This window comes from Bos mutus, chromosome 10, assembly GCF_027580195.1.
Source record: "Bos mutus isolate GX-2022 chromosome 10, NWIPB_WYAK_1.1, whole genome shotgun sequence".
Taxonomy (NCBI): domain Eukaryota; kingdom Metazoa; phylum Chordata; class Mammalia; order Artiodactyla; family Bovidae; genus Bos; species Bos mutus.
In genome coordinates this window covers 41,353,391-41,425,479 of record NC_091626.1, presented here as the reverse complement: position 1 = coordinate 41,425,479, position 72,089 = coordinate 41,353,391, and the positions used below count along the sequence as shown (strand labels likewise).

The window sequence follows — 72,089 nt, the reverse complement described above, 5'->3', positions numbered from 1 at the left end:
GAACACACGACTCCTGGCCATGTGCTAGTCTTAGAATGAGAAGCTAACTAACTCCTTGAAGGATTCTCAGTAAGAACCAATCAGGTGACTTGCCCAAGCTCAGAACTTTGTTCAATGTGAGTTCAAGGGATAAAAATGAACAGTGGATCAGATTCTGTTCTGCCTCTGGATGGAAAGACGCTAAAAACCACAATCCAAACTTCATGTAATCATTTCACATACTTTGGATTCAGAGCTGACTGATAAATAAGAGCTTTCTTATTATAAACAATGCTGCAACAATACCCTTGTACACAAATGTCACTTTCATATGTATACAAATACATGCAGAGGATTAACTCCCCAAAGTAGAATTGTTGGGGCAAGGGATATATGCATTTAATGTGTATATATATATACATATATACATACATACATATACATATATATAAGAGAGAGAGAAAGAGAGTCTTTAAGAGTCAGATCTTTGCTTATATTCTGTATATGATTTCTAGATCTGAAATGTGCATGACTACATGGCTAAAATTAAATTGCATCTTCTATGCATTGTATGTCTTCATTTTTCCAGGCTAACTGAGGAACGATTTATCCTAAATTGCATTCCTGGCCCAAGTAACTCCCCATGCTATATTGATGTATTTGTGCAGAATTCCTTCTAATTCCACCTATCCCCACCTATGTTGTTTTTTACATTCCTTCTAGTCCAAATCCATCCCTATATTGTTGTTTATAATCTCCTCAATTGCAAGTTCAGCAGTGCTCTGCCTTTAGGAGAAATGATAGCTTATAATAAAAGGTAGATCCCACTGATTCACTGTAGATCAGTAAGAATTCTGACACCACAAAAGGAGCCTGCTGCAATGATGACTTGGATTACCCTGACCAATAACGAGCAGAAAGAGTAAGCTCTTTTCTCAGGGAGAGAGATTGTGAGGGCCCCTCCTCCCAGAGGTGACCTCCACTCAAAGAAAATAAAATGATTTTTCATTGAATTGTACTTAGGAAAGGTAAATATCTTTTGATTTAGATCAAATCCCTTTTAGAAATAATGTTTGCAGTCTTCCACTCTGCCCTCAGCCAGAAAACCCCATTAAGGAAAATACTATTGTCTCAAAACCATGAGAAGAGTTTCTATAAAGTTAGTATCAGCTTTGTTAAAGATAGAAGTCTGTATGCTTATTGCATTTGGCAGCTTCCGTGATTTGATTTTTGCTGACAATAATGTTTTGAAGAATTGAATATCCAAAGAAATGAAAGAACTGTCTGTCCTATATCCTCTAGGAAAGGACTGGTAATACTCTTTGAGACTCAAGTTGATAATAAATGTATTAAAAGATGGTTAAAGTCTTTTATGTTAAATAAAGGTAGGACAGTGAAAAATTTGTTCTCCACTAATATATTACATTTTTAGAATGATATCCAATTTTGCTAATACTTTTCCAGGAAGTAGTTTGGAATATTTATCAAGAGTCTTTTTAAAATGTGAAGGAAGGGGGTATGATTTTAATAAGACAATATGAAGATTCTCTGTGGCACTGGAACCATTCAGTATCGAATACAGTGGTAGATACACCACTCCACACATGTGATAAAATTGCATAAAACTTAATACATACATGCATAAGTACAAGCAAAAGTGGGAAAATCTGAATAAGATTGTGAATTGTATCAATGTCAACATCTTGGTTGTGATATTATATGATAGTTTTGCTAAATTTAGCCTTGGGGGAACATATACAAGGGATCTCTGCATAGTGTTTCTCACAACTGTATGTAAATCTACAATTGTTTTGATAAAATGCTCCATTTAAAAAATGTAAGCCTGCCAAGACAAATGAGATGCAAAGTATCCCTGGATAAAGAAAGAAATTACTTTGTGTGCTATAAAAATTTGAGCTATAAGGAACTTCCCTGGGGGTCCAGTTGCTGAGACTCTATGCACCCAACATGGGCGGTCCGGTTTTAGTCCCTGGTCAGGGAGCTAAGATTCCACATGTCACAACTGAAAGATGTCACATGCTGCAACTGGGACCTGGCTCACCCAAATAAATAAATAAAAGACATTTTTAAACATTTAGCTCTAAGGCAGAGGATGACCACGTTGCAGGGAAACAGCAGTGAGTGGCTCCTCCTAGGCTCTCCATTCTTATCACTTGGGGGAGGGAAAGAAAGAAGGGTGAGTGAAGAAGGAATTCATAGGGCCTAGACTCCATCTTAGGCCTGTTCATGCTGATCACGCTCAGCCACCTTTCCAATGGACTCTGAACTCTGTGTTTAGTGCCTATGAAAACAACAGAAGGATAAGACCCCCTCCAGACAGGGGAACCTTGAAGATCGTATCTAGGTTACTCATCGCCTAAGAGAAAACACACACTAATCACCCCTTCCTCCAGACAGGCCATAAATTTTTCTGTATCTATCGGAGTGTAACCTGGGGGTTATTGATTATTGGCTAATTGTTTGACTGAGCACATAGCACGTGAATGATGGGGTTATTGGGATTGTATTTTCCTTGGTTTATGTAAGTCTCAAGGAATTTGGGGTGGTGGGTTCAGTCACGTACACATGGGGTATAAAAGATTTTCACAAATGCTGGTCGGGGTCCTTGGCTAAGAGGAGACGCTGCCTTGGGCCCGCCGGTGTAATAAACTGCACTCCACTATCTGCATTGTCCTTCTGAGTGAGTTTGTTTCCCGAAACTCATGGCTATAACATGAGGACTTCTTTGTCCCGGTAAATTCGTATCTTGAGCCTTATTCTCAAGAAATAGAGATACATGCTGTAGTATTATTTATAATAATAAAAAACTGGAGATAACCTAAAAGTCCATCTTTATGAAATTGATTGCTACGTTATAACATTTCTACCCTGGAATGTCTTGGAACCATTTAAACAAAGCTACAAGGTAAGACACACCAGTATAAAATACAGTTAGGAGAGGGAAGGGCTTCCCGGGCGGTGCTAGTGGTAAAGAACCCACCTGCCAACGATGAGATGCAGGTTTGATCCCTGTGTCAGGAAGATCCCCTGGAGGAGGGCATGGCAACTCCACTCCAGTATTCTTGCCTGGAGAATCCCATGGACAGAGGAACCTGGTGGCCTACAGTCCATAGGGGCGCAAGGAGTCAGACATAACTGAAGCAACGTAGCACAGCACACAGCACAAGAGAGGGAAAGGCTGTGTGTACTTTACAGTATTCAAGTATTGTAGACGGTCACCTGGGGAGAAGCAGGGAGCAAAAACTGGCAGAGTGTCTGTCAAAGTGTTGCTAATGAACTCTAAAAAGAAATTTGAGACCATCTGGGGAAAAGTCAGTGCAGAATAGGTTGGATATTAAGTAATCATTGTAGATTTTTGTTGGATGTAACAATGTGTGTGTTTTAAGTCCTTCCTTACCCTTTATGTATTAGTGTTACATACTAAATACATACAGATAATGTCCGGGTAGATTTGCTTAAATCCAGAAGTGTTCATATATTACTTACACAATTTAAAAACTAAATAAAATAAAGCAAATGTTCCCAGTAGTTACCTCTAGGCTATGTAATTATGGGTACCTCTTTTTCTTGATGCTTTACTGTATTTTCTATGTTTTGTATGATGAATAACTATAAAAATCAGAGGGGGAAAAGTAGGGTGTGTTTAAAAAAATCAGGCCAGAGAACTAAGTGATTTATACACAGGTAATTGCAGTACTGATTTTATTAATCTGGAGACAGTGCCTTTTAAGGGACAATTTACCTTTAGACTTATCAGCTGAGTGGTTGCAGATGCCCTTAACCCTGGGTGGTGGAACCAATTGCTCACAGAGTGACCCACGCAGCTGTTTTCCTGCCCAAGTCGCCTGGGCATGGGCCCCGTAGCTTCCCGGTGGGTTCCCCGGGTCTGAGTGATTGTATCTCAGGCTGCTGGCTCATATCTAGGGAAGCCCACCAGAACAACCACGGGCAATTTTTTAAAATGACAGTTACAAACAGTGAATAAGGCCTTGAGGGTACAGGCGCATGGATTATCTAAAAGTTGCCCATGTGATTTTGATGAACACATATGGTCAAGCATCTTTGATTTAAATAAGCAGACAGATATGTAATATATATAATATAGAAATAATTTTGTGTGTATATGACTGCTTACATAAGCCTTAAATATTTTTGGAGGCAGATGTAAGAAGGTGATACAAAAACAATGACTTTGGGAGTTTCTAGTGGTGGCTGGGAACAGAGAAACTTTTCAGTGTACATCCTTTTGTGCATTTCACATTTTATGTGAATGTATTGCCTATTCAAAAAAAATAAGCCAAAAGTGAAAGAAAACCAAATTTTAAATGAACCTCTACTTTAGACACTCAGCTCACCAGAATCACTTTTCTTTTGCTAAAATGGTCAAAGTTCTGTAAAATGGTCACATTTGAAGGGGAGAAGTTTTCACTAAACAATTTTTTGAGAAAGCACCCAACATTGACTTTAAAAAAGCACTAGAAATTTATCATCATAACAGATCTTATATTCTAATAGTTACGGAAACCACTTACCACTGTTGAACCATGCAGTCTACCATCAGGCAGAACATACAGACAGATTGGCTGGAGAAGGAAAGGGTTCTCATTGTGCAGTAATCATAAAGCATTTCATAAAATATCTTTGGTGATAGCAGTTACCTGGCTCACTCAAGGGTGAAGGTGGGACTAAGCTTTTCCTTAATATTCTTTTCTGCCGTTTGAATTTTGTGCTAAGTACAACACATTACCAGTTTAAAATATATATGCAGTATTTTTAAAGTGTGAGCATTTAAGACTGTGTGATCAGCTAGAACTACAGGTAGCCAATTCACACACACACCCCCAACCCCACCGCTGCACTTTAAAGTTACTCCCAGCAGCACTTTTGAGTTCAAAGGGCAAAGTCGATTGTGGACACCTTCAAAAATCTGATTCTCTATATTGAGGCTGACACAAACTGTGGGTGGAAAACTCTGTTTTAGCAAATACTGCACAATAATCAAACGTGGCTGGGCCTGATCTTAAAATCTAAAATTAAAATAAAATCTGATTCCAATTCAAAAGAGTGGGCACTCAGAGGTTCAGAGGTCAACTGGAAAAGACTGTTCATTTACAACAGTGAGCTAGAGACGATCTCGTGGTTTAGGACCATTGGTTAACAAGATGACCAACAGATGGAGAGCCAAGACAGGAACCTCCTCTCTTTAACCCAGTGGCCAGAAGGCAAGTCATTTAATTCTCCCTAAACCCCAACTTCAAGGTTAGGAGGGGTGGCCGTGAGGAGATACCCCTCATCCAAGGTAAGGAGCAGTGGCTGTGCTTTGCTGGAGCAGCCGTGAAGAGATACCCTACGTCCAAGGTAAAAGAAACCCAAGTAAGAGAGTAGGTGTTGCGAGAGGGCATCAGAGGGCAGACACACTGAAACCATACTCACAGAAAACTAGTCAATCTGATCACATGGACCACAGCCTTGTCTAACTCAATGAAACTAAGCCATGTCGTGTGGGACCACCCAAGACAGGTGGGTCATGGTGGAGAGGTCTGACAGAATGTGGTCCACTGGAGAGGGGAATGGCAAACTACTTCAGTATTCTTGCCTTGAGAACCCCATGAACAGTATGAAAAGGCAAAATGATAGGATACTGAAAGAGGAACTACCCATATCGGTAGGTGCCCAATATGCTACTGGAGATCAGTGGAGAAATAAGTCCAGAAAGAATGAAAGGATGGAGCCAAAGCAAAAACAATACACAGTTGTGGATGTGACTGGTGATAGAAGTAAGGTCCGATGCTGTAAAGAACAATATTGCATAGGAACCTGGAATGTTAGGTCCATGAATCAAGGCAAATTGGAAGTGGTCAAACAGGAGATGGAAAGAATGAACATCGACATTCTAGGAATCAGTGGACCAAAGTGGACTGGAATAGGTGAATTTAACTCAGATGACCATTATATCTACTACTGTGGGCAGAAATCCCTTAGAAGAAATGGAGTAGCCATCATGGTCAACAAAGAGTCTGAAATGCAGTACTTGGATGCAATCTCAAAAACGACAGAATGATCTCTGTTCGTTTCCAAGGAAAATCATTCAATATCACAGTGATCCAAGCCTATGCCCCAACCAGTAACACTGAAGAAGCTGAAGTTGAACGGTTCTAGGAAGACCTACAAGATCTTTTAGAATTAACACCCCAAAAAGATGTCCTTTTCATTATAGGGGACTGGAATGCAATAGTAGGAAGTCAAGAAACACCTGGAGTAACAGGCAAATGTGGCCTTGGAATATGGAATGAAGCAGGGCAAAGGCTAATAGAGTTTTGCCAAGAAAATGCACTGGTCATAGCAAACATCCTCTTCCAACAACACAAGAGAAGACTCTACACATGGACATCACCAGACGGTCAACATTGAAATCAGATTGATTATATTCTTTGCAGCCAAAGATGGAGAAGCTCTATACAGTCAGCAAAAACAAGACCAGGAGCTGACTGTGGCTCAGACCATGAACTCCTTATTGCCAAATTCAGACTTAAATTGAAGAAAGTAGGGAAAACCACTAGACCATTCAGGTTTGACCTACATCAAATCCCTTATGATTATACAGTGGAAGTGAGAAATAGATTTAAAGGACTAGATCTGATAGATAGAGTGCCTGATGAACTATGGACGGAGGTTCATGACTTTGTACAGGAGACAGGGATCAAGACCATTCCCATAGAAAAGAAATGCAAAAAAGCAAAATGGCTGTCTGGGGAGGCCTTACAAAGAGCTGTGAAAAGAAGAGAAGCGAAAAGCAAAGGAGAAAAGGAAAGATATAAGCATCTGAATGCAGAGTTCCAAAGAATAGCAAGGAGAGATAAGAAAGCCTTCTTTAGCGATCAATGCAAAGAAATAGAGGAAAACAACAGAATGGGAAAGACTAGAGATCTCTTCAAGAAAATGAGAGATACCAAGGGAACATTTCATGCAAAGATGGGCTCAATAAAGGACAGAAATGGTATGGACCTAACAGAAGCAGAAGATATTAAGAAGAGGTGGCAAGAATACACAGAAGAACTGTACAAAAAAGATCTTCACGACCCAGATAATCACGATGGTGTGATCACTGACCTAGGGCCAGACATCCTGGAATGTGAAGTCAGGTGGGCCTTAGAAAGCATGACTACAAACAAAGCTAGTGGAGGTGATGGAATTCCAGTTGAGCTCTTTCAAATCCTGAAAGATGATGCTGTGAAAGTGCTGCCCTCAATATGCCAGCACATTTGGAAAACTCAGCAGTGGCCACAGGACTGGAAAAGGCCAGTTTTCATTCCAATCCCAAAGAAAGGCAATGCCAACGAACGTTCAAACTACCGCACAATTGCACTCATCTCACAAGCTAGTAAAGGAATGCTCAAAATTCTCCAAGCCAGGCTTGAGCAATATGTGAACCATGAACTTCTAGATGTTCAAGCTGGTTTTAGAAAAGGCAGAGGAACCAGAGATCAAATTGCCAACATCTGCTGGATATGGAAAAAGCAAGAGAGTTCCAGAAAAACATCTATTACTGCTTTATCGACTATGCCAAAGCCTTTGACTGTGTGGATCACAATAAACTGTGGAAAATTTTGAAAGAGATGGGAATACCAGACCACCTGATCTGCCTCTTGAGAAACCTATATGCAGGTCAGGAAGCAACAGTTAGAAGTGGACATGGAACAACAGACTGGTTCCAAATAGGAAAAGGAGTTCGTCAAGGCTGTACACTGTCACCCTGCTTATTTAACTTATATGCAGAGTACATCATGAGAAACGCTGGGCTGGAAGAAGCACAAGGTGGAATCAAGATTGCTGGGAGAAATATCAATAACCTCAGATATGCAGATGACACCACCCTGATGGCAGAAAGTGAAGAGGAACTCAAAAGCCTCTTGATGAAAGTGAAAGAGGAGAGTGAAAAAGGTGGCTTAAAGCGCAACATTCAGAAAACAAAGATCATGGCATCTGGTCCCGTCACTTCATGGGAAATAGATGGGGAAACAGTGGAAACAGTGTCAGATTTTATTTTTTTGGGCTCCAAAATCACTGCAGATGGTGACTACAGCCATGAAATTAAAAGACGCTTACTCCTTGGAAGGAAAGTTATGACCAACCTAGATAGCATATTCAAAAGCAGAGACATTACTTTGCCAACAAATGTCCATCTAGTCAAGGCTATGGTTTTTCCAGTGGTCACGTACGGATGTGAAAGTTGGACTGTGAAGAAGGCTGAGTGCCGAAGAATTGATGCTTTTGAACTGTGGTGTTGGAGAAGACTCTTGAGAGTCCCTTGGACTGCAAGGAGATCCAACCAGTCCATTCTAAAGGAAATCAGTCAGGGGTGTTCTTTGGAAGGAATGATGCTAAATCTGAAACTCCAATACTTTGGCCGCCTCATGTGAAGAGTTGACTTATTGGAAAAGACCCTGATGCTGGGAGGGTTTGGGGGCAGGAGGAGAAGGGGACGACAGAGGATGAGTTGGCTAGATGGCATCACTGACTCAATGGACATGAGTTTGAGTGAACTCCAGGAGTTGGTGATGGACAGGGAGGCCTGGCATGCTACGGTTCATGGGGTCGCAAAGAGTTGAACACGACTGAGTGACTGAACTGAACTGAAGCCTCAACTTGCTCAGTGATAAAATGAAATAAATGTTCTTAACAAAACTGTTGAGAGTGCTGTCATGTGATTGAATCAAGATGGTGGCTCATGGCTCTCATTTTCCTTCCAGGGTCCCGCATGCCCCTAGTGCTAGGGCATTGTGACCCACTGGCACCACTGCCACTGATGGGTCTAAAGTGGTAAGCAGTCTCTGTAACTATCAGAATGTAAGATGCATTATGATCATTATTTCTGGCATGGGATGGGAGATAGCTGTTGTAATCCCTTAGGCATGGGTGATATTTTAAAAAATGGTTGAGAAGAAAATACCTGAAATTTATGTCTTATCTTTAGGGATTGGTAAGACGCTGATAGAGGATGTGGTGAACGGCTTCTTTTTGAATCTTGGCTTCCAAGTAACAACAATTTGCAAGATTCTTGCTAAAGATCCTAGGTTTCAGTAGGGCTACAATGCTATTGGATCCTCCCAGGGAGGCCAATTTCTATGGGCAGTGTCTCAGAGATGCCCATCACCTCCCATGAGCAATCTCATCTCAGCTGGGGGACAACATCAAGGTGTTTTTAGACTTCCTCGGTGCCTGGGAGAAAGCGCTCACATCTATGACTTGATCAGAAAAACACTGGATGTTGGGCTTACAGACAAAGCTGTGCCAGGACGCCTGGTGCAAGCAGATACTGGCACAAGCCCGAAAAGGAGGCCAGGTACCACAACCAGAGCATCTTCTGGGCAGATATTAATCAGGGAGAGGCGTCACTGAGTCCTCCAAGAAGAACCTGATGGCCCTGAAGAAGTTTGTGACGGTGAAATTCCTCAATAATTCCACTGTGGACCCCATGGATTCTGAGGAGTTTGGATTTTACAGAAGTGGCCAAGCCAAGAAAACCATTCCCTCACAGGACAGCACCCTATACACAGAGGACTGCCTGGGGCTAAAGGCAATGGAAGATACCTGGCTCTAGAAGGAGACCATCGCCAACTGTCTGAAGAATGGTTTTATGCCCACATCATACCCTTCCTTGAGTGAAACCCTCATAGTCTGCACCAGAGTTCAGGGAACCCCTCACACTTCCAAACCAGTTCCCTCCATGCCCAAGCCTGAGCTCAGATCCAGCTAGCAATTAATCCTCTCTAGTTACCATCTAACATGCCTGTCTGGAAAGATCCAAGATACGAATCTTATCCTTTGTCTCATCCTATCAGCATATGGTTTGTCGAAATCTGGAAGATTTCTCTTCCGTCCTCAAAAAAAGCTAAAATACAGGAAATGTAAATTATCAGTTCTCAGGGTTTGGGGTTTCATCTTGATTTTAACATTCTTTTACAGTGTTTGTGGGTTGGCCAAAAGTTTCCTTCAGTTTATAAGTAAAAATAGAAGACACATTTTTCATTTTCACCAAGAACTTTATTGAACAATATACTCACGATTTTATTCTACTACCTTCTGCCATTTTTCAAGCAACTTCATAATTCCATCTTCCCAAAACTTTTTATCTTTTTGAGCAAAGAACAGTTTCAGGTGTTTTTTTACAGTCCTCTAGGGAATTGGAATTTTTTCCATTAACAGAATTTTGTAAAGACTGAAATAAATGGAAATCTGAAGGTGCAATGTTTGGCAGACAGGAAGATGAATCAGAACTTCCCAGCCCAGTTGTAACAAAGCTTGGTCATCAAAGAAACGTGCAATCTTGCATTACTCTGATGAAAGATTATGCATTTTCTCTTCACTAATTCCAGATGCTTTTTGTCGAGTGCTGCTTTCAGTTGGTCTACTTTGGAGCAGTACTTGCTGGAATTTATCATTTGGTTTTCCACAAGGAGCTTATAATAGAGGACTCCCAATGCCACCATATACACATCACCAAGACCTGCTTTTGGTGTGGTGGTTCATTTCAATAGCCCCATGAACTCTTCCATTCCATATAATTGTACAGTATCCACTTTTCATCACTCATTACAATGTTTTAAAAGTGAAATGTTTTCTTTACATTTAAATGGAGAATCACGTGCAGAAATACAGTCAAGAAGGTGCCACCCCACTCCTGCTTAACTTACATGGACCCCAAACATCAAAGTGACTAACATAATCAAGCTGATGCAAATGACATTCAGTGCTCTATTTGGATATTTTGAATTTGTCAGCTATCTCCCACATGTTATAATGTTGATTTTTCTCAATTGATGTCTCAATTTGATCCCTATCAACTTCAACTGGTCTACCTAGCCATGGAGCATCATCCAGTGGGAAATCTCCAGCAGGAAGCTTCAGAAGCTTCATAAACCACTTTTGACATTTTTGATCGGTCACAGCCCCTTTTGCATACACTGCCCAAATCTTTTTGTGTGTGTTTCAGTAGTGTTTTTACTTTTCTTGAAATAATAAAGCATAATATGCCAAAATGTTGCTTTTTTCTTCTATCTTCAATATTTAAATGGCTACACAAAAATTCAGCAATTTTTTTCAATGCACACTGATATGACAGCTGTCACAATACAATCTAATAGAATTGTTTCAAATGAAGTTAAAGACAAGTGCTACTAGTACCAGTCAATCCTAAAGGAAATCAGTCATGAATAATCATTGGAAGGACTGATGCTGAAGCTGAAACTCCAATACTTTGGCCACCTGATGTGAAGAACTGACTCATCTGAAAAGACCCTGATGCTGGGAAAGATTGAAGGCAGGAGGAGAAGAAGACAACAGAGGATGAGACGGTTGGATGGCATCACCGACTCGATGGACATGAGTTTGAGTAAGCTCCGGGAGTTGGTGATGGACAGGGAAGCCTGGAGTACTGCAGTCCATGGGGTCACAAAAAGTCGGACACGACTGAGCGACTGGACTAAGTGCTGGCTTATAGGAAAAACTGAATAAACTTTTTGCCCAAACCAATAGTTAAAGGTTCACGAGAATTCATTGTTGACCTATTGATGTTTTAAGTACACGAGATATTTCTAATGTTCTAATTATCTTCTAAATATTAAATTTATATGGAAATTCTGCTAAAATGATCAAGCATTGACATAAGTCACCTTAAGCCCTCTGTTAGAAGGTGATTTTGATAACTGTTTAGCAAGAAAAAGATAAGATTTTGGATAAGAACTTCAACCTCACATGCTTCTTGCTCACAGATGAGTCAGCTTTCAGAAGGACCTAGCAATGAGAAGTTTTGCCTGAGATTAGATATGCTTAAAGTTACTTTCCAAATGACCACTGTAAAATAATTACATGGTCCCTGGTTGTTTTAAACTGATTTTTACTTACTAGTGTTTCTGTTTCTCATTCAGTTTACCCTTAGATTTTACAAGTGACATTGCCCTACAAAAAGAAAAGTCTCCATAATGAAGTATACCAGTCAAGATCAAATATGACTTTAAAGATTAGTGTCATCACATGGGTGACATGAGAAACCTCCAAAAAGACAAGTATCTTTGTCTATACATTTGGCACATTTTCAAATATATAAAAAGAGGAGAAACTCATTCTAAAACCCAGAGAAAATTAACAAAACCTAAGTATGACAGCCTCAGAGGAAGTTTTGATACACACCCTGGCATTTCATCACAGCTCTCCCTCAACACAGCCTTCTCAGCACTGATCAACAGCCAAACCACAGCTCTCTGGGCAGCACGGTCAGTTCCCAAAGTTCAAGGATTTCTCAAAAGGTCAGAGTTGTGGACACATTGCTCAAACCAAACAAGAGAATGTGAAATAAGAGGAAAAGTGGATGGACACATTAGGGCCTTGCACTGCATGTGCTAGGAGTCATCCCAACAGGATTTGTAAGCAAGTCATAACTACACCATTATAGAAAGCATTAAAAGAACCTCAACCTAAGACTGGGTGTGTCACTCACTTCCCTCCAGTCAGCCAGAGCCTGGTATTCATGCTCAGAGGGCCATGGAAATGTAAGTAATTGAAGTCAGGCACACAAACACTCCAATTGGCCCATCTAAAACCCTGGAATTCCCCAGAATCAGGCCAGCAAAGTGATGTCCAGACTTGTGGGATTCACCATTTCCAGTCCTACAATAACACTTCCTCCTTAACTCAAATCTTGAAAGCCAAGGAAACCACCATGATGAAGCCAAGGAAGTCATGTGGTAGATGTTTCAAAACTGAAGCCTGTCCAGAAAGGACAGACCCTCCCAAAAAAGGAAGAGTGAACTCTGTTCCATACGTGGGAGGATGACTCTGAGCTACGAAACAAAGGAGTGCTATGTCCCAGGTGAAGGCTGAGCAGGACCAAACTGGGGGGCGGCGGCGGGGTGGGCTGCCTCAGGAGTAGAGTACAAGGTCATGGAGGAGTGCTGTAGAAGAAAATAACCCTTCTCTTACTCTCAGCTGAAATTTCCCTTGGTTGGACAGCCATAGACATTCCAGCATTTAACATTTCTTGGGGGTAAACATAGGGCTCCTCAAGAGCAAAGGACCAAATAAATGGTAAAAGAGAATATGGAAGAAAGGGAACAAGAGTGAATCTACAGCTTTAAAAAGGCTGTGAAAAACACATCAACCAAAAAAACAATCTAAAGAGGAAATAAAGAAAATAATTCCATTACCAAGTAAAAATCTTGGAACATGAATGATTTTTATGGCAGTGAAACTACTCTGTATGATACTATAATGGTGACTACATATTGCAGATGGTGATTGCAGCCATGAAATTAAAAGACGCTTACTCCTTGGAAGGAAAGTTATGACCAACCTAGACAGCATATTCAAAAGCAGAGCCATTACTTTGCCAACAAAGGTCCGTCTAGTCAAGGCTACGGTTTTTCCAGTGGTCATGCGTGGATGTGAGAGTTGGACTGTGAAGAAAGCTGAGTGCCAAAGAATTGATGCTTTTGAACCGTGGTGTTGGAGAAGACTCTTGAGAGTCCCTTGGACTGCAAGGAGATCCAACCAGTCCATTTGGAAGGAGATCAGCCCTGGGATTTCTTTGGAGGGAATGATGCTGAAGCTGAAACTCCAGTACTTTGGCCACCTCATGCGAAGAGTTGACTCACTGGAGAAGACCCTGATGCTGGGAGGGATTGGGGGCAGGAGGACAAGGGGACGACAGAGGATGAGATGGCTGGATGGCATCACCGACTGGATGGACATGAGTCTGGGTAAACTCCAGGAGTTGCTGATGGACAGGGAGGCCTGGCGTGCTGTGATTCATGGGGTTGCAAAGAGTCGGACATGACTGAGTGACTGAACTGAACTGAACATATTATTATACATTTGTCTAAACCCATAGAATGTACAACACCAAGAGTGAAACCTAATGTAAACAGTCAACTTTGAGAGACTATGATGTATTGGTGTAGGTTCATCAGTTGTAACAAATGTACCACTGTGGCTGGGGATGTTGATAAGGGGAAGCTGCACATGAGTAGGGCAGAAGGTATATGGGAGTGTGATTGCCGGATTACATGGTAACTCTATTTTTAGTTTTTTGAGGAACTTCTGTATTGTTCTCCATAGTGGTTGCACCAATTTACATTCCCACCAAAAATGTACAAGGGTTCCTTTTTTTCCACACCATCTCTAGCCTTTATTACTTGTAGATTTTTTTATGATAGCCATTTTGATTGGTGTTAGGTGATACAGTATTGTAGTTTTGATCTGCATTTTTCTAGTAATTAGCGATATTGAGCATTTTTTCATATGCCTGTTGGTCAACTGTATGTCTTTTGGAAAAATGTTTATTCAGGTCTTCTGCCTATTTTTTTTCCCATATATATATATTGAGATGTACTTGGGGCTTGGATATTTTGGAAATTAATCCGTTTTCAGTCACATGGTTTGCAAATATTTTCTCTCATTCCATAGGTTGTCTTTTCATGTTGTTTATGGCTTCCTTTGCTGTGTAAAAGTTTAATTACATCCCATTTATTCATTTATACTTTTATTTCTATTATTCTAGAAGGGAAAGGGAAGTCACTCAGTTGTGTCCGACTCTTCACGACCCTATGGACTGCAGCCCACCAAGCTCCTCTGTCCATGGGATTCTCCAGGCAAGAGTACTGGAGTGGGTTGCCATTGCCTTCTCCAATTACTCTAGAAGATGGATCCAAAAAAATATTGCTGCAATTTGTGTCAGAAAGTATTCTGCCTATGTTTTCCTCTAGGAGTTTTATAATATCTGGTCTCTAGTCCATTTCGGGAGAAGGCAACGGCACCCCACTCCAGTACTCTTGCCTAGAAAATCCCATGGATGGAGGAGCCTAGTAGGCTGCAGACCATGGGGTCGCTAAGAGTTGGAAACGACTGACTTCACTTTTACTTTTCACTTTCATGCATGGGAGAAGGAAATGGCAACCCACTCCAGTGTTCTTGCCTGGAGAATCCCAGGGATGGTGGAGCCTGGTGAGCTGCCATCTATGGGGTCGCACAGAATCGGACACGACTGAAGCAACTTAGCAGCAGCAGCAGCAGCAGTCCATTTTGAGTTTATTTTTGTGTATGGTGTTAGAGAATGGTTTAATTTTATTCTTTTATTTATAGCTGTTCAATTTTCCCAGTACCACTTACTGAAGGGACCGTCTTCTCTGCTGTATATTGTTGCCTTCTTTGTCATACATTGGCCATAAGTGCAAGGGTTTATTTCTTGGCTCTGTTTTGTTTCACTGATCTGTTTTAGTTTTTGTCCAGTACTGTAGCTTTGACTGCTGTAGCTTTGTAGTATAGTCCAGAGTCAGAGGGCATAATTTCTCCAGCTCTGTTCTTTCAACCAATTCAGTCTTTAGTGGGAAAGAACTCAGAAGCAGCAACTTGGGCTTATTGGGTAGCTCACTGTTTTATTGACACCTGTGAGTTGAGGTTTTCAGGAATGTTTTAGGAATTCCCTAGTGGCCCAGTGAATAGGACTCTGCACTTTCACTGCCAAGGGTGTGGATTGGATCCATGGGAGGTAAACTAAGGTCCCACAAGCTGCGTGGCATGGCCAAAAAAACCCAGGAATGTTTTGTTCTTTCCTAGCTTAGGTGATTAGGTTCACTATCTATAGGCTATCAGATCCTTCAAGGAGAAGCAGGCCACTATAGTGGCCCCGGCTCCTGGACAGGCTGACAATCAGTGAGGGCTGGGGCCTCTGCCTACTTGGAGTGGGGAATGGGAAGACTGCCCAAGAGATGGATTGATGAGGTCACCAGGCATGGACAGAAAAGTGGCAGCAAACTTTTCCTCCTCCTTGGAAGTTTCCAGGCAGGCTCTTCCCTATGAAAGAGAGAGAAACTCTTCTCCTCCCTGCACTGCACAGCTCCCTGCCCCAGCCAGCTCTTCCCTCCTCAGCTGCTCCCACACAGAAAGCAGTGCCAGTTCTCAGGAGCTGCAGTTACCCAAAGTTAGGCTTAGAACAGGGACATGAGGGTCATTCAGATTCCTTACTCTTACCTTAGATCTCCCCTTCCCATTACTGCAGGAGGGTGAGGAAAGTAATACCCAAAGGGAGACAGAGAGCCGGGGGTAAATTTATGTTCTGGGATTTATAATCTAATAGCTTGGTGGCTGAGAGAAGCCATTATGAAGGGTATCTTTGCTAAAATAGAATGCAATAAAAATAATTGAGTGGTTCAAAAACAAACTATTTTCACAAGAACAAAGTCATAACAGTTTAATAATTTAAATAAAACCAACTTCAGGAACAATATACACCATACATAAAAGTTGAACAATTAAATTGAATAGTGTATTTAAATGCATCAAATTCTTAAAAACTTCTGAAATGAACTCAAGGCCACAGATATGAAAAGGTAATTTTGAATAACTTATAGACCAGAGTAAAACAGACAAGGTAGTTACTCTGCATTTACCAATACTCTAGACTGATACCATGGATATTTTAAACTTTTATGAGAACACTTCTAGGGAATCTTAAAGAGTTAAAAAGGAATACAATTGATTTCAGGAAGATGAATTAACAGCTAACAATTTCTTTGGTCCTCCAAGTCACAGCTGTAAAAACTTTAAAATATTAAGCATGAGATGAATGTTAATTCTATCTCTGTCTAAATTTTAAACAGGATAATGTCTATATCAGGTTAGATTTTAAAAGGAACTCAGAATCAACCACCAAACTACTTTAGAAACTCCAATATAGAAAAAAGTAAAAGGAACTAGAAGTAGGGAAGAGTTAAAATTTAAAAAAAACACACACAAAAACCCACCTCTGCCATCTTGCCCTTGCATAAGCCAAACAGCATCAGAGTGGCAGGGACAGAACCGCCAGAGCTACAGCAAGTATGCAGTTAATCCTTGCCAAGGTAGCAGGATAAATTTGAAGAGCACAGTGTCAGCCTTCTCCATGTCAGAGACTTCTCCATGGAATAACCGTGTTTGTTTTTGCAGAGAGTTGGGGTTTTTAGCTGTTGTTGTTTGTTTCGATTTGGCCCACACTGCCCCAGTGGAGGAAATTTTAAGATAATCATTAATAAGGCAGCAGCTTCCTGGACTAAAAGACCTATCCCACTTGAACAGTCACACCAAAGATAAGATCCACTTGGACCACACGGGAAACTAGTATACCAGTTTCCAGTATTTCACACTCATTCCAGAAAATGATGGTGCATTTTCACAGACACCAACAAAATCGCTTTCATTAGACATGGGACAGAGCTCAAAACAGTTCAGTGTGCAATCTGCATTCTCTCACACTCACGGAAGCTATGGTTCTGCAAACCTGAAAATGATGGACACTTTCAAAAGTTTCTGTAAATACTTAGAAAAATATTTGATAGGTTAAAAAAATTTTTTTTTGCGGCATCTACAAGGAACTCACAAAGTAAGCTCCCAAGAAAAATGAAAAGGTAGAACTGTGAGAACTAGTTATTTGCAATGTCAGGACTAAGTCATATAAAATAATGGCTTTTTTAAAAAAAAAGGCAAAGGTATCTACACTCTAAATGGTGTGATATTCTCCTCAAGGCACAGAGAGTTAAATGTCTAAATCCCTGTATATTGACATGAGAATATACTCGTAAACAACTCCAGGAACTAATTTCCTGTACTTGAATTTTAAAAAGAACAGAAGGTAGAAATTGCCTTTTTAACTCATAGTGAAATTAAAATACATAGATATTCCACTTACCTTCCCTTGGTGACATGTTACAACTGGATAGTTTAAAAAATATATAAAAAATAAAGTGTCACTGGTGGTTAAATAATCATGATTAAAGTGGAGCCTTTTGGATTTTGAATTTGCAGAGCAATGCTGCACACTGTATATAAATTATTTCAAGCATGACACCATTTTTGTTTGGAGAGGATAAAATAAACATACTGACCATAATTTTCTCCCATTCCCAACATTGCTATGCTTCTGAATCAAATTACCATACTCTGAACAAAACACACGAATCCTTCTCCCTTCCCAGCACCCTCAGGTTACCTGAAAGGCAGGGGTTTTATATAAGTAACTTACACTATCCTGGAGAAGGGAATGGCTATCCACTCCAGTATTCTTGCCTGGAGAATTCCAGGGACAGAGGAGCCTGGCGGGCTATAGTCCATGGGGTTGCAACTTACACTATTGGCAGTTTTCTTGAATGTTGCCACTAAAAGGTGGCAAGAAGAAAATTCAGGGCTCACCCCTTAATTAATTACTTTTATTTGACTTGCTATAAATAATTATTAAATACAATTAATGACAAAGATGAGAGTTCACATCTGTAACAACTGGAAGTGGAATGTACAAACAATTAAGACCAGACAAAACAACGCTTCTAGCTGCACGATCTGAAAATCACGTGGCACAAGCTGAGGCTCAGCTCTTGATGAGGCTCAGAAACTCTTCCCGAGTCTTCGGGTCCTCCCGGAACACCCCCAACATTGTGCTCGTCACGGTTCTGCTGTTCATTTTCTGCACTCCTCGCATTACCATGCACATGTGTCTATGAAACAAGGCAACAAAGGTAGTCCATGGAGTAGACAGTTGCTGGTTTGGTTTTTAAATAAAGGCAGCCCAAAAGATTAAATCACAGTTATCAAGTATGTCAAAGTGTCACTTCTTAGATAAATTTGTTCTAAAACATCTTTTTAAGTTCCTAAGCCTTACAGCTTTTATTGTTGTCAATGGTTGGGTCCTTAAGGCGTCCAGTCAGAGGAGGAAAAGTGGAATTTTCTTCCTGGGTGAAACTAATACAAAGGTCTACAGAGATACATAACTTCTAGAGAAAAAGAAATTCAGAGTTCTCACTTGATCCATCTTCAGGACCAAGTCAGCACTTAGCTGCTGCTGAGTCGCTTTAGTCGTGTCCGACTCTGTGCGACACCATAGACGGCAGCCCATCAGGCTCCCCCGTCCCTGGGATTCTCCAGGCAAGCAGCACTTAGCTAGCCTAGGTGTTCAGAGAAGTACTGAGGCACACTAAGCGGGATCCAGAGAACGGTGACCAAAGTGGGTGAAGTTAGCCAGCAGTGCACAAAGAATGGGTAAAAACTGCCCACAAGACGTACATAATCCTCAGAATTCAGAAGACGTACATAATCCTCAAATTTCAGAAGAAGTGTCTTCAGTTGCCCTTTTTACTTGTTTTTAGGTACAACTCTTTATTGTTTAAATATGTGACAACATATTTGGAAAACTCTGCTCAAAGAATCAAAGAGCTAAAGAAATCATTAGCTGTTACTGTTGTGTACATTCACTACACCTAAGCCTATGACTCCCTACACCTCCAACCCCAAAAACCACTATGACATTATTAAATGCAAACAGACTTACGTTGCTTCAACCACGACCCCCACTCCAGCAGGTCGCAAGGCCTCTATGATTGCTACGGCAATTTGTTTCGTAAGGCGCTCCTGAACTGTGAATGTGACAAGGAGCTCAGTGAGTCTGACACGAACAGACAGCTGGAAGCTTTTGCTGTTTCTAGAATATTTGAAATCTTAAAAGCAAGACTTTGGTGAGGTTGAAGAGCCACCACCTTTCACCAATGTGCTTGCTCTGCTGCCCAGGCCACAGGACGCCCCTGTTCACTTCCCTCGCCTGCAGTACAGGCGCCAAAGGGAACTGAGGAAGCCCCGGCGCCCTCCAGCGCCACTGGAGGGAACAGATTAGAATGACGACTGTCTCTTCCGTGCGCACAAAGACCGACAGAATCCTGACAACCAGCGCCCCACGTACGGAGAGCAAAATAAATGAATACACAGCTTGCAACAAGATTAACAAAGGGGCTATAGTCCAATTATTAAATTGCTCTTAGAGCCATGTTGACAACCAATGATTTAACCTAAATTTTCCTGTGCTGAATAAACAATATCTTTGAAAACATAAGTGTTCACTGCAGCACTGCATTGATTTGAAAATTGACAAAATCCCCAAATATCAGAGCAGGAATTGGTTAAATCATGCCACAGCCCAGCTGTACAATGGAATGCTGAACAGTCAGCAAAATAAAAGACATGGTTATGTGTATGTGAAAAAAAAAAAGTTTAAGATTTGGTAAGGGAAAAAAGGGTGAAGCCTGTTTTCAAATACATAATAAAAGTAAGTTGATTTTTTAAATGTTGGTATATGCAATAAAATATGAAAGTGAAAGCACTAGTCACTCAGTCTTCTCTGACTCTTCACAACCCCATGGACTGTAGCTCATCAGGCTCTTCTGTCCATGGGATTTTCCAGACAAGAATACTGGAGTGGGTTGCTATTTCCTTCTCCAGGGGATCTTTCCGACCCAGGAACTGAACCCAGGTCTCCTACATTACAGGCAGATTCTTTACCATCTGAGCCATTAGGGAAGGTGGAATCTGCAAATACAATGATTTTTTCTGGAAGCCTGAAATATAGTAGACTTTCTCTTTCTGTTTTATATTCCCAACAAGGTTTTTTTTTACTCTTTTATTTATTTATTGTGTGCCATGCCATGCAGCTTGAGGCAATCTTAGTTCTCTGATTAGGGATTGAACCTGGGTCACCACAGCGAAAGCACTGAGTCCTAACCATTAGACCACCAGGGAATCCCCTTAATTTTTATAAGACATATATATTACACTTGTAGTAAGAACAAAAAATACTTTTCCCTTAATAAAAAATGATTTTCTGTAAATAAAATAGTTTAAAAGTTACCTTGTTAAAAAAAAAAAAAGTTACCTTGTAATCTTCTACTGTAGATTTCTACAATCCTAGAAAAGAAAGAATTGTTTTAATTATAAATTGAAGTGAAACTTGAAGCCTTCCCCATAAGTCTAAAGAATAATTGCTTTATTGAAGTAATTGTAGGGTGTGGGCAGTGGATAAATGCTTAGAGGAGAAGGATACAAGTGAACGAGAAGAGGGAGGTCAGAAGGAGACCACCGACCACAAGAGTAGTGCTTGTGAAGAGTGGTGCTTCCCTCAGTCTACAAAGACAGAAAGAATGAAGTGTAAGCATTCACTGAGGAAAAACAACAATTAGAGGTGAGTAATTTTCAAGCTCCCAAATCATCAGTTTTAGAGCATGTCTCAAGTGTTCTAATTAATCATATTGTTTAATCAGAGCTTAAAGCTCAAGCTAAAAATAAAGACTTTTAATTAATAGCAGACCAACGTCAACTATGTACCAACTAAACCTATTAGGATAATCAGATTAGAGTTAAACAGACTTCTTCAGACATCTCTTTATAATACATAAGCACACAGTAATCCCCCGATAGGAGCCCCTGATCTCAGCTTATAACAGTCTGTCCAGTGATGCATTCCCTTTCAACACCTTTTCTTCTGGCTGTAAAACATGGAGATAGTCACAGAATTACACATTTGAGGACTGCAATTCATGTGAAGGATCTTTTCTCTAAAATTTGGCCTTTTAGTCATGAATTTGGACTCAATTTAAGGATCAGCTCACCTACAAGTGAGTTACAGCCCTTTCCCCACTGTGCCATTCAGACAGAACTGCCATTCAGCAAGAACAGACGACTTGCTTCTTTATTACTTGTGACAGCCAATGAAGGCAGTCACAGGTAGGCCGCCAGTCTAACAGGAACGCCTCTTACCTTTCTCTGCCACCCACGGTGCCTGCCTGTTGCTGGTTGACAGTGGCTACCATGCTGAAAGAGTGTCATTTGTTATTGACCATCTACTGTGTGTGTATGCGAGTATGTGTCAAACAGGGGTCTTATACCCACAGTTTATAATTTCTTATTCCTAGTTTATTCTTTTTCAAGTAAGAAATAGGTACGGAATCCCTGTCTTCTCAGCATTAAAGAGAATCATCTAGTGTATTGTCAGGCCATTCAAGATGGCTGTAGTCTTGCTTTCTGGACGTCTGCTCAATGAGGCCCTGCTTCTCTCACATGACTATCCAATTCTCTTAATTACAGAGCTTAATCGGTAACTGCCTCTGTGCTTGCCCAACACTCAGTTGCTGGTTTCCCTGGTAACTGATGAGCCAACCTGACGTCAATTCCCTCTATAAATGGTAGCCTGCTTCTCCCCGAGTAGCTAAGGTGGCTGCTGTGCACAATGAGGTGTTGTTCCAGTACTTTGCTTTGAACTCATAAGGCTCCCCTGTACACCAAACTGTTGATATCTCTGTTGCTGTTTTGGGGCTTGTTCTTCTGTCTTGAGGCTGGGCAATCGCAAGGCTTGCAGGCCTGCAGGGTGCAGCCCAACAACTGCCAAGCCAGTCAAGGCCGAGGAAACTACCACGAATGCAGAGATATCAGGGAATGTGGATGGGGAATGCAAAGTTTTGGGGGAATCCTGAGGTGGCCATCCACGAGCAATGTGGGACCCTGTGGCCACTGACCACCATCAGAGATGCCTGCTTTATACTTCCCCCAATGAATGAAATGTTGATACACCTTATATCATATGCTATACCAAGATATATAAGTATGCCGTACCAAGATATCATTACAATCTAGTTTACCATATTACTGGAATCAACAGTTTTCAGTTTTAATCTAAACTACTTTTGTATTCTTAAAGTAAAGCTCCTTGATGATAAAAGTTTTTTGATAGGGTTTTTATGACTATACTCATAATTGAGATTAGTCTATAATTAAACAGCTTTGTCAGGCTTTGTCATCAGGCATAGGTAGCTTCATCTAATACAGCTTTTTAGGTTTTTTCACACTCTTGAATTACTAACATGAAAGTCAGTGGTTATGCTAAAGTTTGAAAAAATGCCAACTACACTAACTAGGTTTAGCCCCTTCTCTGCCACCCCTCTTCCAATATTAATTTTACTTTTCCTAATGGTTACTAGCTTATCTAGGTTTCTAATGCTTGGCTCATTCCCATCCATCTTTTTCCTTAATTTTTGAGTAAGTTTTTAAGAAATTTTTAAAGAATATGTTTGGTTATATAACCTCTCATCTCCAGATAAAATTATTAAACTTATAAGCAATTATGATAGATCATGCTTTCAGCTTGTCACCATTGAGTAAGATGCTAGTTGGGGGTTTGTCATACATAGCCTTTACTTCATATATAGCCTTTACTATACAAGGCAATAAGGTATATTGCCTTTATACTCTTGAGTTTTTATCATGAATGGACATGGAATTTTGTCAAATGCTTTTGTACATCTATTGAGATGACATGGTATATCCTTTAGGGCTTCCCTGATAGCTCAGTTGGTAAAGAATTCACCTGCAATGCAGGAGACCCCAGTTCGATTCCTAGGTCAGGAAGATCCCCTGGAGAAGGGATAGGCTACCCACTCCAGTATTCTTGGGCTTCCCTGAGGCTGAGCTGGTAAAAAAAAATCTGCCTGCAATGTGGGAGACCTGAGTTTGATCCCTGGGTTGGGAAGATTCCCTGGAGAAGGGAAAGGTTACCCACTCCAGTAGATCCTTCTGTCCATATCAAAGGTTGGGAGGTAATTAGTGTTCCTATTCCTTCAGGTTTGTCAGCTGCTCTATGCATTTCAGCCAGTTCATGTTTTGTTTCCATTTGATGATGATTCATGACTACCTTTAATTTTTTTTTTGGCCAAGCCACACAGCATGTGGAATCCTAGTTCCCCAACTAAGGATCAAATCCATGTCCCCTGCATTAGAAGCACAGAGTCTGAACCACTGGACCACCAGGGAAGTCCTCATTACCACTTTTATTATACAACCTTCTCAAAATAAGAGGACCCACTTTATCCCCTCTGACAAATTTTGCCTTAATTTTAATTAGCATTTTATTTTTTTAAAGGGGGGATAGGGTTGGATACATTTAATCCAACGAGCCAGGTGGCTCAGTGGAAAAAAACCCACCTACCAATGCAGGAAATGCGAGCTTGATCCCTGGGTTGGGAAGATCCCCTGGAGAAAGGAAAGGCAACCCACTCCAATATTCTTGCTGGAGAGTCCATGGACAGAAGAGCCTGGCAGGCTACCAGACCATGGAGATGCGAAAGAGTCAGACATGACTGAACATGCACACACTTACTGGTCTTATAAGATGTGTGCTAGGTCTCTTTCTCTGTATTACAATATAATATATTATATATAATAATAATATATAATATATTATATGTAATAATATATATAATATAATAACTCTGTATTATACTTTCTCTCCTCTTGCTCCTCTGGCAACTGGGAAAGTAATCTGGTGATACTTTTACAGGAAGAACCCATGGATGGTATAATTTAAGCTTTGCAAATCTTAGAAGTGTTTCTGATGCCTTCATATAATTTGACTTGACAAGCTAGACTTGATACCAGGCTACAAATTCTCAAGTGTGGCTAGAGAAAAAAGGAACAGAACAGCAAGAAACACAGCCAGGTTATGGTGGGACTTAGCTAAAGTAAGAAGCTTGAACTTTATTAAGAGCTATAGAGCTATGAAGGGGAAGCACTATCAAACCCACACTTGAGAAAGAACATCCTAGCAGCACATGAGAGCAGAGCTAAGGATCCTAAGAGATGTGAGGACAGGAGTTAGGAGTTTAAAACATAATCCAGGAGGAACATCAAGGTCCCAAGAGTAGCAGTAAGGATAGCCAGCAAGCAGCATGGTGATGTGAGGGAAGCGGGGGTGGTATAGGAGGTCAGTGAGCGTACAACAGCAAGAGGGGGATTCCTCCTCACTCCTCACCCCAAAATACATATAGCAAAGATCTACATATAAAAATAAGGTCATAAAAATAACCCCCCAAAACATGAATTTATGACTATGCAAGTTTTAAACTTCGTGAAAAAGGATAGTAGAAAACAAGACAAATGATAAGCCTGGAAAATGATTCCCAGCTTTACTATTCAGAAAGCTCATATAAACCAGTAATAAAAAGACAAGCAACCTAACTGAAAAATTAGCAAAAACTAAGATCAGAAAGTTTCTGAACAAATTCAACCTCACTCTAAGTGCAAATTAAAACCTTAGGTACCAATTTTTACTTACCTTATTTGGACTTCAGACCCTTGAATGTTTGCCAGTGTTGGCAAAACGGTAGAAAAACACATGCCGCTAACCTATTATCAGAGTACAGATCTGTAGGATCTTTTCTGGAGAGCAATTTGGTAATATAAACAATTTAGCTACTCTCAAGCCAGTAATCTTATTGTAATCTTATAGACAAAAGTAAGGAAAGAGATAAAATGTATCCACCAACAGTTTTTTCCCTCATTTTTGACAAGTCTCAAGCTGTAGGCTTAAAGACTGGTTAAGTGAATTATATTAAGGAAATACTGGACTTCCCTGGTAGTCCAGTGGTTAAGTATCTGCCTGCCAATGCAAGGAACATGCGTTTGATCCCTGGTCCGGGAAAATTTCACATGTTATGGAGCAACTAAGCCCCTGTGACACAGTTACTGAGCCTGCTCGCTGCAACTAGAAAGCAGCCCTTGCTCGCCAAAGCGCAGACCCAGCTCTGCCAAAAGTAATTAATTTTTTAAAAATACAATGTGGCCATTGAAAGGAACTTGGACTTTTTAGACTAAAAGATGTCCAAGGAATTTCAAGGAATTTTAAGTTTTTTTAAAAAAGTAGTAGTGAATGTAGGACATGATCCCCTTTTGTCTTATTTAGCGAGTAGTTTTAAGGCCACATGTTTGCACTGAAATCTTCCAGAAGGATAGTGAAAGATCTCTAGTGGGGAATGGAAATAGGAAAGAAATGTTTTCCCTTTACTCATTCACTTGTATTTAAGTTTAACTGGCACGTTACTTTTATAAGAGAAAAATGAGAAAAAAAAACATTCCCTTTGTAATCTAATCTACCGTTGTTAACTGTCTCCCAGTCTGAACCTCTTGGATCAATCGACCTGCTGCCCATCCACTGGAATATGCCTTGCTCCTACCCTCTGATTTGCCTTTGGCTATTCATTAACTATACCTAGAGGCACTTCTCTTCTGTTCAGAACTCTGCTCAGCCCTCTGCCCCTAGGTCTCCTCCACCCTGCCAGGCCATAGCCATCGTGGGTCCTCTGCACCCAGGGCTCCTAACCAGGCGAGCCTGTGGCACCTGCTGGCTCTCCTAGAGGGTAGTGGCCATGTCCTACTTCTCTCTAGCAACCACAGTAACTGGCACAGTGTCCTTTCACAGTAGTTGTCCAACAGCTGAACCAGTTCACTCCATTATTCTAAAGCAAGAAAACGAATACGTCTTCAACGGATTTTCAGCAACAGACGGAATTTCTATTCAAACTAAATTTACTCTAGAATTCTACCAGGGTTAAACCAGATCAACTTACTTCTGGCATTTTCTTGTTACTTAAAGCTTTACTGTTTGATATTTGACTTCCCTGGAAATGAAAGGTCATTCATTTGAAGGCAAGCATATAACAAACTTCACATACAAGATTAAAATGAGCGGTGAAATTTTCTAAGACATTCAGCTTTATTCCTTTTCATTCCCTAAATATTCCCAACTTCTTATAAGGAATAAGCAGTTGGGTAAGCAATCCAATAAGCAATTGGATAATATCTTAGCCTTTCATTCCCTAAATATTCCCAACTTCTTATAAGGAATAAGCAGTTGGGTAAGCAATCCAATAAGCAATTGGATAATATCTTAGCCTTCTGTTTTATTTAATAGATTCTTTATTTAAAATCCTTACAAAATATCTGAAACTAATATACACTCAGTTCTTTGGTTCCTTTTTTTGGTGTCTTACGTTTTAATCCTATTCGTGTAAGGACAAATCCCCATGCTAATAATTAACTCCTTTGTATTGTTCATAAAAGCTTAATTATTGGAGAGCTTTTCCTCCCATTAGAAAAGGAAATAACCAAAGGCTATTGTCGTTCACCCTCAAGTCACCACTTTTTCCAGGACCTCACTAGATCACTCTCACACTCATTTTTATAAGGTGCTGCCCATGGTCTACACACAGTGAGGTCTTCTAGAGAAGACTGCTTACATTAAGACCACAGTCTAGTGTGGTCTGCCAGGCTTTTTACAGTATAAAAACTATCTATTTTACACCTTTCACACACAGAGAGTCTAATACAGGAGGGAGCAAGGGCCAGGATTTCTATAAGAAGTCTAGGACTGGCAATCTTGCTGGAAACGTGGGTACCAGGGGGTTGGGCCTACCACTGCATTTGCACAGCAAGCCTGCTGAATTTAGACTATGCATTATAAAACAGTAAGCATAACCAATTATAATAAAGACACGTACTCAGTTGATATAACTTTATCATTTGGGAGTAAGTTATTGGTGAGGAGGTTGCTAATAGAAATTCTAATAAGGTGAATTACCCTACCACCACCACCAGTGCTGTTTTTCAGCCACTCCTTGGCACTGCCATTGGATACAGATCACTGAAAGACACCAACATGCTCGCATATTTGTATTAAGAGCCTGACTGCAATAAAGCAAAAGTTATGATCTAAGTACATCCTTTCATGGTACCAAGGAGCCCTGTCTGGTTGTGAGATTGAGGAATGAGGTCAGAAACTAGGGAAGTTAAATTCTCTCTTCTACCTCCTTTCTCCTTAATCCCTAGAAGAAATAAGTAAGAACATGGAAGTGAAAACAAAGGGAAAAAACAGCTGTGGAGAGCAGGTGTCGGACTGCTGGGGTGGTGTTTACAGCATCCAACACAGAACTGGAAAGGATTTGAGCCACCATTTCACGATCATCTAAGTAGACAAGAAGCAGGAACATATCAGAGCCACAGGATAGTCGGTTGGTCACAAAGGTATGTTTATTTCAATTTTGATATGGTCGCTTTCACCTCAGTCAAGTTATCCAAACTTAGCTTGGTTTATTTTTAGAAGGAGGAGGTCAATTACTGCATTTCATTACCTACTCCTTCATTTTAACCCTCCTCCAATACATACACCTTACAGTATCTGCTCATCACCCAGGAATACAAGAAAACTACACAAAAGGGTATTTAGGTCTGGCCCCCAGTATTTCACTGTTCCTATCAGAGATATATAAACACTAACCCTCAGGTTGACTTCTAGCTAAGCACAGGTGACCATGCTGGTATATCACTTCTTTCCTAAAACTTAAGAATGGTAGTAAAGGCCTGAACCCACGGGATAAAGAGAGAGAAAAAAGACTGCAGCACAAACAGAAACAGAGGAGAGTAAGTATTATCTCAGAATAGAGCTGAGGGGGGAAAAAGAAAGTGAAAAAGTCAAGAAAGGCATAGTCTTGGATCTGAAGAGTTAAAGGAACCAGAAGTGAACCAACTGGCCCTGCAGGACCCAGAGAGGCATGGAGGTACCCAGGCACAGTGGAAAGCAGGGCTGAGGCCAAGGGTGGTTCGTTTAAAAGTCAAAAGTGCAGTGCAGTTACACCTCTGCCCAGGTTTCCTCTCTCACCCCTCTTAGCTAAGCCACCCTTAAAGAATGGGAGCTGAGCTGTACTTACCTTCAGGGCCTCTCCAGTCAGGAAGGCTCTGCCGAGAAAAGCTTGAGGTAAGGCTTCAAGGCTGAGCAGGTGGGAGGTGGAGAAGGAAGGCAGGCCAACAGGGGAGTGAAAAGAAAAGGGCATCTGTGTTTCAGGCCCTCTAAGTATGTCTTAGACAGACTATATATATATATATATATATATGTCTATGTATTATCTCTGCAACCATAAAGTAAGTTGGAATGTGCCTTCCAAGTGAGATCCACATGGATCAAGAGACAAAGCTTGATAAGATTCTCACCATGCAGGGACAGGTCCTATAAACCTGTCCTCTTGTTCACTACAGTCATACTTACCGAGCAAGTTTGCTGAGGCCAAGAACTTGCTTGTTAGGAAGATAACCGATATGGACCTTCAGAGAAGAGACAGAAATCATGAACTAAGTGAGACACAGTACTTCTTTGTGGTAAAAGGAAACAATGCAGTAACTTACTATGTGGTTCAGCACAGTGCAAATATATTTCTAAAACATCATAGAAAATGAGGCACTTGCATAAATAATTAAAAAGTACATAAATGAAATAAAAAGGAAATAAGAATGATTTTTAATAAAATGACAAGCTTGAAGTATGGTCGTGGTATTTCCTGGTGAAGTTAAACTCTGGATACAATTCTTAAAATCCTTCCTCTGTTGATAGGAAACTTTCTCAGGAAAGCGCAAATTATCCCACAGCAACATTAAAATGTAGTTAAGAAAGCCTCCTTTAAATGGCTGAAACTGTAACTATAAATATTGCCATTCCACACATCATGGTGGCCTTGAATCCCACCCTGTTGCAGATCTCTGTTGTACAGAAAGAGGGTACCCATGCCCTTTGTCGTGCTGGGAAGCCCCATTTCTAAGCTGCTGGAGAACACCATCCTCCTGACAGGGAAAAAAGGACACAGTTAACAGCTGGGACTCAGGATGAACCTGAATCCTAAGTCCTAAATTCTTGTGGGACCTACTATAAAGCAAAGCCACTTCTATAATCTTAAAGAGCACTGGTTAAAAAAAAAAAAAAAAAAAGAGGACTGATTAATATCTAGCATGAAAATGTTACCTTTCAGTCAAGTGCTAAGTATGAGAGGACATTAAATTCTCCAAAAAGATTAATAAATGATCATTTATAGGCAATCAATTTACCTAATATAAAATGACTGATTCATTTGCATGACAATTTGCCAGCCTTAGTTGCATTTGTTCACCTAATATCTACTGTACACTTGAATAATCAGTAATTAGTCATTTTAATAACTAATTAGTCACTAGTCCTAGTATAGGTGCTGTGCTTTGGGAGTCTGAGAATACCAACTCATCACCTTCCTGGTCAGCAGAAAGAAAAAATTATGTAGCACCTGGACACTGGGTATAACAAAGAAAAATTAGAGTGGAAGCTTCCCCATAGAACCAAGATACAGAAGTATCATCGAGATTTACATACTTATATGCAGAGCTATAATTTGTTTGCAAAATTTTTAGTCTTCCTTAAGATCCCATCATCTAAGTGACCACTTTAGACAATCATCACTGAATAATATGTTCAAAAACAGAGCTAATAAGAACACAGACACAGAGGTAATCATAGCAGAAGGAAAAGGATACAGTGGAGAGAGACTGAGTACAGGATCAGGCTCCTGGGTTTGGCCCCAGCCAAATCACTAACTCCCTATGTCTTCTTGGACAAGTCATAGCTTCCTAGGCCTAATTTTCTCACTTAAAAGGTAGTGATGAGCTCACACGTTCCCTCATTTTTTAAAATCCTGAACCCTACTGTCACAGCCCAGCATCATTAATTGTGGAACTACCAGACCACATATGCTTCCTGATATGATGGAGGACAGAGTTCTCAGCATCCCAGTGAACTACTCTATTCAAATATATTTTTAACCTTAAACTTAAGAAGTTTTAGATCGAATCTAGTATATAGAAAAATCCAAAGACTGAATGGAGAGCAAATTCAGAAACTGAGAGGCTCTATAGAACAACTGGCCTAGTTAGTTGAGTAAGAGAATGTCATTAGGGTGGACAGGTGGGTGGCTGTCAGGGGAGACTATCTTAAAATAAGAGACTTAAGATACGTAACAACCAAATGTATAAGGCTTATTTGGATTCTGGTTTAAACCAACCAACCACAAGACAGTTGAAACACCTGAGAAAATATAATATGGATTAGTTATTAGATGCTATTTAGGAATTACTGTTACTTTTGTCTGGGCTTCCTAGGTGGCACAGTGGTAAAAAAACAAACAAACAAAAAAAAAACTCGCCTGCCACTGCAGGAGATGCAAGAGATGCTGGTTTAACCTCTGGGTTGGGAAGATCCCCTAGAGGAGGAAATGGCAACTTGCTTTAGCATTCTTGCCTGGAGAATCCCATGGACAGGAGCCTGGCAGGCTCCAGTCCATGGGGGTTGCAGAGTTGGACATGACTAAGTAACTAGAACACGCACACTTTTGTCTACTGTAGTGCTACTATGGCTAAGTAAGAATATTCTAGAGATGTGTATTAATAATTAGTAGTGAAGAGTCCTGTTGTCTAAGATACTTTAATATATTAAAGGACTTACTGCCAACTTTTAAGGTTGATAATCCAATCAGAGTTATATTTCTCAAAAAAAAAATCCTTATCTTTCAGGGAAATATGCTGGAAGAAATTACAGAAAAAAAAAAATGTCATATAGGATTTGCTTCAAAACAATCCAGTGGGGATGTATATATTAATAGAACAAGACTGGCCCTTTACTGACAACTGTTGAAACTGGTTGATGGGAACATGGAATATTACATACTAATCTACCTATTCTTAGATATGTTTGAAATTTTCTACAATAAAAGGTTTAAAAAGAGATGCCACTACACACACATCAGAATACTAAACTTAAAAACACTAAAAGTGCCAAATGTTGATGAGGACTCATTAGAATAAATGAAATGTAAACTGTACCAAAGTGTTACAACCAATTTGGAAAACTAAAAGTCAGATTTAATAAGTTGAACACAGGTATACCCTGTATCCGCAGTTCCACTCCTAGGTATACTGCTAAAGAAATGCATTTGAGAGGTGGGTCAAGATGGCAGAGGAGGAGGATATGGAGCTCAGCTTCCCCAACTCCCCAAAGTCACATCAAAAATCCGTCTACACATGGAACAATTCACACAGAAAACCAACTAGAAACTGACAGATTTCTTATATAACCAAAGCTATAAGAAAGATCCCCATGTAACCAGGTAGAGATCTGATTATGAAAAAAAAAAAAAAAAAGGCATCAGGGCCAGTGCCCCTAGGAAAGAAGGTCCACAGGTGTAGACCCTCCCCCTGCGGGGTCCGCTGCCTACTGGGAGGTCTGCTCAAATAGAGAGATGGGCTGGAGCGGCCTGGACTCTGGTCCCAAGGAATGTATACATGTAGCTTACTAGCAGTCAGTGAAGAGAGACTGGCACTGGCTCCACCTGGCCTCCACACTTCGCAGTCCAAAATGCTTGCTGAGGGAGGTAGGGGTGCGTGGGACGAGTGCTGCTAGGACAGATGATTCAAAGAAATGGAAATATATACCATCCTCTTGGATTAGAAGGATTTTTATTGTGAAAATGGCCAAATGCCTCCAAATACATATCTACAGATTTAGTGCAATCCCCAGTTCAGTTCAGTCGCTCAGCTGTGTCCGACTCCTTGCAACCCCATGGACTGCAGCATGCCAGGCCTCCCTGTCCATCACCAACTCCAGGAGTTTACTCAAACTCATGTCCATTGAGTTGGTGATGCCATCCAACCATCTCATCCTCTGTCATCCCCTTCTCCTCCCATCTTCAATCTTCCCAGCATCAGGGTCTTTTAAAATGAGTCAGTTCTTCGTATCAGGTGGCCAAAGTATTGGAGTTTCAGCTTCAGCATCAGTCTTTCCAATGAACACCCAGGACTGATTTCCTTTAGGATGGACTTAGTGGCTCTCCTTGCAGTCCAAGTGACTCTCCAGAGTCTTCTCCAACACCACAGTTCAAAAGCATCAATTCTTCAGTGCTCAGCTTTCTTTATAGTCCAACTTTCACATCCATACTTGACTACTGGAAAAACCATGAGTGAAGTGAGTGAGTGAAGTCACTCAGTCGTGTCTGACTCTTTGCGACCCCATGGACTGTAGCCTACCAGGCTCCTCCCTCCATGGGATTCTCCAGGCAAGAGTACTGGAGTGGGTTGCCATTTCCTTCTCCAGGGGATCTTCCCGACCCAGGGATCGAACCTGGGTCTCCCGCATTGCAGGCAGACACTTTAACCTCTGAGCCAACAGGGAAGCCCATAGCTTCCCTGGAAAAACCATAGCTTTGACTAAACAGGACCTTTGTTGGCAAAGTAATATCTCTGCTTTTTAATATGCTGTCTAGGTTGGTCATAGCTTTTCTTCCAAGGAGCAAGTGTCTTTTAATTTCATGGCTGCAATCACCATCCACAGCGATTTTGAAACCCCCAAAAATAAAGTCTGCCACTGTTTCCCCATATATTTGCCATGAAGTGATGGAACCAGATGCCATGATCTTAGTTTTCTGAATGTTGAGTTTTAAGCCAACTTTTTCACTCTCCTCTTTCACTTTCATCAAGAGGCTCTTTAGTTCTTCTTTGCTTTCTTCCATAAGGGTGGTGTCATCTGTATGTCTGAGGTTATTGATATTTCTCCCGGCAATCTTGATTTCAGCTTGTTCTTCATCCAGCCCAGCATTTCTCATGATGTACTCTGCATATAAGTTAATTAAGCAGGGTGACAATATACAGCCTTGACGTACTCCTTTTCCTTTTAGGAACCAGTCTGTTGTTCCATGTCCAGTTCTAACTGTTGCTTCCTGACCTACATACAGATTTTCTCAAAAGACAGGTCAAGTGGTCTGATATTCCCATCTCTTTCAGAATTTTCCAGAGTTTGTTGTGGTCCACACAATCAAAGGCTTTGGCATAGTCAAAAAAGCAGAAGTAGATGCTTTTCTGGAACTTTCTTGCTTTTTGGATGATCCAACAGATGTTGGCAGTTTGATCTCTGGTTCCCCTGCCTTTTCTAAATCCAGCTTGAACATCTAGAAGTCCACAGTTCATGTACTGTTAAAGCCTGGCTTGGAGAATTTTGAGCATTCCTTTACTAGTGTGTGAGATGAGTGCGATTGTGCGGTAGTTTGAGCATTTATTGGCGTTGCCTTTCTTTGGGATTGGAATGAAAACTGACCTTTTCCAGTCCTGTGGCCACTGCTGTTTTCCAAATTTGTAAACTCTTTGTAAACATCAAAATACCTATTTACATTTTTCACAGAACTGAAACAAGTAACACTAAAATTTATATGGAACCACAAAAGACCCAGAATTGTCAAAACAATCCAAGGGAAAAGAGAAAAGCTGGAGGCATAATTCTCTCAGACTTCAGACAATACTACAAAGCTCCAGTGCACAGAGATCAGTGGACCAGGACAGAAAGCCCCCGAATAAACCCGTGTACTTACTTACAGTCAGTCTATGACAGAGGAGACAAGAATACACAATGCAGAAAAGACAGTCTCTTCAACAAATGGTGTTGGGAAAGTAGGACAGCTACATGGACATTAACGAAATCAGAACATTCCCTCCAACTATAAATAAAAATAAACTCAAAATGGTGTAAAGACCTAAGTATAAGACATGACACACCATAAAACTACTAGAAGAGAACATAGACAAAACATTTTCTGATGTAAGTCATAGCAACATTTTCTTAAATCAGTCTCCCAAAAGAAATAAAAGCAAAGATAAACAAACGGGACCTGATCAAACCTACAAGCTCTTACACAGCAAAGAAAATCATTGACAAAACAAAAAGACAATCTACGTAATGACTGAAAATATTTGCAAATGATGGGATCAACAAGGGGTTAATACGCAAAATATGCAAACAGTTCATACAACACAATATTGAAAAAAACAATCCAATCAAAGAATGGGCAGAAGACCTAAACAGACATTTCTCCAAAGAAGGCATACAGATGGCCAACAGGCACACCAAAAAAATGCTAATTATTAGAGAAATGCACATCAAAGCCACAACAAACTATCACTTCACATAAATCAGAATGACCATCACCAAGAAGTCTACAAATAATAAATGCTGGACAGGGTGTGGGGAAAAGGGAACCCTCTTACACTGTTGGTGAGAATGCAAATTGGTGTAGCCACGATAGAAAAACAGAATGGAGGTTCCTTTAAAAAAAGAACTAGAGTTACCATATCATCCAGCAGCCCCATTCCCAGGCATACATCCAGAAAAGATACAAACTCTAATTCAAAAAGAATGTTCACAGTAGCATTATTCACATGAACATCACAATATTCACAGCAGCACTATTTATTAATACAATAGCCAAGACATAGAAACAACTCAAGTGCCCATCAAGATACAACTGGTTTATGACGATGTGTTATATGTGTGTGTGTGCATGTTAGTCGCTCAGTTGTGTCTGAATCTGTGACTCCATGGACTGTAGCCTGCCAGGCTTCTCTGCCCGTCGGATTCTGCAGGCAAGAATATTGGAGTGGGTTGCCATTTTCTTCTGCAGGGGATCTTCCCAACCCAGCGATTGAACCCGGGTCTCCCACATTTCAGGCAGATTCTTTACCGTCTGAGCCCCCAGGGAAGCCCAGTTATATGTGTACAGTGGACTATTACTCAGCCATAAAAAAGAATGAAGTTTTGCCATTTGCAGCAACATAGATTGGGCTAGAGAACACTAGGTGAAATAAGTCAGAAAGGGAAAGGCAAATATCATATGGTATCACTTATATGTGGAATCTTAAAAATAATATACAAAACAGAAACAGACTAATAGACATAGAAAACAAACATATGGTTACTAAAGGGAAAGGCAAGAGGAGAGGGATAAATTAGGATACAAACTACTATGCATAAAATAGATAGGGAATGAGTATTTACTGTATAGCACAGGGAAATATATTCAGTATCTTATTGTAACCTATAATGGAGAAGTCTGAAAAATATATATATATAGCTGAACAACTTTACTGTACACCTGAAACTAATATAATATTGTATATCAACTATACTTAAAGTAAAAAAATAGGGAGTTCCCTGGTTGCCTAGTGGTTAGGATTCTGGGTTTTCACTGCCATGGCCCGGGTTCAATCCCTTGTTGGAGATCTGAGATCCTGCAAGCCACATGATGTGGCCAATAAATAAATAAAATGTTTTTAAAATTAAAAATAAAAATTTAAAAAGAAATATGATGCATCTGTACATCAAAAGAATGCTGGTAGCAGTACTGTTTGTGATAGCCAAAAAGAAAAAAAAAGTCACCACCACCACCAACCCAAAAAATTCAAACACAGAGAGAAAGGAAAAAAAGAAATATCCACCAAAAACAGACAATAAATTATGGTATGTTTGTACAAAGGAATTATATATAGCAATGAAAATAAACAAACTACAATGACAGGCAGTAACATCGATAACTCCTGCAATGTAGAACAAAAGAAGCCAAACACGAAAGAGTACATGCTGCAGACTCCACCTATTTATATACAGTAGTTGAAAAACAAGCAAAACCAATCAGTCTATAATGTTAGAAATACATATACTGTGCTGACAAGATGGGCTGGGGATTAACAAGGGGCACAAGCTGAGCTTTCAAGACATTGATAGTGTTCTAGTTCTTGATCTGTGAGGTAATAGGGGATTACCCTAATGGGGTGTACATTTTCCTATGTTTCACTTCTACAAAAATGAAAAAAATACTTTAACAAAAAATGTGAGGCAAATGTTAACACATTAAATTTAGGTGATGGGTATATTTATACCACTATTTCATATAAGTCTTCCATTCCAAAATTTAAAAACTAAAAAAAAAAATTATGATATGGGAGGAGGGAAGAGAACAGGACAACTCTTGGTAACCCACATGTTCTCAGAGGGATGTTTAACTACAACATTAACATTATCTAGGTCACAGATTCATTTTTCCTAAAATGTTTTAAAAGGGTTGGAAACAAATCCACTAGTACTATAACCTCTGCCACAAGAAATTCTGCAATCATTACAGCTCATGTCATATTATATGAAAGTATAGCTTGGATCAAATATTATTTAGTTAAAATAAAGGGCAAAGGTTTTTCAGAGACTGCTGCAGGTACCTACAAAAATAGATGGTCTTTAATCTCATTATTTTAACCTATTAACATGGTATTTACTGTGAAATGCTTGCCCTGAGGGCCTTCTGCTACTTGTTTCTATTTCGTTCATTTCCAGCCATTAAATTAGTTGGGCTGACAAAGAATAGATGGTCATGTGTATCTGGGATATTAGGAATTACCAGGTGACAATTTAAAATATAATTATCCTAACTTTAAAACTGTCATTGTGCTTTTAAACATTGTTATGAAACAACACAGAAAAACTTACCTTTCCAACAAAAGGAACTAGATGATGTTCACACATGGAAAACATGTCTATGTCCTTCACAATCACCATCTCATCATGGTCTTCATCAAATATAGCATCATTTAGGACATCTGAAATCAGAGGCTTGCTTTAGTAATGTTTCCAATTTTACAGTAAAATAAAGAAAAGAAAAGTTAGCACTCCATAGGTACATATAAATTGACAATCAAGAATGTTAATCCTAACTAAAACAAGAACAGCATGCAAATAAAAACTAGCTATTTTTCTCCCACCGAATTAGCAAAGTCTTTTTCTTTAAATCATAGAAAATCCTTAGGATATGGTACTACATTAAAAATGCAGGATTACCAGTGTATTTGCAGCATAGGAGAGGGAGAGAAAAAGAGGGAGGAAAGGAGATAAATTATGCAAAACAAAAGAATAGGTGTTTCTAGCGATAGAAATAGGCTACTTTCACTTTCTACCTTACATCTTCTTGTACCTAACACTTTGTCTATAACAAACATGTAGAAAACTCTATATGAGAAAAAGTTAAAATAATGAGATAAAAAGTTAAAATAACGAGATTAAACACCATCTTTTTTTCCAGGTAGCTGCAGCAGGCTCTGAAAACCTTTGCCCTTTATTTTGACTAAATAAAGTCTGATCCAACATATCCTTCTGTATAATATGACATTAGCTTTCTGACTTCTGAAGCTATATCCAGATACCCATAAACTTGACCTCTGTTATTACTATCCCAAATAATTTTCTACTCTTACAATATTTTCTAGCTATTGTATGCAAGCATCAGACTCATTCTAAATAGTTGCCTTCCTCCCTTCCTAAGGAAATTAACACTACAGTTTTTATGTGTGTGCCTATTCAGGTTGGCTCTGGGTGATGAACAGTGTCTGGTTTAACCTGTGGACATGGTCACATATAGCCAGGCTTACAACAGACATTTATTTATTTATTTATTTTTATTTTTTAACTTTACAATATTGTATTGGTTTTGCCATATATCAAAATGAATCCACCACAGGTATACATGTGTTCCCCAATCTGAACCCTCCTCCCTCCTCTCTCCCCATACCATCCCTCTGGGTCATCCCAGTGCACCAGCCCCAAGCATCCAGTATCGTGCATCGAACCTGGACTGGCGACTCGTTTCATATATGATATTATACATGTTTCAATGCCATTCTCTCAAATCATCCCACCCTCTCCCTCTCCCACAGAGTCCAAAAGACTGTTCTATACATCAGTGTCTCTTTTGCTGTCTCATATACAGGGTTATTGTTGCTGCTAAGTTGCTTCAGTCGTGTCTGACTCTGTGTGACCCCATAGACGGCAGCCCACCAGGCTACCCCGTCCCTGGGATTCTCCAGGCAAGAACACTGGAGTGGGTTGCCATTTTCTTCTCCAATGCATGAAAGTGAAAAGTGAAAGTGAAGTCGCTCAGTCGTGCCCGACTCTTAGTGACCCCATGGACTGCAGCCTACCAGGCTCCTCCATCCATGGGATTTTCCAGGCAAGAGTACTGGAGTGGGGTGCCATTGCCTCCTCCGAGGGTTATTGTTACCATCTTTCTAAATTCCATATATATGTGTTAGTATACTGTATTGGCGTTTTTCTTTCTGGCTTACTTCACTCTGTATAATTGGCTCCAGTTTCATCCACCTCATTAGAACTGATTCAAATGTATTCTTTTTAATGGCTGAGTAATACTCCATTGTGTATATGTACCACAGCTTTCTTATCCATTCATCTGCTGATGGACATCTAGGTTGCTTCCATGTCCTGGCTATTATAAACAGTGCTGCGATGAACATTGGGGTACATGTGTCTCTTTCAATTCTGGTTTCCTCAGTGTATATGCCCAGCAGTGGGATAGCTGGATCATAAGGCAGTTCTATTTTCAGTTTTTTAAGGAATCTCCACACTGTTCTCCATAGTGGCTGTACTAGTTTGCATTCCCACCAACAGTGTAAGAGGGTTCCCTTTTCTCCACACCCTCTCCAGCATTTATTGCTTATAGACTTTTGGATTGCAGCCATTCTGACTGGCGTGAAATGGTACCTCATAGTGGTTTTGCTTTGCATTTCTCTGATAATGAGTGATGTTGAGCATCTTTTCATGTGTTTGTTAGCCATCTGTATGTCTTCTTTGGAGAAATGTCTATTTAGTTCTTTGGCCCATTTTTTGATTGGGTCATTTATTTTTCTGGAATTGAGCTGTAGGAGTTGCTTGTATATTTTTGAGATTAGTTGTTTGTCAGTTGCTTCATTTACTATTATTTTCTCCCATTCTGAAGGCTGTCTTTTCACCTTGCTTATAATTTCCTTTGTACAACAGACATTTAGAAACAAAAACTTTACTGTTAAAAACTACACTCATATCTGAACAGCGTGGCAGACTGGATATATTCAAGTCATCTAGCTGCGTGATTTCAGAGATTTGGGGATACCCAATCCACACAGCATGAGACAGACGGGAGGAGATGAATAGAGCTTGTAGCCACTGACTGCTATTTTCCCTCAGAAAGGCAGGCTGCTGAGTGAGTCACAGAGATGTGCAAATGTCCACCCACACAGCCCGACCTTCCGTGGCTCCGTCGCTACTAGAAGAGTCATCATTGATAGTGAGTCATCATTAAACACAGTTGTCATCGCCTGTGTTAGGCTATTCAGAGAGACACCTGACTGTGTCGCAGAGCAGTCATCAGTGTGGTAAACAAAAGTGAACATGTGGGGTTTAGACACACAGATAAACACAACACCCCTGTTGAGAGACGTTGATAAAATCCAGAGAGGAGAAGGTTCAGGGCCATTCTTTTAAGTAAATACTCCTTCTCCAAAAGCAGTTTTCTATTCTGAATATGAGGCCCTAACCTTCAGCTGTGTTTTTGAAAGAAGTTCAAAAATAGATTCTCAGTGCTCCCCAAAGGATCCTGGAGTTCTCCATGATTTCAATGTAATGGTACTGCTACTCACAGCTGACTAAAATCTTGAGTCACACAAGGAATCTTCTTGAAAATAAAAACAAAAAATTTTTTCTTAAAGAACAAAAGAGAACTGTCAAATATAGGAAGTGTTCATTTGTCTTCTCTGGCAAAGAATGAGAGCACACCCTTCTAAGTTCTGACAACAACCATATGGCACGTGTTAAACGCTGGCCCTTGAGTTACACTTATGTTAGCGCCTGGCTCCATCACTAACTGCTGAATCTTGAGCAAGGCACTCTATGCCTCAATCTTCTCAGCTGTAAAATGGTCATGAAAAAAGCTTCTACTTCATAGGGGTATCCTGAGAATTAAATAAGATAATCCACTTGTGTTTAGAAATATGCAGGTGGGGTCAGTAGTAGATAATTTTATTACTATGACTATAATTATGGTTAAGAGAGTTGCCAAACTATGTTCCCATGCACACTGATATACGTGCGTGTGTGTGTGCCAAGTTGCTTCAGTCGTGTCCAACTCTTTTCAACCCTGTGGACTGTAACCTGCCAGGTTCCTCTGTCCATGGGATTCTCCAGGCAAGAATACTGGAGTGGGTTGCCATACCCTCCTCCACGGGATCTTCCTGATTCAGGGATAGAATCTGCATCTCTTCTGTCTCCTGCATTAGCAAGGGGGTTCTTTGCCACTAGTGCCACCTGGAAAGCCCACACTGATGTACATCACAATTTAAAAAGCAACAATTTGCTTCTAAGGAACAGACTACAGAAAAGGAAAAGCAGTAACTTTACTATGGAGAAACATGGCAGACACTCCTTTAATCGAGTAATTAAGGTTAACTTTACCAGTAATAGGGGGCTTCCCCAGTGGCTCAGATGGTAAAGAATCTGCCTGCAATGCAGGAGAACGGGATTCAATCCCTGGGTTGGGAAGATCCCCTGGAGAAGAAAGGGAATGGCTACCCACTCCAGTATTCTTGCCTGGAGAATCCCATGAACAAAGAAGACTGGTGGGCTACAGTCCATGGGGTCTCAAAGAGTCAGACATAGTTGAGCAACTAACACAATAAACTGCGAGTAATAAGACATTGATATTATGCAGTACCGAACACAAGACCACGAGCAGGGCACATCACCTCTGTAGTGTTCTTCCCCAAAATCTGAAACTGCAGTCTAATCACCAGACAAATCGAAGGACATTCTACAAAATACCTAATGTGCATCCTGTGCTCAGTCGTGTCAGACTCTTTGTGACCCCATGGACTATATCCTGCCCAGGCTCCTCTTTCCACGGAATTTTCCAAGCAAGAATACTGGAGTGGGTAGCCAATAAAATACCCAGACAAGTACTCTTTTAAAGACAGGCACAGAGGGAATTCCCCAGCAGTCCTCTGAGAAGGACTGCACTCCCACTCCTGTGGGCCTGGTCGGGGAACTCTGATTGTACAAACCATGCAGTGCAGCCAAATAAGTAAATGAAAAATAAAAAAGATATGGAAAGATCAAGGAACTGTCCACATTAAAAGAGACTAAAGACACATAATAACTGAAAGCAATAGAAAAACTAAAATTGAAATAAAGCCTGTGGTTTAGTTCACAGTGTTGTGATTGTACCGTGGCCATATGAGATGTTACCATTAAATGAAACTGGGGGAGGGGTATGTGGACTCTCTCTGTACTATCTTTTCATTATCCTATAAGTCCAAAAGTATTTCAAAATAAAAAGTTTAAAAGAAACTACAAAACAATGTATATCAACTGTAATGTATAAACAGTGGAGCAATATTCAGCAATAAAATGGGATAAAATAATGATTTGTGTACTGTGGTTGAACATCCTAAAAATTATACTAAGTGAAAGAAGTCACATACATACACACAAAAAAACTATGTGAGAAAAAGTAAATATAGTGATAGAAAGGAGGTAGATAGTTTATCAGAGACCATAGAGGTGGGAGAGAGGATTGGCTGCAAAAGAATACGAAGACATTTTTTGTTTGATTGATGAAAACCTTGGTTGTATTGGTGGCTATGCAACTGTATGAGTTTGTCAAAATTCAAATTGTACACATAAAGTTGGTAAATTTTATTGAATACATGTTGCAAATTAATAGAGCTTTCTTTAAAAAAAAATTGTGGTATAGTATGCAACTTTTTGTGTAAAAGTCGAAAGGAGGAGTTACGAACATAAACACATAAACACTTATCTTCAAAGACAAACACTAGAAAAATAAGCCAAAAAGCAAACAAAATGATTATCCATACAGGACCAAGAGAACAAGGGGAAAAGGATACCATGGAAGTGAGATATCTTTGAATAAAATTTGTTCTATAATTTTGAACTTGAAATCATACAACTGTTTTACATACTCAAAACTAAACCAAAAAGAAGAAAACCAGCGACCTCCTATGTTGTCATGCTTTGTGTGCTAATGGAACACTGATACGTTGCCTATATCCCATTTCATTAAAATGGACCCAGACTATAAATTTGACCCAGCCGAGTCATTTTTCTTCAGTAATGAAGTCTCCCTGCTATATGTATTTATGTTTTGCTGCAACATATCTGAAAGCTACCATCTGTAGCAAATAAGAACAAAACACTATCACAGATTGTTTTAATTTCCTGCCTGTTATCAGCAGCAAGGAGGTAACCCTGGAAACAAGGATTTATAGCCTTCTATTTCCTACTGTTGGTCATAACCAACAAAAGAACCAAGCTGCCTCCAAAAGTTAAAGGCCATCTATAACACCACCACACACAAAATGTATAAAAATATACCTTTCTCATGTCATTAATGACTAAGCAATGACAACGAATAACCCTGCTGGGCAGCCATCCCTCAAGTATTTAGTCCCTTCCTGAAAGCGCACCCTCTGAACCAGGAGTTCTGACTCCTCCAGTGAGCTTGTTAAAACACAAAATCACTGAATCCTGCTCCCAGAGCCTGTGATTTAGAAGGTCTGGGTGAGCCTGAGAATTTACATTTTTAACAAGTTCCCAGAAGATGCTAATGCATCTGGAACCACACTCAAAGCAGCTGTTTTGAAGTATTCCATGTTCTGTGCTGCTACAGAATCTTTACACCTTCAAATGCTCCTAGTTACACAACATATATCTCAAGGATCACAGACCTGTTTTTGCAGGGGTAGAAGGAAACTCCTAGGGGAAATTCCACACAAAAGGAAAATTGTATCTAATGAAATTTCTTTAGCATGAATGGTAATAGTAATTAGCACTATCCTGGATGTTTTGTGATCAGCACCAAAAATTAGAGATCTCTGAGGAAGTAAGAATTGCACAGCCAGTGCACCGTCTGGAGGACAGCATTTAAAAATGACAGAAGAAGACCTGGAACACTGAACATGTGCCCGATTTAAGCAACAGGAAAGAGAGAATGGGGTCTGCCTACTGCTTTCAAAACTAAGACAGAAAATGACGAGACCTAATAAGGCATCAGACTTCTGTGCTCTTGGCTGGAATTAAATCAACTCAAGGGGCCAACAAAGATAAGCCCAACTGATTTAGTGTAGAAACAGCTGAATCACTGGCCTGAACCCTCTAACACTAGAGCTGCCTCAACCAGCATACAGGACTTATTGTGTTGTACTTCCTGCACCACTGTTATGCGTGCTTATTTCTCCCAAACTTGGAAGTAAGTACTGCAGCTTAAGGCTTTGGAGTTTCCACACAGTACCTACATGCCATGCGCAGAGCCGGAACTAAACAGAGATCTTCCATTTTATCTAATTAATACGTCAGTCTTTACCCTGTGATTTACTTCCTTAAAATAGAAGAGACTTTAAAGAAACTCATGTGGCTAAGGGAACGTAAGAATTCTTACTGCGGTATTATTGGTAATAACATATATTTGGTATTTAAGTGTGCATCAGAAGAACAATTATACGTCTTATTTAGAAAAGCACTAAAATAGACTTCCCTGGCCATCCAGGGGCCAGAATCCCATGCTTCCAATGCAGGGGGCCTAGGTTCAATCTCTGGTCAGGGAACTAGATCCCATATGCTACAACTGAGAGTTCACACACCGCAACCAAGACCTAGCGCAGCCAAATAAAAATAAATTTTAAAAATATCATTAAAGCCATCAACTAAGACATCTCCTTCTCTTGAGCAACAGTAACCTTCTACCAAGATGTATGCTTGATTGCATGAACCCCTTTGTCAAAATCACATATGTACTGACCACCCCGCTTACCTCTTCTGAACAGTTTTCAAAGTTCTCTGAGACACTGTCTCTTGGGTTATAATCCTCAGGTTGACTGGAATAAAATTTTCCATTTCTTACTTAGACTGACTTGATTAATTATTCCATCAACCAGAATATAACCATTTAGAAGAAATAAAAACAATACTACCCGTTTGTGGACATATACATAAAATGAAAATATAAATATAGGCATGAGAGTAAGAGAACAAATTCACAACAGTGGTTAACTTTGTGAAGGGCGGGCAACAGGATCAGAAAGAGATAACGATGAGCTTTACATGCATTTTTAAAGCAATTATAGCAAAATATTAAGGTCTGCTAAAATCAGATGAATGCTGGCTAAACAAGTTCTTTATACTTTTTCTTATATATTTGAGATATTTCATTAATAATGAAAAAAGATTCTTTAAACTGAGCTCATACACATGTTGGTGGGGTTTTTCCCCCCTGAAAAAAGGCAAGCAACTAGAGTAGGATTTCATAGCAAAGACTGTTTGTAATGCTACAAACTCCTTCAGAAACACACTAAATCACACTCTGCAATTAAAAAAAAGGCTTCTGCTCTGAGTGTGGCATTGAAATGTTTGCTTTCTACCTCTTGTCTGAAAAGTTTGTCCTAAGATCAATATTAAAACAAATTAAAAGAGGAAAGAAACCACTATTGGCACTTTCATTTCCATCATGGGACTACACATCTTGTTGGTACTTACACCACATACAGCTTTTAGCACTTAACAAGACAAAGCTAACATTTGTGAAAACTGGCCAAAATAAGCATGAACCCAAACATTCCACAGACTGACATAATGACAGAAACTAAGATGACTTTAGACAACCATTCACACCATCTGCTGGAGTAGGTAGAGCTGCTGCACACTTTGATATGCTCCATGAACTTACTTCACAAACTGCAAGTTTGTCAGCAGGAAAGATCCAGTGCAATGCAGAGACAGTAAAAGTCTGGTTATTTTGGAAATTTTCCTTCCTGCCATACTTCACTTCAGTTCAGTCGCTCAGTCATGTCTGACTCTTTGTGACCCCATGGCCTGCAGCAAGCCAGGCTTCCCTGTCTATCACCAACTCCAAGAGTTTACTCAAACTCATGTCCATCAAGTCGGTGATGCCATCCAACCATCTCATCCTCTGTCGTCCCCTTTTCCTCCTACCTTCAATCTTTCCCAGCATTAGGGTCTTTTCCAATGAGTCAGTTCTTCACATCCAGTGGCCAAAGTATTGGAGCTTCAGCATCAGCGCTTCCAATGAATATTCAGGACTGATTTCCTTTAGGATTGACTGATTTGATCTCCTTGCAATCCCTAAGGGACTCTTAAGAGTCTTCTCCAACACCACAGTTCAAAAGCATCCATTCTTTGGCGCTCAGCTTTCTTTATGGTCCAACTCTCACATCCATATGTGACCAGTGGAAAAACCACAGCCTTGACTATATGGACACTTGTCAGTGAAGTAATGTCTCTGCTTTTTAAAATGCTGTCTAGGTTTGTCATCCTTGGCAGAGGTAAATTCTCATATTGCTTCTAAGCAATTAAAATATAGTTAAGACAACATGAATAGACCTTGAGGGCATCATGCTAAGCGAAATAAATCAGACAGAGAAAGACACACAGCATATGATCTCACTTATAAGTGGGATCTAAAAAGGCTGAACTTGGAGAAACAGAGTCTAACGGTGGTTACAAGGGGTTGGGAGGGTGAAGGAGATTGGGAGAGGTTAGTCCTAGAGTACAAACTTCCAGTTAAAGATGAATAAATTCTAGGGATTTAATGCACAGCTTTTTTTATTATAATCAACACATAGGACCAGACAAGGTCAGTTTTCATTCCAGTCCCAAAGAAGGGCAATGCCAAAGAAAGTTCAAACTACCATACAGTTGTGCTCATTTCAAATGCTAGTAAGACTATGCTCAAATTCCTTCAAACATTACATGAACTGAGAACTTCCAGATGTTTAAGCAGGGTTTAGAAAAGCCAGAGGAACCAGAGATCAAATTGCCAACATTTGCTGGATCATAAAGCAAGAGAATTCCAGGAAAACATCTATGCAAAAGCTTTTGACCATGTGGATCACAATAAACTGTGGAAAATTCTTAAAGAGATGGGAATACCAGACCACCTCACCTGTCTCCTGAGAAACCTGTATGCAGATCAAGAAGTAATAGTTAGAACCTCACATGAAATGAATGACAGGTTCAAAATTGGGAAAGGAATAAGACAAGGCTGTATATTGTCACCCTGTTTAACTTTTATGCAGAGCACATCATGCAAAATGCCGGGCTAGATGAATCACAAGCTAGAATCAAGATAGCCAGGGAAAATACCAACAACCTCAGATATGCAGCTGATACCACCCTTACGACAGAAAGTGAAGAGGAACTACAGAAATTCTTGATGAGGAAGGAAGAGGAAAGTGAAAAAGCTGGCTTAAAACTCAACACTCAAAAACAAACATCATGGCATCTGGTCCATCACTTTCATGGCAAATAGATGGGGGAAAAGTGGAGACAAAATTAAATGAAGATATAATTACTGAAAGGAGATCAAATCAAATAATCCAAAAGAAATAAATTCATTGAAGGCCTATGACCTTTTAAAGACCTTTTTCTTGATTACAACAGTAATGTTCACAATAGTTTATTCATAAGACAATAAAATACTGAAATGAGCAAACGGAAGCACATAAAACCTCTCTACCCACAATTACTGACTGGCTCTTAGGGAACCACATGCACAGTGGTTTAAGAAGTAGTATGGTAAACCAGAAGGAATGAGCTCTCTCTCAGGCTCTGCGAAGACCGTGACCTGGCTGGCAGGGCCCTTACAGGTAAGATGATGGTTTTGAAAAAGGAATTCAACATGACTCCTAGGTTCTGGCTTGCACAGTTCGGGAGTGTTGGAAATCAATGCCAAATTACAATAGAATTACCCTCCCACCCCACTGGTCAGCTTTTGGGACGTGCACAGCAATGGCTAGTGGCTTCCTGTACTGAGGCAGAGAAAAGCATCTGTTTTATTCAGATTGATTCATGGATAAAACTGAAGGTTGCCAATCATATACACTAGTAACTCTCAAAGTTACCTAAGCCAAAGAACTCTCATTCTGGTCACAGTTTACTACTTTGAAAATTTGTAGTAGATGAAAATAAGCTCCTTAAAAGGCTATTTAAGGAAAGAAACATGGTATATTCAAGGAGTCATTAAACACACACACACTTGTCAAATTCAGTTCTTTAATTGGATAATTCTGTATATCTTCCACAATCCAGCTGTGTAAGTGAAAATGGAACTTATAAAATAGATGGCGGTAACAAGGTCTGGTTCGTGGCAGTTCTAAAGAAAGAACACACCAATCTGATAAACTATCCATTTGCTTCAAAGTCTTTAATACATTCATCCTTAGCATTCAGCTTCACTTATGTCATGAGATTTCATACTGACAGATTTTATAGAACCATTCCATTTTATGGAACCGCTTGACAGATTTTACAACAAATAAGTACCAGCAGGGTGTACAAGCCTCTATCATTCGTGACAAATGATTAAAAGATGAGATCACCTTTTAGAACAGTGGCTCCCAATCGCTTCTCGGCCTTTTGGCTAAGATCAAGTGCGGAACAGTGGCTCCCAAATGTAGCCAATCATAGGAAACCCTGGAAAACATAGTTTCCCAAGCCACCCTGACAAAGTCTAATTCACTGGTTATGGGGTGATCCCAGGATTATGTCTTTTAAAAACCCAAGCAATTCCAGTAATCAGTCAAACCAGGAGCACATGCTTTTAGGGGTGAGAGAGGATGAGGACTGAAAATGGACCTACTACTGGCTCTAATTTGCTGTTCAGCAAGGCCTGAATGGTGGGCAATATAATTTCTCTCCATAAACCCTCACTACAGTCACCACAGCAGAGGGTGACAACTCAGGCAGAACACTGTGAGCTCTGCGCAAGAGGCCTGGCAGAGGGACTGAGGTTGGGGGCAGTGGGGCGGGTGACAAGAGGAGAGAGGAAGGGAAGAAGGTGCAGCTACCTTCAGAGCAGGTGGCAGAAAGAACCACATGGTCCAGCAAAAAGCAGAGGAAGGAGGACCTCACACAAGAAAGTTGTTCCCATCTCCCTGAAAAATATCAGCCATTTAAGAAACCAATTGGCTCCTACAGCTCATTAGAAATCAGTTTTGAGAATAACATGATCAAGTTCTCCTAGGAGTCCTGTACTACTACTTTCCAAGCTGGACACAAACATATCAAACTGTGATACCAAAAACCTTAAGATCTGGGAAATAAGCCTATATGTAAAAATATTCAGAGAAAGACCATAGCTAAACTACAAAAGTAATAGTTTCCATAAGGGGAAAATAATGGACCAGGAGAGGAAATACAGTTAAACTAAAGATACAGATTTGAGCCAGGCCTTAAAGATGGATAGAGGAAAGAGGGGGTTTTCTAGAGGAGGTGAGGAAAGGAGGTGCTATATGAAATGAAATAGGGAGGTGGGAAACAATAAAAAGAAAGGTGCACTGCCTGAATGAGTCATGCACTCAGCAGAAACTAGGTTCCCTTCGTTTAGAGCATTTTTCTTTCAAGTGAAAATTTACATTTAGTTCATGGCCTCTTTCAAGTCCTGCCACACTCTGCATTGGTCAAAAGTTATCATCCCCACTGACAGATGAGGACACTGATGCTCTATTTGGAAACACTAAGTGCCTGCTGAAGAAGAGCCAACTGTTAGTTCAAGAGCTGGAGTTTGACCCCTGTCCTCTGACTTCCAGATGAGAGCCTGATCACCAGCCACCTGAACCTGGAGAGACCAGACCAAATCGGGAGTTGCTGCACCTATGAGGTGATGAAATCCAAAGTCAATGACATCAAAGGAAATGTTGTCATTGTTTTTCAGTCTCCCAGTTGTGTCCGACTCTTTGAGAGCCTGCAGACTGCAGCATTCCAGGCTTCCTTCTCCTTCATTATCTCCCGGAGTTTGCTCAAACTCATGTGCATTGAGTTGATGATACCATTCAACCATCTAATCCTCTATTACCCTCTTCTCCTTTTGCCTTCAGTCTTTCCCAGCTCTAGGGTCCTTTCCAATGAGCTGGCTTTTCACATCAGGTGGCCAAAGTACTGGAGCTTCAGCTTCCACATCAGCCCTTCCAATGAATATTCAGGGTTAATTTCCTTTAGGATTGACTGATTTGATCTCCTTGCTGACCAAGGGACCCTCAAGAGTCTTCTCCAGCACCAGAATTTGAAAGCATCAATTCTTCAGTGCTCAGCCTTTTTTATGGTTCAACTCTCACATCCATACATGGAAAAACTAGGACATGAAGAGAGCAAATCTAATTTTTTTAAAGAAAGATAAAAGTAGTTATAAATATGGAGGCTGAAGGAGAGGAGAGGGTCAAGCTAACTGCCAGCCCAGGAGAGCGGCCTGATACCAACTGGCTGCTGGAGCCCAGCGCTGTTGCACCTCAATGGCAAAATTCTGTCTTACCAACTGTTTATTTGGTTTATATGCAGGAAAATTCAGTAATGTAATGCTATTTTGACCTTTACTTTTTGAAATCAAACTGGAAGTTTCAGGGGAAAGGAGAATCCCATTAAATCTTCAAACTAATAAAAAGGCTTTTTTTAAAAAGGAAATTCTCCATGGCAGTTTATCCTAGGAAACCAGTAAAAGACTATTTTTCAAACCAATTAGAGTCTTACAATCTTCAAGATCCAAATATTGTATCTCTTCTAATTGTGATATTACATGAAGAAAACAGTGCTCCTGCTGAAAATGTTTTCCCTGAATTTAATTAAGTCTTTAGACCTAAGTTCCAGTTTCCAGGAATATGAGAGCTAGAGAAACAAGTTGAATGAAAACAAGAAGAAAAGAATCACACAAATCTCAAAGGTAGAATATCTTACGGGAGAGCTGACAATCTCTGATAAATTAGGAGGAGGAGGGTAGTAGAACTTTAGATTAAAACCTAACGATCAAATGCAAATGTATGGATACTGAGTGGGTCATAGTTTGAAACAAATCATGAGTGAAAGACATTTGAGATAACTGGAAAATCTGAATGTAGATTAGGTACTAAATGATATGAAGAAATTAATAGTTTTACTAGTTGTTGTTTCGTCACTAAGTCATGTCTGACTCTTTGAGACCCCATGAACTGTATAGCCTGTCAGGTTTCTCTATCCATGGGATTTTTCAGGCAAGAATACTGGAGTGGATTGCCATTTCCTCCTCCAGGGGATCTTCCCAACCCAGGGATCCAACCCATATCTCCTGAATTTGCAGGCAGATTCTTAACACTGAGCCACCTGGAAAGCCCTAGTTTTACTAAGGATAGTATAAATGGTTAAGAAGAAAAACACCTTTGAGTGTGACACTCCACCTCAAAACACACACCTCTAATTTGCTCTCAGAAAGGAAGAGGCCATACCAATGTGACAAAATGTTAATTTTGAATCTAGGTAGTAAGTATATAGTTGTCCCTTATACAATTTTATCTACTTTTATATTTGGAAGTTTTACATAATAAAAATTAAATGTAAAATAAAACATGATGATTCTAACAGAATATCAGTTTTCTTGGTATTACAGTTTAACCAACATTTCCTCTTCTAAATGATATGAAGATTTACAATAGACTAAAACCTCAAGTGCTAGTTTGACTAGCAACTGTTTATTCTTCTTGAAGAAGTGTCTACAAGACTCCTGAGGGGAAAGTCTTTAAATAAAGGCTTTGTACAATCAGAGGGACTAAGGTTAGAAGACCACCAACCCTAAAGAACACATCAGTGAAGAAACTTTAAAAAAAATCTGCGTCACAAGAAAAATAAGAGAGTCCTGTTACCATAGAAACTATCTGGGTGGCTTGAATGTTTCAAAGGAACACAGCACCTCAAGCAACAAAGAAAGCCTGCGGTCCTTGCTAGGACCTCACCTGTCAACTGCTGGAAGTCAACAGAGTGAGCAAAGAGCCCATGCTGACAAGTGTGCCCATAGTCCAGAGACAATTCAACTCTAATCTATCTGCCACTTCCTGCAGACCAGATCCATGAAAGTCCTGAAAGTGATTTGAGTAGGGTCACAAAGTAGTTAGTGTGGATGCCCTGACTATCCAGACTAGTTGTTCTTCCCATTATGCCAGGATGATTCTTTGCTAACACACTAAAATGGCTTGAGAAACACCAAATGGACCCTTATTATTATATCAGTGAGCATTTATAACATGTAAATATGAAGTTAAAATACTTGTCTTTCTTATAAACTACTTCACTTGTAAGGAGCCACCCTCAAAAAGGTTCAGTTTATTGTGAAGGGGGTATAAAAAGAAAGAGACGCATAGTAAAATGAAACAAACAAAGAAACCCAGCATGGCCTAAGTTTGTTCTCCACTGAGGCAAAGTTTAAAGGTGCTAACAGCTGGTGGCTGTCAGCTCACTGCACCTTACCCTCCCGGCTGAAAGGCAAATTGTGTTTGATGGGCAACCAGAGTGGCACGCCTCCACAGTTCCCTGTGCGTTGACTGAAGCACTTCTGTACTGAAGGGGTGGTGAATTAGAGAGGTGTGACCCACAGCAGCTCTGCCTTAAAGTGGTCTGGCGTTCCCCCACAGCCTTGCCAGGTTCACAGCCTCTCAGGTGAACTCCAGCACCCAGCACCTTCATCACTTCTCACGGACATCTTACCACAAGTGCATAAAGTATACAGCCAGTATAATTGTATTTTAAGCTATTTTAGTGACAAATTCCTTGTTTGGGATGTCTGTCAATGGCCTCTTGAACTGGGCCCTGATTCCTACTTGGAATAAAAACTAAGACAGGTACATAAAACAAATCATGCCTCACAGCGACAGCCACGAATTTCACTGAAACAGCATCTGGACATACGATCTCAAAAAAATTCAGCAGAGAACTCAGCAACTGCCAATTTCCTCCTCTAAACCTGGATGCTTTTTCTCAGAACTCCAGAGAAGTGAAAGATGTTGATTGGGCTGGGGAGAAGGGAGCCGGGGGAGAGACTCTTAATGTTTAGCAACCAAACCCACCTCCCCAAAAAAGAGGAAAAATTAGAGGAAGAGAGCAGACATAATGACCAAATACTGCAGGACAAGCCTCGTGGAGGACGTATGCCTGAGTCTCCAGCTCCAGTGTGAGAAGGAGAAAGAGTGGTTTTTCAAACCAGGCTATGCACTAAACTAAAATGCTCAATTGCCCTCCTGAGGAGAGGGTGATGGAAGATAATTTTTAAACGCAGGCAAGAGGCTGGAACACAATAAAACCTCACAGCTGTGGTGAGGAAAGACAGGAGGAAATGAGTCAAGTGTTTTCAGAAAGCAGAGATGTATTCCATGTCTGTAAGATCCATGTCTATAAGATCATGTCTGTAAGATGGGAGCAGACATCTAGAAAGCAAAACAGCCAGTAAAGACGTCACTGGACTTCAGGTGAGAGATGACTAAGAGTCAGACCAAGGCAAGGTAACAGAGTCTACAGATACTCACGAAATACAAAAGTCAGAACATGGGGCACAAGTAACCAAGGCAATTAATGAGAAGGAAGAATCACAAGATGAAATGAACAACCTTTACAGCATTTATAAATCTGTAAATGTGTTCAGGTAAAGCTGTCCATTAGAAGCGCTGACTTGCCAGAATGGACTTTAAAATCATCAGGGAAAGGAGCCAGCCCTTTCCAGGCTGATCTTTAAAAAGTTTAAAATAAACCTAACTGCTTTGAAAGCTTCATTTAATTCTGTGATACAGATAACTACAAATGTAAGTTGTGAAAAAAATATTCTTCTTATTCCAGAATACCTAAGAGCATAATCTTGACAATCATGGACTATTTCTGTTTAAAAAAGATAAAAAGAACTTCCTTCTAAGTTCAGCTCAAAATCCACCTCCTCTATAGTCAGCTGTGGTTTCAAGTTTCTCTGCCCTAAGAAGCCACCTTCCTTGTGACCACACAGAATCCCACTTGCTCCTCTCAGCAGGAACTCACTGTCTGGTCCCTGCTAAGACAGATCACAGGCCCCTTACGGGCCAGGCCAAGGCCAACCAGTTTTCCTTCCCCTTTAAGAGTTAGCACAGGGTCATTCACAGACCTAGTGTTTGACAAATAAATATGAACACAGTCAAAGTATCTTCAATTCTAAAGATTTCTTTAAATAAGTAAATCAAAATGTAATACAAATTTAAGAACATACAACATTCTACAGAATGAGTTACTGGTTAAAACAAGGACCAAATGGGTCTTTTCTAATTTTAAAATGATGTTCTTAACACGGATGAACCTTGAAGACATTATGCTAAGTGAAATAAGCCAGCCACAAAGGACAAAATGGTATGATTCCACTCATAGGTGGTCCCTGGAGTACTCAAAGGCACACAGAAAGTAAAACAGAGGTTACCAAGGGCTGGAAGGAAAGGGGATGAGGGAGTTATGGGCTAACAAGTAAGATTTCAGTTTGGGACAAAGAAAATTTTCTGGAAAGAGACTGCGGTGATGGTTGCACAACAGATGACTGTACTTAATGCCAATGAACTATACACGTAAAATGGTTAAAATGGTAAACTTTATGTTGTGTTATACCACAAAAAAAAAGCAAACAAATTTTTAAAAAAAGAACATACAACATTCAACTATATGCAACATCAGCACAGTTGCAGATATGCTGTAGGAAACACAACTGGGTGAGCTGGTACAGATGCAACATAATTTTGCTATACTGTTTTGCCTAATTATCCAAACAGGAGACAAGATAAATTTGTATCTCTGCAATTTACATACCATTGTAATTAAACAAAAAATTCCTTTAAATAACAGGAAAGATTAAGAATTTATAACTTCATTTAACAAAAAGTACAAGCCCTAAAAACAGATATTTAAAACAGAACTAAAAAGTTTCTAAACAGTAAAACCATTAAAACAGACTCACAAGATACATGTATAACTGAATCTTTGCTGTATACCTGAAACTAACACAACACTGTTAACCAACTATACTCCAATATAAAATAAATATAAAATAAAAAGCTAAAAAAAAAGATTCACATTGATAAAGTAAAATGATCACAACCTAATTAAATGTGCTTTAGACAAAATATACAAAATTTTCGTTTTTTAAATATCTCCCACAGAAGATTAAGTGGAGAAGTTTGTTAGTTATTAATCCACGTTAGAACTGAGTGTAATTTAGCTAAATTTTTGCAATTATTCACAAATTCCCCCGATTAAAAATTTCATGAACTATCTTAAAGTCAGGATGTTAAATGATGCCTCAAAATGAAAACTCCTTGGCTTTCTCTTTGCTAGAATTCAGTACGAAAAGCAGAGTCCCTATGGGTTACGCTTCTCACATCTTAAATGGACCTTCATATTAAAACGTAACACAGTCACTTAAAACCTGAGTGGGCATGACGTTGCCTGGAACGTGAGCACGGTCCACACACACACCTGGATGCTGCTGCACTGCCCTCTCGCAAGACACCTGAACCAGACGCCCCTCAGTTTCCACCTCCTTATATGAGGACAGTCTCCAAGTTGACGGGAGGATCATATGAGCTCACGTGCACACAACCAGGCTCACTTCCCAGGGTGTGGGTGCCCACCCTCTTTTCTTCAACCCCTAAGGCGTTCATTTACCAGCATCCAGCATGCTGATGCCTCAATACACACCAAGGGGAAGCTCACAAGATCCTACCCGTCCGGGAAAAATACCTCAAAAAAATGTCTTGTTTTCTGTAATTTGTCACATTACTCTCTAAAGTCCTACAATCTGACATCTAAGCACATTAAGCTATTGATATTACGAACACTGAAATAAAATCTCAGTACTCATTGATAACACAGACAGAATGTCTACAGCACTTCATAGACGCTGGGCACTTTATGTGTACTAACTTACTTAATCCCCCAGTAACCTTATAAGATAAGCGAGTACTATCAAATGCCTGTTTTACAGATGAGGCAATCAGGCACAGCTGCTCAGTAACAGGGTTTGATGCCAGGCAATCTGGCTCAAGTTCTTTGTCTCCGGACCTTTTCCTTCTGTTCTGGGTTCCTTTTTAAACCATTTCCTGCCCACTCCTACACTCCTGGATCTCCTGCCCCTCACTCCTCCCTTTAGGGCTGTCCCTGCTGGTTCTTCTCTCACTCTTCTTAGTGTCAGCATGCTGAAGGAGCTCAGGCACTCTCCTAGCTGCAACTGTCAGCCTGATACTCACAAATTTGAATTTCTAGCCTTAAACCATTATGTTATCTCTTGGCCTGTTTAAGTCACTTTCTTCTCTGCCTAAACACAAATTCTAACCATCCTCATTTCAATGTCTATTCCCGTTGCTTTTAGTGCATGACGAGATATCCCAGAGTTTACTGGTGAACAACTATTTTATTATGTCCTGGGATTCTGTGGGTCAGGACTTCAGACAAGGCACAGAGGAGATGACTGACCTCTCTCTGCTCCACAACATCTGGGGCTTGGCAGGGACGACTATTTGGCTGGGGACTAGAATCACCTGGAGGAGTCTTTACTCGAATGTCTAGGGTTTGGTGCTAGCTGGTGGGTGGGACCTCAGCTAAAGCCATCAGCTGGAACACCCAGACGTGGCCTCTCCTTGAGGCAGAGATCCTCACAGCACAGCAGCCTCAGAGTAGCTGGACTTTTACATGGTGGCTCAGGGCTCCAGAGTCTCCCATATTCTTAAAACACTTTCCAACTAATCCAAGCCCACAGTTCCTCCTCACCATAAAAGAAGGAATATACTAAGCATCAAGTGTTTTTCACATACCTTCTTAATTCTTTTAAGATCCCAAGCAAAGCAAGTATTATCATCCTTCACAAAAAGAGAAAGATGAAATTTAAGTTTAGAGACATGCCAATAATTATACAGATAGTTAAGGGACAAAGTCACATTCAAACTCAGAATCACGATGAAGATCAAGCTTGCAAATATACACATCTAAATATTTTTTCTCTAATTCCAGGGTAAAGGTTTTCCATAACCAGATTTTTCTTATCAGCTAACCATTAAAAAGTTGTATTTCTTTTGCTCCTAGACTTGAAACAAATTTGTCACGACGTTTTTAATTTATCTATTTAGAAATACATGCACATACTTCAAAAATCGAAAACTGAAAATATAGTGAAAAGTCAAGCATGTCATCTGCCATCTGCCCAGTTCATATCCCTGATTAACATGTAACCACTTGTGCATCCTCCAATTCTTAATGCAATATAAACATTTTATTGTCACCCACACACCCCCACACACACGTTTCCCCTACAAAACATAACTCGTCTGCATCATTTCACTATTCTAGGGGGTCAGTAGGGTGCTTCCTTTTTCATGGATGCAGTGACTAACCTTGAGCATAAGGCATTTTGTGTATGCAATTCCCAGAAAGAGGATTTTCAAATATGATATATGCATTCGTATTTAACAGTTGTTGCCAAATTATCATAAGGATAGTTACACTCTCAATGGTAATATCTGTTTCCCTGTAATTTCAATAATGTAATGAATATCAAGTTTCTAGGCTCTGGCCAAACAAGGAAAAAATATATCTTTGAGTGGTCTTTGTGTATATCTTTCAATGAAGGTGAGGTCAAGCAACTTTCTATGTATTTAAAAGCTATTTGTATCCCTTTCCTGTGAATTGTCTGCCTTCAGGTCTAGCCAACTCTTCAACTGTGTTTTTGGCCTTTCTCTCACATTAACTTCTAGCATCTCTTTTTATATTAGCACGGTTATTCTGTTGTCTACAATATGAACTGCGAATATTTCTTCCCAGTTTGTCATTTGACTTCATTTCTGTTAGTATTTGATATGTGAAAATTCTTGGTTTTTATATAAAGTAACTGTTTTCTTTTATGGCTTCTAGATTGAGTCATAATTAAGCAGATCTCCAGTGCAGAATTAAAGAAATATATATAAGAAAAATTAACAACTTTATATCTCTTTAAGCTTTATTTAAAATATTTCTAAATTTACTGAATGGTTGCAAAGATGGCCTAGAGTTTCCATATATTTTCTTTATAAAAGAACTCCAGTTAATAAATTCAGAAATTAAAGAACTAAATACCCCTATTTTTCAACTTCTAAAAAATACTGGATCTAGGCAGTCACCAAGGACTACTAAAATCAGTAACTGAAAGGCTGGTGAGAAACTCTTAAATGGATAATTGGGCTGATAACACCCAGAGCCTATCCATTTTAACATCACAGAATGATAGACAACCAGATATTTAGCTGCTTACCAGTGGAAAAATACGCCACCAACCACGAAGCATTCTTGACTAAATTTAAGAGTCAGTGTGGTGAGATGGAGGCAGGGAATTGTTGTTGTTGCTCAGTTGCCAAGTCATGTCCGACTCTTTGGGACCCATGGACTGCAGCACGCCAGGCTTCACTGTCCCTCACCATCTCCCAGAGTTTGCCCAAGTTCACATCCATTGAATCAGTGATGCCATCCAACTATCTCATCCTCTGCTACCCTCTTCTCCTTTGGCCTTCAATCTTTCCCAGCATCAGGGTCTTTTCCAATGAGTCAATTCTTCGCATCAGGCAGTCAAAGTATTGGAGCTTCAGCTTCAGCATCAGTCCTTCCAATGAATATTCAGGGTTGAGTTCCTTTAAGATTGACTGGTTTAATCTCCTTGCTGTGAAAGGGACTCCCAAGAATCTTCTCCAGTACCACAATTCAAAAGTGTCAATTCTTCAGCACTCTGCCTTCTTTATGGTCCAGCTCTCACATTCGTACATGACTACAGCAAAGACCATAGCTTTGACTATACAGATCTTTGTCACCAAAGTAATGTCTTTGCTTTTTAATACACATTATCTTCTAATTTCATGGCTGCAGTCACCATCAGTAGTGATTTTAGAGCCCAATAAGAGGAAATCTATCACTGCTTCCACCTTTTCCCCTTCTATTTGCCATGAAGTGATGGGACCAGAAACAGTTAGAAGCAACAGTTAGAACTGGACATGGAATAACAGACTGGTTCCAAATAGGAAAAGGAGTTCGTCAAGGCTGTATACTGTCACCCTGCTTATTTAACTTATATGCACAGTACATCATGAGAAACGCTGGGCTGGAGGAAGCACAAGCTGGAATCAAGATTGCCGGGAGAAATATTAATAACCTCAGATATGCAGATAACACCACCCTTATGGCAGAAAGTGAAGAACTAAAGAGCCTCTTGATGAAAGTGAGAAAGGAGAGTGAAAAAGTTGGCTTAAAGCTCAACATTCAGAAAACTAAGATCATGGCATCTGGTCCCATCACTTCATGGCAAATAGATGGGGAAACAGTGGAAACAGGGGCTGACTTAATTTTTCTGGGCTCCAAAATCACTGCAGATGGTGATTGTAGCCATGAAATTTAAAAAGGCTTACTCCTTGGAAGGAAAGTTATGACTAACCTAGACAGCATATTAAAAACCAGAGACATTGCTTTGCCAACAAAGCTACATCTAGTCAAGGCTATGGTTTTTCCAGTGGTCATGTATGGATGTGAGAGTTGGACTGTGAAGAAAGCTGAGCACCAAAGAATTGATGCTTTTGAACTGTGGTGTTGGAGAAGACTCTTGAGAGTCCCTTGGACTGCAAGGAGATCCAACCAGTCCATCCTAAAGGAGATCAGTCCTGGGTACTCATTGGAAGGACTGATGTTGAAGCTGAAACTCCAATACTTTGGCCACCTGATGTGAAGAGCTGACTCACTGGAAAAAGACCCTGATGCTGGGAAAGATTGAGGGCAGGAGGAAAAGGGGACGACAGAGGATGAGATGGTTGGATGGCATCACTGACTCCATGGACATGGGTTTGGGTGGACTCCAGGAGTTGGCAATGGACAGGGAGGCCTGGCATGGGGAGGCCTGTTCATGGGGTCGCAAAGAGTCAGACACGACAGAGCGACTGAACTGAACTGAACTGATGGGACCAGATGCCATGATCTTAAGTTTTTTTTTAATACTGAGTTTTAAGCCAGCCTTTTCACTCTCGTCTTTCACCCTCATCAAGAGGCTCTTTAGTTCTTCTTCACTTTCTGCCATTAGAGTGGTATCATCTGCATATCTGAGGTTTTTGGTATTTCTCCCAGCAATCTTGATTCCAGCTTGTAACTCTTCCAGCCCAGCATTTTGGATGATGTGCTCTGTGTGCAAGTGAAAGTGTAAGTTGCTCAGTCATGTCCAACTCTTTGCAACCCATGGACTATACCATCCATGGAATTCTCCAGGCCAGAATACTGGAGTGGGTAGCCTTTCCCTTCTCCAAGGAATCTTCCCAACCCAGGGATCGAACCAAGGTCTCCTGCATTGCAGGCAGATTCTTTACCAGATGAGCCACAAAGGAAGCCCAAGAATATTGGAGTAGGTAGCTATCCCTTCTCTAGCAGATATTCCTGACTCAGGAATTGAACCAAGGTCTCCTGCACTACAGGTGGATTCTTTACCAACTGAGCTATCAAGGAAGCCCTGTACATATAAAGGGTGATAATAAACAGCCTTGACATACTTCTTTATCAATTTTGAATCCATCAGTTGTTCCACATAAGGTTCTAACTCTTGCTTCCTGACCCACATACAGGTTTCTCAGGAGACAGGTAAGATGGTCTTGGTATTTCCATCTCTCTTAAGTTTTTCCACAGTTTGTTAAGATCCACACAAAGGCCTTATTATCATAGTCAATGAAACAGAAGTAGATGTTTTTCTGGAATTCCCTTGCTTTCTCTACGATCCAATGAATGCTGCCAATTTGATTTCTGGTTCCTCTGCCTTTTCTAAACCCAGCTTGAACATCTGCAAGTTCTTGGTTCCGTTATGCTGAAGCCTAGCTTGAAGGATTTTGAGCATAACCTTACTAGCATGGCAGACGAGTACAACTGCCTGGTAGTCTCGACATTCCTTAGTACTGCCCTTCTTGGGAACTGGGATGAAGATTGACCTTTTCCAGTCCTGTAGCCACGGCTGGGTTTTCCAAATTGGCTGACATATTGAGTGCAACACTTTGATAACATCATCTTTTAGGATTTTAAATAGCTCTGCTGGAATCCCATGACCTCCACTAGCTTTACTGGCAACAGTGCTTCCTTCCTAAGGCCCACTAGAACTTCACACTCCAGGATGTCTGGCTCTGAGTGAGTGACCACACCACCGTGGTTATCTGGGTCATAAGATCTTTTTTGTACAGTTCTTCCATGTATTCTTGCCATCTCTTCTTGATCTCTTCTGCTTCGATTAGGTCTTTACCGTTTCTGTCCTTTATTAAGCCCATCTTTGGATGAAATGTTCCTTTGATACTTGCAATTCTCTTGAAGAGATAGCTAGTCATTCCCTTTCTGTTGCTTTCTTCTAACTCTTTGCAGTGTTCATTGAAGAAGGCCTTTTTGTCTCTCCATGCTATTCTCTGAAACTCTCCATTTAGCTGGGTGTACCTTTCCCTTTCTCCCTTGCTTTTCGCTTCTCTTCCTTACTCAGCTGTTTGTAAAGCCTCCTCAGACAACCACTTTGTCTTGCATTTTTTTCTTTGGGATGGTTTGGTTCACTACCTCCAGTATAATATTATGAACCTCTGTCCATAGTTCTTCAGGCACTCTGTTTACTAGATCTAATCCCCTGAATCTATTTATCATTTCCAGTGTATATTTAGTGGGGATTTGACCTAAGTTGCACCTGACTGGCCTAGTGGTTTTCCCCACTTTTTTTAGTTTAAGCCTGAACTTTGTTATAAGGAGCTAATGATCTGAGCCACAGTCAGCTCTCGGTCTTGTTTTCACTGACTGTATACAGCTTGTCCATCTTCAGCTACAAAGAATGTAATCAGTCTAATTTTGGTATTGACCATTTGGTGATCTCCATGTGTAAAGTCGTCTCTTGTTGAAAAAGGGTATTCGCTATGACCAGGGCATTCTGTTAGCCTTTGCCCTGCTTCATTTTGTACTCCAAGGCTAAATTTGCCTCTTACACCAGGTATCTCTTGACTTTTTACTTTTGCATCCCAATTTCCTATGAATAAGACATCTTTTTTTGGCATTAGTTCTAGGAGGTCTTGTAGGTCTTCATAGAACTAATCAACTTCAGCTTCTTTGGCAAGCCTCTAACTACTAGTATATAAGCAACACAGGAGTTAAAGGAACATGTTAAACTATTAATAAATCGTGAGAAAATAATGAGCAGAACCCAGGAGGTGGGGAATTCTATAAGACAAATGACCTTGTTTCTTCAACAAATTGTTAGCAGATAAAAAGAAACAGCAAACTAACAAGTTAAAAGAGACTTGAAGACTTGATTTATCAGATATAATGTGTGACTCTTATCTGAATCCTTATTCAAACAAAGCAATTTATAAAGAGATACCTGTAAGAAAAATCAAAGAAATGTTAACAATGGTTAGATATAATCTAGTGGAGGTGATGGAATTCCAGTTGAGCTACTCCAAATCCTGAAAGATGATGCTGTGAAAGTGCTGCACTCAATATGCCAGCACATTTGGAAAACTCAGCAGTGGCCACAGGACTGGAAAAGGCCAGTTTTCATTCCAATCCCAAAGAAAGGCAATGCCAAAGAATGCTCAAACTACCGCACAATTGCACTCATCTCACACGCTAGTAAAGGAATGCTCAAAAGTCTCCAAGCCAAGCTTCAGCAATATGTGAACCGTGAACTTCCTGATGTTCAAGCTGGTTTTAGAAAAGGCAGAGGAACCAGAGATCAAATTGCCAACATCTGCTGGATCATGGAAAAAGCAAGAGAGTTCCAGAAAAATATCTATTTCTGCTTTATTGACTATGCCAAAGCCTTTGACTGTGTGGATCACAATAAACTGTGGAGGATTCCGAAAGAGATGGGAATACCAGACCACCTGATCTGCCTCTTGAGAAATCTGTATGCAGGTCAGGAAGCAACAGTTAGAAGTGGACATGGAACAACAGACTGGTTCCAAATAGGAAAAGGAGTTCGTCAAGGCTGTATACTGTCACCCTGCTTATTTAACTTATATGCAGAGTACATCATGAGAAACGCTGGACTGGAAGAAACACAAGCTGGAATCAAGATTGCCAGGAGAAATATCAATAACCTCAGATATGCAGATGACACCACCCTTATGGCAGAAAGTGAAGAGGAACTCAAAAGCCTCTTGATGAAAGTGAAAGTGGAGAGTGAAAAAGTTGGCTTAAAGCTCAACATTCAGAAAATGAAGATCATGGCATCTGGTCCCACCACTTCATGGGAAATAGATGGGGAAACAGTGGAAACAGTGTCAGACTTTATTTTTCTGGGCTCCAATATCACTACAGATGGTGACTGCAGCCATGAAATTAAAAGACACTTACTCCTTGGAAGGAAAGTTATGTCCAACCTAGATAGCATATTCAAAAGCAGAGACATTACTTTGCCAACAAAGGTTCGTCTAGTCAAGGCTATGGTTTTTCCTGTGGTCATGTATGGATGTGAGAGTTGGACTGTGAAGAAGGCTGAGTGCCGAAGAATTGATGCTTTTGAACTGTGGTGTTGGAGAAGACTCTTGAGAGTTCCTTGGACTGCAGGGAGATCCAACCAGTCCATTCTGAAGAAGATCAGCCCTGGGATTTCTTTAGAAGGAATGATGCTAAAGCTGAAACTCCAGTACTTTGTCCACCTCATGCAAAGAGTTGACTCATTGGAAGAGACTCTGACGCTGGGAGGGATTGGGGGCAGGAAGAAAAGGGACGACAGAGGATGAGATGGCTGGATGGCATCACTGAATCGATGGACGTGAGTCTCAGTGAACTCCAGGAGTTGGTGATGGACATGGAGGCCTGGCATGCTGCAGTTCATGGGGTTGCAAAGAGTCGGACACGACTGAGAGACTGATCTGATCTGATCTGATTGATTTCAAATATGATACTATTTTAAAGTCTTTATATTTTAGAGATACAGTAAAGTCTTTATCAATGAAATGACATATCTAGGATTTGCTTTAAAATAACTCAGCAGGTAATTCATATTGATGCATGGCAGAAACCAACACAATATTTTAAAGCAATTACCCTTCAATTAAAACTAAATAAATTTTAAAATAATTCAGCAGGGAAGGTGTGTGACAAGCAGGATGAATAAAGGCAGACTTCTGTCTGTATTAATGGTTGGGTGATAGACATATTCAAACTCATTATACTATTCTAACTTTGTTTACATTTGAACATTTCTACAATAATTTAAAAACTGACTGCAATCCTGACATTTTCTAGCAATTTTTCCCCGTCAGAATTTTGATGTGCCAGGCAAACAGGCCAGTCACTTCAATCGATACCTTGGAATAACATGTTGACTGAATACAGAAAAAGCCAGGTGCACGACTCCATGAAGAACAAAGATGTTTAAAGGATGACTTCTGGCATAGAAGTGTCAGGAGATCCAAAAGAAATAACTCCCATGACTTTTTCATAAAGCTAAATCCTCTACATCTTTCTTTAGTGTTTAAAAAAACAAGCAGCATTTATTGAGCATTTATGCACAGAGCACTGTGCTAGAAGACACACATTAGGAAAGGGTCCCTGTCTTTAAGAAATTAATTCAAACATTCATCAACTTGTCTACATGTGCTGGGCAATCTGCTAGACATTCTAAGGTAAGGACAGACAGTCACTTTTCTTCTAGAAAACTATGACTCAGGCTTTAATAAAACCAAATTCTAATGAGCAAATGTTCTCTCAACCTTGAGTGTAACAAATTTACCTTGATTCAGACAATCTTTGAACAATCTTTGATTAACACAATCTAAATTATCCCTCAATCTAATTTCCATAAGCTCAATGGAGAATGTATAACCATAGGGAACATATTCATTATATTACCTAGAATTATGAACTGTTCATATAATCTTACATTCATAATCTAGGATTCATCAAAGATTAAATAGTTGCCCTCTCCTGGCAAATTTCTTTACTGCAGTCTGACTCAACCAAATACTGGACTCAAATTAGAGAGGTATACAGCAATGAGTCAGTGGGGGAATGCCCAGGCATGGAACAGTTTCCAGAGCTGGACAAAGAAAACAGCAGAGAAGATACAAAAAGGAAAGAGGAGGAGAAGGGAGGTGATTCAAATAAATCTGTAAATTACTACTGTTACAATTAAGTTGTGAGAGATTATGAGGATTCTCATTCTCTATCATTCTCCCAATGCTGATACTTTTCAGATAAAGTGAAAGTGAAAGTCTCTCAGTTGTGTCTAACTCTTTGCGACCGCATGAACTATACAGTCTGTGGAATTCTCTAGGCCAGAATACTGGAGTGGGTAGCCTTTCCCTTCTCCAGGGGATCTTCTCAATCCAGGGACTGAACCCAGGTCTCCCGCATTGCAGGCAGATTCTTTACCAGCTGAGCCACAAGGGAAGTTCAAGCCTTGGGTAAGTTCTTTCTGTGCCTCAGTTTCCTTATCCCTAAAAATCGGGCTAAGTTCAAGCCTTGGGTAAATTCTTTCTGTGCCTCAGTTTGCTTATCCCTAAAAATAGGGCTAATATTACCTACCCCATTGGCTTATTGTGAGGATCGATAAGGCAATACATGTAAAGAATGCACAACTGTGTTCAGCACGTAGTAATCAGTTGTGTTTGTTGCTATTCAGATGTCAGCTCAAGCATCCACACTTCCGATCTCCCAGCACAGATGAAGTTCCTTTGTTAAATGCTCTCATGGAGCTGTGTTCTTTTCATCATTACATTTCTCCATCTATAATCACACATTCATGTGATTCTATTGAATATGTGACTTAATCCAATAGACTATTCTATGAGAGAAGAAACCATATCTGGTTTTACTCAGTCTACTTCCCAGCATTCAGCACAGTGGGTGGTACTCAATGAATAAATGAAATTCAATTATAAAGTTCCCAGACAGTCTAATGAATAACATCACTTAACACTCGAATAGGCTAAATTGTGTTGAAGATAAGTTGAAATCCTAAATCTCAGTACCTCAGAGTGTGACCTTATTTGGAAATAGAGTTAACTGCAAACATCATTAGCTAAATTAAGATGAGGCATGTGTGCTAAGTTGCTTCAGTCACATCTGACTTTTTGCAACCTTATGGACTGTAACCCGCCAGGCTCCTCTGTCCATGGGATTTTCCAGGCAAGAATACTGGAGTGGGTTACCATGCCCTGCTCCTGGGGATCTTCCTTACCCAGGGATCAAACTCGTGTGTCTTATGTCTCTTGCATTGGCAGGCAAGTTACCACTAGCACCGCAAGGCATACTGGAGTAAAATGGACTTAATCCTATGTGACTTGATATCCTTAAAAAAGGGAAATTTGGACACCAACAGAAGCAGAGATGGGAGTAATGTAGCTGCAGGCTAAGAAACACCAAGGACTGCCAGCTACCCCCAGAAGCTGGGAAGAGGCAAGGGAAGGACGCCCCTGACTCCCTTCAGTTTTCAGAGGGAGTGTGGTTCCACCAATGCCTTGAATTCAGACTTCTAGTCTCCAGCACTGTGAGACAGGTTTCTGTTGTTTGAACAGTTCAGTCTGTAGTACTTTGATATAGCAGTCCATTGAAACTAGGACAAGTACCAGTTTGTTTGGTATTTCAAAGTTATGTGTAGTGACTTTTCCTCCCAGGCCAGAAAAAAAAAAATGTTAATAGATAATACATTTTTAGAAGAAACTAGTAAGACTTGCTTCTCTCCTCCATTCTCAATGACTATACCCTAAAATCCAGTCATATACTTTAACAGTCTTGTTATTTTTTTCTTCTTTATTCACTATACCTTTTTCAGCAATATACAGAACTAAGTCCTACACAAGATTCATTAACAAAATGAAAACAAAATTTAGTAGTGAATCGAGATTTAAATGAACTATACACATCCAAAATAGTACCTCTCAATGATGAGGTTAACTTTTCTACACCATACTTTACAACTTAGGTCATAAATTCATCTTTTGCCCACAATATGGGAGGGGATAATAAATAAGTTGACTTTTTGCCCCCCTGCACATCTTAGAAGTTGTTACAATTCTTACTTTATTGTGGGATTCTGAAATGGTAAATCACAGAAGTTTGTGAGTCAAAGAAAAAGAAAACCTTTTGTGAGCGCTGGCATATTTCAGTATGAAGTGGCTAAGACTCAATTTTGTACAAACAGAATACCTAATGCCTGGCTTTATCTTTAGAGAATAGCTGTCATCTTGCAGTGTACATGGTTGAGGCAGAGTGGGGGGCCAGTCAAGAAGCCCATCACCTGTGGTGCCATCGCTTCCTCCTGCGTTATATACAGGCCCACATGCTCCCCAAATCTGGGACACTGTCAGCTTGATTCATGAAAACTTCTCTGGCATCCTGGACAAGACAAGTTAAAATCTATTTCAACTAGAAATGTGACAGAAGAGTCAAGACTCTCGTGTATTTCCGTAAACTCATAAAAAGGACAATTAATGAGACAAGTTATACTCAGCCTTAAGGACAATTAATGAGACAAGTTATACTCAGCCTCTGGTGGATAATACTTTCTAAGGCTTCCCTTGTGGCTTAGCTGGTAAAGAATCCACAGGCAATGTGGGAGACTTGGGTTCGATCCTTGGATTGGAAAGATCCCCTGGAGAAGGAAAAGGCTACCCACTCCAGTATTCTGGCCTGGAGAATTCCATGGACTGTATAGTCCATGGGATTGCAAAGAGTCAGACACCACTGAGTGACTTTCACTTTCACTTTTGAGTGTCCCTGATGGCTCAGATGGTGAAGAATCTGTCCGCAATGCAGGAGACCCAGGTTCAATCCCTGAGTCAGGAAGATCCCCTGGAGGAGGGAATGACAACCCACTCCAGTATTGTCGCCTGGAGAATTCCATGGACAGAGAAGCCTGGTGGGCTACAGTCCATGGGGATCACAAAGAGTCAGACACGACTGAGTGACTAACACTTTCACTTTCATTATCTAAGAGGTTGTTACCATTTACACCCAGGAGAGGACAGGGGAAGGGAAGGGTCAGACACAAGGACATGAAGACCAAAAACCTCAGGGAATAGTAGAACCTCCAATTTAATTAAGGTTCTGAATTTCAGAAATACTGGAAATACAGGAAATATTTAGAAAGAAGACCTCAGCAAAGTAAATTCTTGAATATGTAAGAGAACTTGGATGTGGTTAAACTCAAATGGAACAGCAATAGATAAAGGTGAGCTGTCCTGTGATGCTATTCAAAGGACAGCCAGTTCCTGGAAGACATGAGTTTCTCTTCCAGCCTTCCCTCCACTATGAACTACAGCCCAGTGGCGAACAATAACCAGGAGACTTGCACAACCTTGACACAGCCCTGTTACAGCTGACCACAGGTGTGCCCATTATAAGGTACACAAAGGAAAGTAAAGTGTAGCAAGGGTCATGAAGCTACACTGCAGCACAAGGGGAACTGAAAGACTCCCCAAACACCAGAAACTAGCATCAATCCACTCGAGAGGAACTGAAAAAAGATACAATAATAATTTGGGGAATATAAAGTAAAAATTTATTTAATTTTATATTTCACAATATTTAATTCAACACTAGTAACAGGAATTAATACACAGATATAAAAGATGTTAAGTATCTTATTTATAGAGAAGTGATAGTTTCAAATAAGTTTGTTTCTATCCAAAATAATCTATAGTGGGCATTGAATTATGATCTCTAAAGAAATAAAAATTAGGAATTGGGTAAGAGTGTTTTCCCTATTACTTACTTCCGTATTTTCTATAGATTTAAAGTACCCTTCCCTCTCCCACCTAGGTGGGCCCAAGGCCTGGACCTCCGCCTTCAGGTCCATTCCTTTAAGTTCAGCATCATCCTTGTCAGCCTCTCCTCTGTCTTGTCTTTATGCACCTCTAAGAAATCAATGGAAACAGTGTCAGACTTCATCTTTGTGGGCTCCAAAATCACTGCGGATGGTGAGTGCAGCCTTGAAATTAAAAGACACTTACTCCTTGGAAGAAAAGTTATGACCAACCTAGATAGCATATTCAAAAGCAGAGACATTACTTTGCCAACAAAGGTCCATCTAGTCAAGGCTATGGTTTTTCCTGTGGTCATGTATGGATGTGAGAGTTGGACTGTGAAGAAGGCTGAGCGCCGAAGAATTGATGCTTGTGAATTGTGGTGTTGGAGAAGACTCTTGAGAGTCCCTTGGACTGCCAGGAGATCCACCCAGTCCATTCTGAGATCCTGGGATTTCTTTGGAAGGAATGATGCTAAAGCTGAAACTCCAGTACTTTGTCCACCTCATGCGAAGAGTTGACTCATTGGAAAAGACTCTGATGCTGGGAGGAATTGGGGGCAGGAGGAAAAGGGGACGATAGAGGAAGAGATGGCTGGATGGCATCACTGACTCAATGGACATGAGTTTGAATGAACTCCGGGAGATGGTGATGGACATGGAGGCCTGGCATGCTGCGATTCATGGGGCTGCAAAGAGTCGGACACGACTGAGCGACTGAACTGAACTGAACTGAACTGAAGAAATCAATATTAAGTCCTTAAGTATGATCCTCTAGATAGAGGCTTTCAAAATTTTGACCACAATATAAGAAACACATGCTACATATGCAGCTAGTACATACTGCCCCCAGAAAAAAATTATACCAATAAAACCTACTTGGAAGTTTCTCAAAACATTTACCCTTACTACATATGATAGACTGATTTTTCTCCATTGTACTCCACCTTATTTTAATGCTGGTGACCCAAGTACTAGGTCAGAACTCAGTCTGAAATGCTTAGTAGAGATGATAACACTGATATATCTTACTAAGTAGCAACATTAGGAAGCAGATAAGAGTTCTGTCTTTAGTCTGCCAGGATTCAAACACCAGCCAACCACTTGAAGTTGTCAACCTCTCTACTTCTGCTTCCTTATCATGGGGTAAAAGAACAGTGCTTAATTCAGAAATGAAGGTTAACCAAGACCACACATATAAAGCACTTGGAGCATGAAAAGTATTCAATTAATGGCTATTAATAATTCTTAAATGGTCTGTGAGTTTTTATTGTGTAAAATATATACCTAACACTCATCATCTTAACCATTTTAACATGTGAAATTCAGAGGCAGTTAGCACATTCATAATGTGTGCAACCATCAAAACTCTCTAATCCCAGAACACTTTCACCATCCCAAAAGGAAACCTAGAACCCGTTAAGCCCATTAAGCAGTTTCTCCCCATTTCACTCTTCTCCCCAGGCCCTCTTGGGCATGATGATGATTAGATTCTCCCTAATCTGATTTCTCTTCCTAGGTCCATAGACTTTTCAAATAATAAATTAACACTTGACTAGAATCATTTTCTTAGGTAGAATGAAGTGTTCTTTACAGTCATTAGTTCTATGGCTCATAAAACAAACCTCTACGAATCATTTCTTAGGTGAACCTTTTTGAGCCACTTAAGGTAATTCTGTGACCTGCCTCAGGGTCAGAAATCGCTCTCTCTGTGAATTCTATTAGGGCAAGATTTCCAAAGCTTGACCAAGTGCAAAGGCCCCTTTCAGTGTACACAAGAGGCAGACCGAGCAGGGCCCTGAGAAAACGTTTCTACATCGTGGAATATCACCAAATCATAGAATATTTGCAAAAGGAAGAATGTTTATTCTTCAGTCTTTGCATTTTGAAATTCTGTATTCAAGGCTCCAAACGTTTACCAACATGGGGTTAAAAAAAGTAAACACGGACACAGAACGAGATATCCAGGTCTTGGCTTTAGGATGCAGTGTCATTTCCTTTTTGGACCTCACCCCTCTCACACTGATTTCCCACCCTTCCTTTGGGGTGGCGGGAGACCAGTGCAAAAATAACTGTTTTTCCCAGAATCAATTAAGGGAGTCTCCAGAAACTCGGGGGAAATAAACCTGACCCGGGAGGTAGGTAACCTGGCAAAGCAGCTCTGTTACTCTTTGAGAAATGGTGACGGCAGAAGGTTTCTTGGGTCAAAGAAATAAATGTCACCAAGAGGTACAGAAGATGTGAACTGGAAAACAACGTCCTTAGTCCCACTTGTGTAAGTCAGAGCTTTTTTTTTTTTACTCTCCCTCTTTTTTTTTAATTTGACCAACACCCCTCACCCAGAAAACAGGCAGCGAAGTCCTCTGTTAATTTCCACCCCAACCCTGCACCCTTGCTCTCGGCCTCCTGGGCAAAAGCCTGACCCTCCTCTGGCGCGGAGAGCACTGGGTCAACCCTGTTCCTTTGGGATGGGGGTTGAGGGGTGGGTGATACAGGGACTCCGGGTCTCACTGCCCAGAAAACTTCCCCGACTCCCAGGGAGACGCTTTCCTGCTTTGGGATTTGGGAAGTGGGGTAGGAAAGGGGGAGAAGGCTTTAAGCAGCAAACTAACCCAAGAAACTTCACACCTCAAACTCCAGGAAAGCCTGTACCCAGAACGATATCCAATTCTGGGAAAGTCCTGAGCTGTAGTGACCTCGATGTGAACAAAACTATGACTTTTCCAAGAGCCGGGTGCCCTGGCAAGTCAGCAAGAATGAGGATCCCCGATGCTCCCCCGGCGCTCCAAACACACGAAGCCAAGACTTCATCCCAGACCTACCAAAAAATGAGACCTCAAGAGCAAGGATGACTTAAGAAGCCATCACTTCCCGGAGCCCAGATGCACGTTCCTCAGGTATCCGGCCCTGGACGTTCAGGCTCCCGCCCGGGGGCATGAGGAAGCTCGGTGACTGTGGTCCCGCCAGCTCAGGCTGGAGGAGAGGGCTGCGTGCAGGTAGTGGGAGGACCCCGCGAGGACGGCTGCAGACAGGCCCCGGGGGGAGAGGCCGCTGACTCTCCCGGCGCCCGAAATGAGTCCCACCCAGGCTCCTGTCCTTGGCCCGACGGCTGGGCCAGGGCCGAGGGCGGGGTCGGCAAGTGCCAGCATTCGGCTTCCTCCGCCAAGAGTGAGCAACTCCGGAAACTTCCCCAAGCCGGCGCAAGCTTCCCGCGGCCACCTCCCCAGTGCCCTGCACGCCGGCCGGCCAGCGAACACACTGACCTGAGATGGTTTCCTGGTAGCCTTTGGTGAAGAACTGCATGGCCGTGGCCGCCCTCCAGGGCGTCTTGATCAGCCCCTGCCGCTCGGGGTCCTCTCCCAGCGAGCGCAGGATGGACGAGTAGGCGGCCGCCAGGTTGGGGAGGTTCAGCTCGTTGTCCTCCTCGCTGCGAGGCCGCTCGCCATTCCAGCCGTCCGCCGGCTGGGCGCTCTTGCTCTCCGGTCGCGGCGGCTTCTCGGCGGGCGGGCTTGGCCCGGGCCGCGGCGGCTCCCCTTCGAGGAACCCATTGCTGCACCTGGCGCCCCGCGACTTCAGCGTCACCCGCCCCGGACCCTTCTCCATGGACCCGTCGCTGCCGCTCCGGAAGGACCCTCGGGTGCGTGAGGGACTTCAAGTGAACTTCCCGGGCCGGGAGTGGGCTCTGACCCGAGTCACCTGAGGAAGATAGGCCTGGAGTCAGCAACACGTTCCGAGTCTGGAACAGACGAGCCAGAAGAGTGCTGTGTCGCCTCCTTTTTATGGGCTGGCGGCTCGGTCGGCGCCGCGGGGCGTTTCTATTGGCCGAGTCTCCTGGCGTCACGGCGCTCACTCCGCCCCCCGCCCCTCCCCGCCCTCCGCCCGGTGCCCTGGGGGCCGGCAGACGCCGGGGGGACCTTGTCCGAGCCCCTCCCGCGCCAGCCGGGCGGATTGCATTGGACCTTTTAGCTGTGACCAGATAAACCAAACCCTAAAGGGGCTGGTGGCTGGAGCGTGGGGAGGCAAGGTCTGAGTGCCCAGTCAACCATTCCCTCTTAGGGCAAAGAAGAGGCTGCATCAGAAGTGTCCTGGTCCCCTCGTCCTGTCAAAGATGAGCAAACAGGTGGCCTTGTCCAGGAAAATGTGGGTATGGAAACCAACTCATACTTTCAGGTCAGGAAAATAATATGAATTGAAACGCTTGAGTTCGTTAGTTAAAAATGTGTCCAATGCACCTGCTTCCTGGCGCTGTAAGGAGGAATGTTACACCAGGTGGCCCTTAAATGAGTCCCTATATCTAGGAGGATGGTAATATGTGATGGCCAGAACTTTGACCCTGTGGAAATTGATTAGCAAGCGAAGAAA

General features: G+C 40.8%; 1 protein-coding gene and 1 pseudogene across 5 annotated transcripts; one reads left to right on the top strand and one right to left on the bottom strand.

Moving 5' to 3' along the window:
- The window catches only part of LOC102272693 (palmitoyl-protein thioesterase 1 pseudogene), an 18,968-nt pseudogene extending 9,302 nt beyond the window's left edge, over positions 1–9,666 (top strand).
- A 6,562-nt stretch (positions 9,667–16,228) lies between these two features.
- On the bottom strand, positions 16,229–71,496 carry GCH1 (GTP cyclohydrolase 1). 5 transcript variants are annotated; one of them, XM_070377803.1, is made up of 6 exons: positions 70,991–71,495; positions 36,815–36,924; positions 28,709–28,764; positions 20,720–20,751; positions 19,349–19,433; positions 16,229–18,518 (listed from the first exon to the last, which is right to left on the bottom strand). In XM_070377803.1, exons 1-6 carry the CDS (start codon positions 71,328–71,330, stop codon positions 18,392–18,394), a joined length of 750 nt encoding a protein of 249 aa, XP_070233904.1. In that variant the 5' UTR covers positions 71,331–71,495; the 3' UTR covers positions 16,229–18,391. The 5 variants fall into 5 exon arrangements, 3 of the variants coding, with proteins under 3 accessions (XP_070233904.1, XP_070233906.1, XP_070233905.1); XM_070377804.1 differs by lacking the exon at positions 19,349–19,433 and adding an exon at positions 28,374–28,434 and having other exon boundaries at positions 18,380–18,518; XM_070377805.1 differs by lacking the exon at positions 19,349–19,433 and having other exon boundaries at positions 70,991–71,494.
- Between the last annotated feature and the right edge of the window lie 593 nt (positions 71,497–72,089).

Coding starts and splice junctions, on each gene's coding strand:
- GCH1 (XM_070377803.1), bottom strand. CDS start 71,330: ATGGAGAAGGGTCCGGGGCGGGTGACGCTGAAGTCGCGGGGCGCCAGG. Junction 36,925..70,990: donor CTACCAGGAAACCATCTCAG/GTCAGTGTGTTC, acceptor CTCTGATTTCAG/ATGTCCTAAATGATGCTATA. Junction 28,765..36,814: donor TAGTTCCTTTTGTTGGAAAG/GTAAGTTTTTCT, acceptor TCTTCTCTGAAG/GTCCATATCGGTTATCTTCC.